The following is a 72,089-nucleotide window of genomic DNA, read 5'->3' as shown; positions in this document are numbered from 1 at the left end:
TACATGTTTTGGTATTCTTGTAGCATTGGCTATATCCATTTCAAAATGCATGCACATGTTCTTGAACTTAAAGACCAAATTTCAGCTTCATTTGCTAACTGTGTATTGCTACCTTAACAGACATTTAGTCAATAGGTAGATACAAACGTGACTAAAAGGACTTTGGGTACACTTCCTGTCTTCTATGTTTACAGAGCGCCCAAAGTGGCAGTTGGATATTCAAAATATATAGCGAAAACATACCCGAGACCGCTTAAATGAGGCTGAGACCTTCCTGGTCTTTCAATATCCATAAAATTCCACCAAATCATTGACTCTGTATATATAAAGATTGAATTGGATGGATTTTTCAGAAAAACGTCATCTTCAATATCTACGGAGGGCTAAGATTGTCACTTTTCAGTCAAAAAATTTCCAAATTTTAGGACAAAGGGCACAGGGTGATGGTGAGAGCCCCCCTGATCTTTCAATCTTTCTAATATTTAACAGACATTTAGTCAATAGGTAGATACAAACGTGACTAAAAGGACTTTGGGTACACTTCCTGTCTTCTATGTTTACGGAGCGCCCAAAGTGCCAGTTGGATATTCAAAATATATAGCGAAAACATACCCGAGACCGCTTAAATGAGGCTGAGACCTTCCTGGTCTTTCAATATCCAGAAATTCCACCAAATCATTGACTCTGTATATATAAAGATTGTATTGGATGGATTTTTCAGAAAAACGTCATCTTCAATATCTACGGAGGGCTAAGATTGTCACTTTTCAGTCAAAAAATTTCCAAATTTTAAGACAAAGGGCACAGGGTGATGGTGAGAGCCCCCTGATCTCTCAATCTTTCTAATATTTAACAGACATTTAGTCAATAGGTAGATACAAACGTGACTAAAAGGACTTTGGGTACACTTCCTGTCTTCTATGTTTACGGAGCGCCCAAAGTGGCAGTTGGATATTCAAAATATATAGCGAAAACATACCCGAGACCGCTTAAATGAGGCTGAGACCTTCCTGGTCTTTCAATATCCATAAAATTCCACCAAATCATTGACTCTGTATATATAAAGATTGTATTGGATGGATTTTTCAGAAAAACGTCATCTTCAATATCTACGGAGGGCTAAGATTGTCACTTTTCAGTCAAAAAATTTCCAAATTTTAGGACAAAGGGCACAGGGTGATGGTAAGAGCCCCCCTGATCTCTCAATCTTTCTAATATTTAACAGACATTTAGTCAATAGGTAGATTCAAACGTGACTAAAAGGACTTTGGGTACACTTCCTGTCTTCTATGCTTACGGAGCGCCCAAAGTGCCAGTTGGATATTCAAAATATATAGCGAAAACATACCCGAGACCGCTTAAATGAGGCTGAGACCCCCCTGGTGTTACAATGTCCATAAAATTCCACCAAATCATTGACTCTGTATATATAAAGATTTTATTCTATGGATTTTTTAGAAAAACGTCATCTTCAATATCTACGGAGGGCTAAGATTGTCACTTTTCAGTCAAAAAATTTCCAAATTTTAGGACAAAGGGCACAGGGTGATGGTAGGAGCCCCCCTGATCTCTCAATCTTTCTAATATTTAACAGACATTTAGTCAATAGGTAGATTCAAACGTGACTAAAAGGACTTTGGGTACACTTCCTGTCTTCTATGCTTACGGAGCGCCCAAAGTGCCAGTTGGATATTCAAAATATATAGCGAAAACATACCCGAGACCGCTTAAATGAGGCTGAGACCCCCCTGGTGTTACAATGTCCATAAAATTCCACCAAATCATTGACTCTGTATATATAAAGATTTTATTCTATGGATTTTCCAGAAAAACGTCATCTTCAATATCTACGGAGGGCTAAGATTGTCACTTTTCAGTCAAAAAATTTCCAAATTTTAGGACAAAGGGCACAGGGTGATGGTAGGAGCCCCCCTGATCTCTCAATCTTTCTAATATTTAACAGACATTTAGTCAATAGGTAGATTCAAACGTGACTAAAAGGACTTTGGGTACACTTCCTGTCTTCTATGCTTACGGAGCGCCCAAAGTGCCAGTTGGATATTCAAAATATATAGCGAAAACATACCCGAGACCGCTTAAATGAGGCTGAGACCCCCCTGGTGTTACAATGTCCATAAAATTCCACCAAATCATTGACTCTGTATATATAAAGATTTTATTCTATGGATTTTCCAGAAAAACGTCATCTTCAATATCTACGGAGGGCTAAGATTGTCACTTTTCAGTCAAAAAATTTCCAAATTTTAGGACAAAGGGCACAGGGTGATGGTAGGAGCCCCCCTGATCTCTCAATCTTTCTAATATTTAACAGACATTTAGTCAATAGGTAGATTCAAACGTGACTAAAAGGACTTTGGGTACACTTCCTGTCTTCTATGCTTACGGAGCGCCCAAAGTGCCAGTTGGATATTCAAAATATATAGCGAAAACATACCCGAGACCGCTTAAATGAGGCTGAGACCCCCCTGGTGTTACTATGTCCATAAAATTCCACCAAATCATTGACTCTGTATATATAAAGATTTTATTCTATGGATTTTCCAGAAAAACGTCATCTTCAATATCTACGGAGGGCTAAGATTGTCACTTTTCAGTCAAAAAATTTCCAAATTTTAGGACAAAGGGCACAGGGTGATGGTAGGAGCCCCCCTGATCTCTCAATCTTTCTAATATTTAACAGACATTTAGTCAATAGGTAGATTCAAACGTGACTAAAAGGACTTTGGGTACACTTCCTGTCTTCTATGCTTACGGAGCGCCCAAAGTGCCAGTTGGATATTCAAAATATATAGCGAAAACATACCCGAGACCGCTTAAATGAGGCTGAGACCTTCCTGGTCTTTCAATATCCATAAAATTCCACCAAATCATTGACTCTGTATATATAAAGATTGTATTGGATGGATTTTTCAGAAAAACGTCATCTTCAATATCTACGGAGGGCTAAGATTGTCACTTTTCAGTCAAAAAATTTCCAAATTTTAGGACAAAGGGCACAGGGTGATGGTGAGAGCCCCCCTGATCTTTCAATCTTTCTAATATTTAACAGACATTTAGTCAATAGGTAGATACAAACGTGACTAAAAGGACTTTGGGTACACTTCCTGTCTTCTATGTTTACGGAGCGCCCAAAGTGCCAGTTGGATATTCAAAATATATAGCGAAAACATACCCGAGACCGCTTAAATGAGGCTGAGACCTTCCTGGTCTTTCAATATCCATAAAATTCCACCAAATCATTGACTCTGTATATATAAAGATTGTATTGGATGGATTTTTCAGAAAAACGTCATCTTCAATATCTACGGAGGGCTAAGATTGTCACTTTTCAGTCAAAAAATTTCCAAATTTTAAGACAAAGGGCACAGGGTGATGGTGAGAGCCCCCTGATCTCTCAATCTTTCTAATATTTAACAGACATTTAGTCAATAGGTAGATACAAACGTGACTAAAAGGACTTTGGGTACACTTCCTGTCTTCTATGTTTACGGAGCTCCCAAAGTGGCAGTTGGATATTCAAAATATATAGCGAAAACATACCCGAGACCGCTTAAATGAGGCTGAGACCTTCCTGGTCTTTCAATATCCATAAAATTCCACCAAATCATTGACTCTGTATATATAAAGATTGTATTGGATGGATTTTTCAGAAAAACGTCATCTTCAATATCTACGGAGGGCTAAGATTGTCACTTTTCAGTCAAAAAATTTCCAAATTTTAGGACAAAGGGCACAGGGTGATGGTAAGAGCCCCCCTGATCTCTCAATCTTTCTAATATTTAACAGACATTTAGTCAATAGGTAGATTCAAACGTGACTAAAAGGACTTTGGGTACACTTCCTGTCTTCTATGCTTACGGAGCGCCCAAAGTGCCAGTTGGATATTCAAAATATATAGCGAAAACATACCCGAGACCGCTTAAATGAGGCTGAGACCCCCCTGGTGTTACAATGTCCATAAAATTCCACCAAATCATTGACTCTGTATATATAAAGATTTTATTCTATGGATTTTCCAGAAAAACGTCATCTTCAATATCTACGGAGGGCTAAGATTGTCACTTTTCAGTCAAAAAATTTCCAAATTTTAGGACAAAGGGCACAGGGTGATGGTAAGAGCCCCCCTGATCTCTCAATCTTTCTAATATTTAACAGACATTTAGTCAATAGGTAGATTCAAACGTGACTAAAAGGACTTTGGGTACACTTCCTGTCTTCTATGCTTACGGAGCGCCCAAAGTGCCAGTTGGATATTCAAAATATATAGCGAAAACATACCCGAGACCGCTTAAATGAGGCTGAGACCCCCCTGGTGTTACAATGTCCATAAAATTCCACCAAATCATTGACTCTGTATATATAAAGATTTTATTCTAAGGATTTTCCAGAAAAACGTCATCTTCAATATCTACGGAGGGCTAAGATTGTCACTTTTCAGTCAAAAAATTTCCAAATTTCAAGACAAAGGGCACAGGGTGATGGTGAGAGCCCCCTGATCTCTCAATCTTTCTAATATTTAACAGACATTTAGTCAATAGGTAGATACAAACGTGACTAAAAGGACTTTGGGTACACTTCCTGTCTTCTATGTTTACAGAGCGCCCAAAGTGGCAGTTGGATATTCAAAATATATAGCGAAAACATACCCGAGACCGCTTAAATGAGGCTGAGACCTTCCTGGTCTTTCAATATCCATAAAATTCCACCAAATCATTGACTCTGTATATATAAAGATTGTATTGGATGGATTTTTCAGAAAAACGTCATCTTCAATATCTACGGAGGGCTAAGATTGTCACTTTTCAGTCAAAAAATTTCCAAATTTTAGGACAAAGGGCGCAGGGTGATGGTGAGAGCCCCCCTGATCTTTCAATCTTTCTAATATTTAACAGACATTTAGTCAATAGGTAGATACAAACGTGACTAAAAGGACTTTGGGTACACTTCCTGTCTTCTATGTTTACGGAGCGCCCAAAGTGGCAGTTGGATATTCAAAATATATAGCGAAAACATACCCGAGACCGCTTAAATGAGGCTGAGACCTTCCTGGTCTTTCAATATCCATAAAATTCCACCAAATCATTGACTCTGTATATATAAAGATTGTATTGGATGGATTTTTCAGAAAAACGTCATCTTCAATATCTACGGAGGGCTAAGATTGTCACTTTTCAGTCAAAAAATTTCCAAATTTTAGGACAAAGGGCACAGGGTGATGGTAAGAGCCCCCCTGATCTCTCAATCTTTCTAATATTTAACAGACATTTAGTCAATAGGTAGATACAAACGTGACTAAAAGGACTTTGGGTACACTTCCTGTCTTCTATGTTTACGGAGCGCCCAAAGTGGCAGTTGGATATTCAAAATATATAGCGAAAACATACCCGAGACCGCTTTAATGAGGCTGAGACCCCCCTGGTCTTACAATGTCCATAAAATTCCACCAAATCATTGACTCTGTATATATAAAGATTTTATTAGATGGATTTTCCAGAAAAACGTCATCTTCAATATCTACGGAGGGCTAAGATTGTCACTTTTCAGTCAAAAAATTTCCAAATTTTAAGACAAAGGGCACAGGGTGATGGTGAGAGCCCCCTGATCTCTCAATCTTTCTAATATTTAACAGACATTTAGTCAATAGGTAGATACAAACGTGACTAAAAGGAATTTGGGTACACTTCCTGTCTTCTATGTTTACGGAGCGCCCAAAGTGCCAGTTGGATATTCAAAATATATAGCGAAAACATACCCGAGACCGCTTAAATGAGGCTGAGACCCCCCTGGTCTTACAATGTCCATAAAATTCCACCAAATCATTGACTCTGTATATATAAAGATTTTGTTCGATGGATTTTCCAGAAAAACGTCATCTTCAATATCTACGGAGGGCTAAGATTGTCACTTTTCAGTCAAAAAATTTCCAAATTTTAAGACAAAGGGCACAGGGTGATGGTGAGAGCCCCCTGATCTCTCAATCTTTCTAATATTTAATAGACATTTTGTCAATAGGTAGATACAAACGTGACTAAAAGGACTTTGGGTACACTTCCTGTCTTCTATGTTTACGGAGCGCCTAAAGTGGCAGTTGGATATTCAAAATATATAGCGAAAACATACCCGAGACCGCTTAAATGAGGCTGAGACCTTCCTGGTCTTTCAATATCCATAAAATTCCACCAAATCATTGACTATGTATATATAAAGATTGTATTGGATGGATTTTTCAGAAAAACCTCATCTTCAATATCTACGGAGGGCTAAGATTGTCACTTTTCAGTCAAAAAATTTCCAAATGTTAAGACAAAGGGCACAGGGTGATGGTGAGAGTCCCCTGATCTCTCAATCTTTCTAATATTTAACAGACATTTAGTCAATAGGTAGATACAAACGTGACTAAAAAGGACTTTGGGTACACTTCTTGTATTCTATGTTTACGGAGCGCCCAAAGTGCCAGTTGGATATTCAAAATATATAGCGAAAACATACCCGAGACCGCTTAAATGAGGCTGAGACCTTCCTGGTCTTTCAATATCCATGAAATTCCACCAAATTATTGACTCTGTATATATAAAGATTGTATTAGATCGATTTTTCAGAAAAACGTCATCTTCAATATCTACGGAGGGCTAAGATTGTCACTTTTCAGTCAAAAAATTTCCAAATTTTAGGACAAAGGGCACAGGGTGATGGTGAGAGCCCCCCTGATCTCTCAATCTTTCTAATATTTAACAGACATTTAGTCAATAGGTAGATACAAACGTGACTAAAAGGACTTTGGGTACACTTCCTGTCTTCTATGTTTACGGAGCGCCCAAAGTAGCAGTTGGATATTCAAAATATATAGCGAAAACATACCCGAGACCGCTTTAATGAGGCTGAGACCCCCCTGGTCTTACAATGTCCATAAAATTCCACCAAATCATTGACTCTGTATATATAAAGATTTTATTAGATGGATTTTCCAGAAAAACGTCATCTTCAATATCTACGGAGGGCTAAGATTGTCACTTTTCAGTCAAAAAATTTCCAAATTTTAAGACAAAGGGCACAGGGTGATGGTGAGAGCCCCCTGATCTCTCAATCTTTCTAATATTTAACAGACATTTAGTCAATAGGTAGATACAAACGTGACTAAAAGGAATTTGGGTACACTTCCTGTCTTCTATGTTTACGGAGCGCCCAAAGTGCCAGTTGGATATTCAAAATATATAGCGAAAACATACCCGAGACCGCTTAAATGAGGCTGAGACCCCCCTGGTCTTACAATGTCCATAAAATTCCACCAAATCATTGACTCTGTATATATAAAGATTTCGTTCGATGGATTTTCCAGAAAAACGTCATCTTCAATATCTACGGAGGGCTAAGATTGTCACTTTTCAGTCAAAAAATTTCCAAATTTTAAGACAAAGGGCACAGGGTGATGGTGAGAGCCCCCTGATCTCTCAATCTTTCTAATATTTAATAGACATGTTGTCAATAGGTAGATACAAACGTGACTAAAGAACTTTGGGTACACTTCCTGTCTTCTATGTTTACGGAGCGCCCAAAGTGGCAGTTGGATATTCAAAATATATAGCGAAAACATACCCGAGACCGCTTAAATGAGGCTGAGACCTTCCTGGTCTTTCAATATCCATAAAATTCCACCAAATCATTGACTATGTATATATAAAGATTGTATTGGATGGATTTTTCAGAAAAACCTCATCTTCAATATCTACGGAGGGCTAAGATTGTCACTTTTCAGTCAAAAAATTTCCAAATGTTAAGACAAAGGGCACAGGGTGATGGTGAGAGTCCCCTGATCTCTCAATCTTTCTAATATTTAACAGACATTTAGTCAATAGGTAGATACAAACGTGACTAAAAAGGACTTTGGGTACACTTCTTGTATTCTATGTTTACGGAGCGCCCAAAGTGCCAGTTGGATATTCAAAATATATAGCGAAAACATACCCGAGACCGCTTAAATGAGGCTGAGACCTTCCTGGTCTTTCAATATCCATGAAATTCCACCAAATTATTGACTCTGTATATATAAAGATTGTATTAGATCGATTTTTCAGAAAAACGTCATCTTCAATATCTACGGAGGGCTAAGATTGTCACTTTTCAGTCAAAAAATTTCCAAATTTTAGGACAAAGGGCACAGGGTGATGGTGAGAGCCCCCTGATCTCTCAATCTTTCTAATATTTAACAGACATTTAGACAATAGGTAGATACAAACGTGACTAAAAGGACTTTGGGTACACTTCCTGTCTTCTATGTTTACGGAGCGCCCAAAGTGCCAGTTAGATATTCAAAATATATAGCGAAAACATACCCGAGACCGCTTAAATGAGGCTGAGACCCCCCTGGTCTTACAATGTCCATAAAATTCCACCAAATCATTGACTCTACATATATGAAGATTGTATTAGAAGGATTTTCCAGAAAAACGTCATCTTCAATATCTACCGAGGGCTAAGATTGTCACTTTTCAGTCAAAAAATTTCCAGATTTTAGGACAAAGGGCACAGGGTGATGGTGAGAGCCCCCTGATCTCTCAATCTTTCATATATTTAACAGACATTTAGTCAATATGTAGATACAAACGTGACTAAAAGGACTTTGGGTATACTTCCTGTCTTCTATGTTTACGGAGCGCCCAAAGTGCCAGTTGGATATTCAAAATATATAGCGAAAACATACCCGAGACCGCTTAAATGAGGCTGAGACCCCCCTGGTCTTAAAATGTCCATAAAATTCCACCAAATCATTGACTCTGTATATATAAAGATTGTATTAGATAGATTTTCTAGAAAAACGTCATCTTCAATATCTACGGAGGGCTAAGATTGTCACTTTTCAGTCAAATAATTTCCAAATTTTAGGACAAAGAGCACAGGGTGATGATGAGAGCCCTCTGATCCTCAATCTTTCTAATATTATGCAGACATTTAGTTAATAGGTAGATACAACCGAGACTAAAATGAATTTTGGTACATTTCCTGTCTTGTATGTATACGGAACGCCCAAAGTGCCAGTTGGATATTCAAAATATATAGTGAAAATCTACCTGAGACCGCTTTAATAAGGGTGAGACCCCCTGATCTTTCAATGTCTATACAATTTAATTAAATCATAAACTCTGTATATATAAAGGTTGTATTGGAAGGATTTCCCAGAATATTGTCATATTCGATATATATGGAGGGCTTAAATTGTCACTTTTCAGCTAAAAATTATCAGAATTTTAGGACAAAGGTCACAGGGTAATGGTGATAGCCATGTAATCTCTCAATCTTTGTATTACCAAGCAGACATTTAGTTAATAGTTAGGCAGAAATTTTAACCTTATGTTGGAAGGGGGCAACTATCCCCACTTGGAGTTGTGAGAGATTAAACAAGCAGCTGACCACCGTCTTGACAAAGAGAGAGACGGATTGAGCTCGGCAAATTGTGAGCTATGGGATGAAAAAACCAGGCGCACCGGGTATGATTACCACGAATTTTATATATTTTGATATGGACGATAGGATCGAAAAATCAAAAGCTGGGTCTAAAAACCATTCAATCGTGGATATTAGTTTTGGGTGAAACAAATTGATTTTATTTTGGATTGTTATAAAGATTAAGACATCGATCCAATAGCTATTAATAGCTGGAATTAGTTGTTGAAAACGTCAAAGCCCTGAGTGGTATTGGCAAAATGAACCACCGCCGATGGTACTCCCGGATGAGGAAGGATCAGTTGGATCAGTTGATCGGAACGAAGACCAACAGTTTTTAGCGTTGTCCCAACCCTATACTAGGAAGGATATTATCACCCAAGCCAAACAGCATGAGTTGATAGAGGTTAGCAGGATGTCGAAAGATCGACTACTGGAGAAGTTACAGGAACAGATCAGAGAAGATAAGAAATCATTGGGGATAAAATTGAGATACATCCACTGAAGAAAGCCTTTAAAGTAGTGTTGTCAAATCGTACACTTTTGCCTAACCGGTTACTCGGATAATCGCGAAGTTTGACTTTTAATATTCAAATACACCGTATCAACTATAGCGCTTGTACCAACTTCAGATTAAAAATTCAAAAATGAATCTTAATCTCGTAGAATTTAATATGTCATATGTCTAAAACCTATTATTATTTCCTTTTCTCTAGTTGTTTCCGAAAATAGTGGGGTGAGTTTCAATTTGAAATGATAAATTATAAAAAAAGAAGATGTGGTATGATTGCCAATGAGACAATTCTTCACAAGAGACCAAAATGACACAACAATTGACAACTATAGGTCATTGTTCATGCTGTACGACATGTTTCTTTCCTGTTTTTACTTTTTTTTTCTTTAAGCATGTTACTCGCACTTTCACGTATACATTGAGAACATTCACATTGGTTTGCATTTCACAATTTTTGAATTTAAAGTAAGACTAACCCTTGCTCTACGAAGGTTGCACTTGTAAATGTAGGTAAACACAATGTTAGATCAAAAACGAAATAATGAAGTAATTATTAAAATTAAATCTCATTACTGATTTAAAGTTACTGTTAAAAACATGTTTACTAATAATGTTTCTTAAAGATCCTGCCCCGAACTCTAAATAATTTTATGTTTTTAGGATTAACAATAGCAATAAATATACTGGACAATTGATCTGTCAAACTAATTACCACGACGACAATTTTTAAATAAAACATAACTATTTAATGATTTGATTTTCAACACAATTTTTTATCAAATCTATAGTTATTGAAAAAAGTCCGGTTAACCGGTTAGCGTTTTTGGTATTCGGTCGTTCGACCGATTAACCGGTTAACCGTTTAACCGTTGACAAAACTACTTTAAAGTTGTATTTACTACCTGAAAGATGACCCCTATTATTGACATGGAGGTGCAGACCTTCCTTGAGGTCTCTCAAATGTCAAGGGTGGAACTTATAGACGATTGGGCACTGAAAGGATAACAAGTCAATGTGATGCTGCACTGTGAAGATTAACCCAACAGGTAAGATGGATGATGAGAACGTGGGATACTTTCACTCGCGAAACCAGATTTCCCCCTCAATCACGGACTTGCTTGAAACCCTTGAGAAGATGGATGAAAAGATCGGAGAGAAGATTACACAGTGGACCTCTGAAAGAAGTGACTGGACATCGAAAGCAATTGTAAAATTTCAAGTCAATATTACCAACGACCGCTGGGTAGGTCACAGAACATTGATTAGCCGGCGTGGATCAAATCCAAGAAGGCTGAAATCAATGCGAATAATAACGACGAGGAGTGTTTCAAGTGGGCCATACTTTCGGCTTTGCTTGTAGACCCAAAACAAACGGACAGGGTTACTCAGAGCTCAATCTGGTAAGCCTTAAGGATATTAATTAATTTCAGAAGGCAAATTCCACCCTGGCGGTTAATGTATATAGAATAGATGATAGTGAATTATACCCGCTGCACATTTCAAACGTTGGTGAACAGCGGGAGAGAGAACTCAACTTACTGCTGATTAAAGGCTACATGTGCTTGAACCACGTTTATAGCAAGGATTTTCTGAAAACCAACAATGAGTGTTGCGTCAACCACAAGGCAGTCAAGATCAGAGCTGCCCAAAGAAGGGACATACCAGCTGACTTTTGTCAACAACACCCACCCGATGAGAGTCCCTTTCGTAGTGTACGCGGACTTTGAGTGCTTTGATTTACCGATAAGGTTGAAACCAAAAACGATAAGGTTCTGTAGCAGTACACAGTTAGAGGTTTAGTATCGCAATGGCCATGGTGATTTTTTTAAATATGAAAGTTTGTGTACAATGAAATAGATTTTTAGATAATTGAAGAATAATATAGCCTCCTTAGTGGGGTTATATGAACATTTAGATTGTTTTTAGCATGTTTTATATGGTATTTATATGTTTGACAGTCCGTATTTTTCTATCCGTAACACCCATAGGTCCATAAACAGTGTGAGGCGCTCGCCAGGGAGTTGCAAGAGATCAGGCGGAAGATTCAAGCCAGTAACATGCAGCATCGCCTCGAGAATATTGGACTCAACAGGGACCTTTCCAAGGTGCTAAGCCTGTGGTTGAGGCTCAGCGAGAGGCAGCTTCACCGATCACCTAAACGATCGTTTACCTTCCTGTAGCAATGACAGCCCTCCATCCTCCACCGCCACCGTTTGACTATCCACTACCCATTGCACCACCTATAGACACCATCCTCGGACTTCGAGCACAGCAGTATTTGAAGATCAGTTACGATCCTTCGCCGACCACACCTTTGGATCTCGAACTGAAAACGATGGTATCTTCATCAGAAGCTAACCAGTTACTTCTGACAGCGATGATATTTTCGTGGATGGAGTGAGGTACAAAGGAACCCTTAACCACTGTGAACTCATGGTGAAAAAGAAATCAGAATCTTTCGAGCCCGAAGTTTTTAAGACCTTGTCCACTATGCAGAGATCCTGAACAGTTCCGGTGCCATGTTTCAAGGCAATTAACCCTCTCGAGAATCCTATTAAAGGCGATAAATCTAAAAGTGGACAAAGATTGTGTCTCACAACTAAAGTTAGATAGGCATTGTAGCGGACTTCAAACCGTGTTTCTACCCTCCAACTTTGACGAGCTCCTCTATCGCTTGGATCTGTGCAACACTGCATACCGTGCTTGAAACAATGGTGTGCGCAACGCGATTATGGCGATCATCGATGCCATAAAGAAAGCTGAACACATTAGCATCAAGGAATATAAGCAACTCCATCGTAATATCCTCAATTAAGAAAGCTTTTGCTCGAAAGTATGCATACGGTGGTAGAAGTTTTTTGACACTATCGCCAGTATCGCTGGTCGCATGTTCACCTCCTCTGCTGCCAAGACATTGAAAAGCAGGCCTATGAGCACTGCCACCAATGCAGCCATGATAGGAGTGGTAAGTTGTAGTCGTCAACCATGTCGTTGACAAAGTGACCCGCACTCGAAAACCCATTGACCAACGCAGCAAGCCCAATCAACAGCCCAACAACCAAACCCAGTTAAACAATCTCATCTCTGTTCGTGGCATCGGTACCATCCCAACTTCCTCCAATGCTATAAATAAATACATAATGTCTGACATCCTTACAGTCACAGGAGGGTTGACCTTCGATGAAAGTCTTCAAAAATATTAATACTAGGTTCACGAATTCGAACCTTAAGCCGGCGCCCAACTTACCAACTCTGGAGCGTCACTCCTGCAGACGAAAACAAGATGCAACTGTACAAAACCATCCAGAAAAAATCCACGATCCTCTGTTGATTTCGCATGACACAGTGTGATTTCATAGCCGTTCCCCAAGCCTCACAGTTTAACTGCCGCCTAGCTGCCAATAGTGGTCACGAAAAGCCAAGATATATTATCGTTGCCTTTCGAACCGACAGAGATAATGACAAAACCCATAATGCTTCCGTCTTCAATCGCTGTCGATTGCAAAATATCAATGTCACCCTCAAAGCTCAGGCCTTGCGGTCATAAAACTTTCGAGCACGATTTTTGTACTCCGACTCAAGTATCAACCAATCAAGATGCTGGATTTTGTGTTTCGAGCATGATTTTTGTGCTCCGAGCACTGAGCAAAGTTTTATGACTTTAACCCCAGCCGTCGACTTTAATGCCGTTTTTCTCACAAAACAAGGTTGCCATAGTGTTCAAGGAGGATGTAGACTTCAGAAAGAAATTCTTCAACATTGACACCCTCCTCAGTAACGGTGGTGTCAACCCCTCTGATTTCATTGACATATAGCCGCTGTGTGTCATCGATGTAAGTCATTAGTCCGAGCGGACATCCAGATTCGAGCGGAAATCGAGCGTTATGTTCCCGTCAACACCGAAGCATTTGCACTTCCAATCTTCGTAGGAGTCCTAGGCCTCAGGTTCGAATACGTCGGTCAGTAGTTGAACGTCGTGTTTTAATCAATAAATGGACACCACACTGTTGCAGCAAATCGTCCACAACATAGACCAAAAACAAGGGTTTTCCATCCTTGTCTCTGGAAACGACAGTCGCATTTTTACTCGGTTCAACCCCCTCCCCCAACTACAATTTAAGGAATCGAACACCACATTGGGATTTAAGAGACAGCTCTACACATTTGATCTGGCAACAAATGTTACAAAGAGAGTGAATACATTGTTAGCATCAGAAACATCAACAGCATCCTGGTGAACAGTGGCATCATCAATAGCAGCTACATACACGGCACCCAACAGTCCACTATCTGAAGCTTCCACCCCCCCCCCCGCAATCAATCCCGGGGTAAAGATCATTCAAACCCCCCCAAAATATGGTGTACTTACCCGTGATCTTGAGAACTATCAATCGCATGCAGACATACCTCACCGATCCAGACAGCGATACTCCACAATCTCCGCAGAGAACATCTCAACATCCGCTTCCATATTCGCGAGGCATGAATAAATAGTCTATCGAAATACGGTTTGAACTTTATAAAAGTAAATATTACCGAGAGCAGAAAAAAAAGGTTTCCCGGTCAACATTCGTTTATCCCATACAAACCTGCAAGGTGAACACAAGATGTTGCTTACCCCGCGACAGATTGAAAAGATCACCAAGCTCCTACAAAATGGTTCTAGTGGAAAAAAGCACTAACCAATTGAATAAAAACATTCAAAAAGAAAGTGGATTCCTATCCATGTTAGCGGAAAGGGCAATGCGAGCCCTTCCTATGTTAGCGAAAACAATTCATGTCAGCATGAGGTGTTGGAGCCCGAAGTTGTCTGTGTGAAATAGCGACCAACAATGCATTTGGACCTGGATTTTACATCAAAAGGGGTGGTTGTGTGAGCTGTGTGAAGGTGCGTGATAAAGGTCTGTATATTTTCCCTTCAACCTATAGCATGTATAGTGACAGTTTGTATTTGAAACTATGTCATCGATTCTACTAGGCCTAGGGTTCTGGTCTGATCTAATCTGCAGCAAACAGTCCTTTCAAGAATATTCCACTTTTGATATAATCATTTATATAAATAAAATCTATGATTTGGTTGAATTTAATGGACATTGAAAGACCAGGGGGTCTCAACCTCATTTAAGCGGTCTCAGGTAGGTTTTCGCTATATATTTTGAATATCCAACTGGCACTTTGGGCGCTCCGTAAACATAAAAGACAGGAAGTCTACTCAAATTCCTTTTATTCAAATGTGTATCTGCCTATAGCTATTGAATAAATGTCTGCATAATATTAGAAAGATTGAGCAATTAGGGGGCTTTCACCATTGCCCTGTGCCCTTTGTCCTAAAGTTTTGATAATTTTTGGCTGAAAAGTGACAATACAAGCCCTCCATAGATATCGAATATGACATTATTCTGGGCAATCCTTCTGATACAACCTTTATATACAGAAAGTCTATGATTTACTTAAATTTTGTGTGCATTGAAAGACCAGGGGGGTCTCACCCTCATTTAAGCGGTCTCAGGTAGCTTTTCACTATATATTTTGAATATCCAACTGGCACTTTGGGCGCTCCGTAAAAATCAAAGACAGGAAGTCTACCCAAATTCCTTTTAGTCACATGTGTATCTGCCTATTGAATAAATGTCTGTATAATATTAGAAAGGTTGAGCAATTAGGGGGCTCTCACCATTGCCCGGTGCCCTTTGTCCTAAAACTTTGATAAGTTTTAGCTGAAAAGTGACAATTCAAGCCCTCCATATATATCGAATATGACATTATTCTGGGCAATCCTTCTGATTCAACCTTTATATATACGGATCTATGATTTGCTTAAATTTTGTGTGCATTGAAAGACCTTTGGGGTCTCACCCTCATTTAAGCGGTCTCAGGTAGCTTTTCACTATATATTTTGAATATCCAACTGGCATTTTGGGCGCTCCGTAAACATAAAAGACAGGAAGTCTACCCAAATTCCTTTTAGTCAAATGTGTATCTGCCTATTGAATAAATGTCTGCATAATATTAGAAAGATTGAGCAATTAGGGGGCTCTCACCATTGCCCTGTGCCCTTTGTCCTAAAACTTTGATAATTTTTAGCTGCAAAGTGACAATACAAGCCCTCCATAGATATCGAATATGACATTATTCTGGGCAATCCTTCTGATACAACCTTTATATTTACAGAATATATGATTTGCTTAAATTTTGTGGGCATTGAAAGACTAGGGGTGTCTCACCCTCATTTAAGCGGTCTCAGGTAGCTTTTCACTATATATTTTGAATATCCAACTGGCACTTTGGGCGCTCCGTAAACATAAAAAACAGGAAGTCTACCCAAATTCCTTTAATTCACATGTGTATCTGTCTATTTACTAAATGTCTGCATAATTTAAGAAAGATTGAGCAATTAGGGGGCTCTCACCATTGCCCTGTGTCTTTTGTCCTAAAATTTTGATTAATTTTAGTTGAAAAGTGACAATACAAGCCCTCCATAGATATCGAATATGACATTATTCTGAGCAATCCTTCTAATGAACCTTTATATATACAGATTCTATGATTCACTTAAATTTTGTGGGCATTAAAAGACCACGGGGGTCTCACCCTCATTTGAGCGGTCTCAGGTAGCTTTTCACTATATATTTTGAATATCCAACTGGCACTTTGGGCGCTCCGTAAACATAAAAGACAGGAATTCTACCCAAATTCCTTTTATTCAAATGTGTATCTGCCTATTGAATAAATGTCTGCATAATATTAGAAAGATTGAGTAATTAGGGGGCTCTCACCATTGCCCTGTGCCATTTGTCCTAAAATTTTGATTAATTTTTAGCTGAAAAGTGACAATACAAGCCCTCCATAGATATCGAATATGACATAATTCTGGGCAATCCTTCTGATACAACCTTTTTATACAGAGTCTATGATTTACTTAAATTGTGTGTACATTGAAAGACCAGGGGGGTCTCACCCTCATTTAAGCAGTCTCAGGTAGCTTTTCACTATATATTTTGAATATCCAACTGGCACTGTGGGCGCTCCGTAAACATAAAAGACAGGAAGTCTACCCAAATTCCTTTTACTTACGTGTGTATCTACCTATTGACTAAATGTCTGCATAATATTAGAAAGATTGAGTAATTAGGGGGCTCTCACCATTGCCCTGTGCCCTTTGTCCAAAAATTATGATAAATTTTAGCTGAAAAGTGACAATACAAGCCCTCCATTGATATCGAATATGACATTATTCTGGGCAATCCTTCTGATATAACCATTATATATATAGGAAGTCTATGATTTACTCAAATTTTGTAAACATTGAAAGACCAAGGGGGTCTCACCCTCATTTAAGCAGTTTCAGGTAGCTTTTCACTACATATATTGAATATCCAACTGGCACTTTGGGCGCTCCGTAAACATAAAAGACAGGAAGTCTACCCAAATTCCTTTTAGTCACATGTGTATCTGCCTATTTACTAAATGTCTGCATAACATTAGAAAGGTTGAGCAATTAGGGGGCTCTCACCATTGCCCTGTGCCCTTTGTCCTAAAACTTTGATAATTTTTAGCTACAAAGTGACAATACAAGCCCTCCATAGATATCGAATATGACATTATTCTGGGCAATCCTTCTGATACAACCTTTATATTTACCGAATATATGATTTGCTTAATTTTTGTGGGCATTGAAAGACCAGGTGGTCTCACCCTCATTTAAGCGGTCTCAGGTAGCTTTTCACTATATATTTTGAATATCCAACTGGCACTTTGGGCGCTCCGTAAACATAAAAAACAGGAAGTCTACCCAAATTCCTTCTATTCGCATGTGTATCTGTCTATTTACTAAATGTCTGCATAATTTTAGAAAGATTGAGCAATTAGGGGGCTCTCACCATTGCCCTGTGCCTTTTGTCCTAAAATTTTGATTAATTTTAGTTGAAAAGTGACAATACAAGCCCTCCATAGATATCGAATATGACATTATTCTCAGCAATCCTTCTAATGCAACCTTTATATATACAGATTCTATGATTCACTTAAATTTTGTGGACATTGAAAGACCAGGGAGGTCTCACCCTCATTTAAGCGGTCTCAGGTAGCTTTTCACTATATATTTTGAATATCCAACTGGAACTTTGGGCGCTCCGTAAACATAAAAGACAGGATGTACCCAAATTCCTTTTAGTTACGTATGTATCTACCTATTGACTTAATGTCTGCATAATATTGGAAAGATTGAGCAATTAGGGGGCTCTCACCATTGCCCTGTGTTCTTTGTCCTAACATTTTGATATTTTTTGGCTGAAAAGTGACAATACAAGCCCTCCATTAATATCGAATATGACATTATTTTGGGCAATCCTTCTGATACAACCTTTATATATACAGAGTCTATGATTTACTTAAATTTTGTGTGCATTGAAAGACCAGGGGGGGTCTCACCCTCATTTAAGCGGTCTCAGGTAGCTTTTCACTATATATTTTGAATATCCAACTGGCACTTTGGGCGCTCCGTAAACATAAAAGACAGGAAGTCTACCCCAATTCCTATTATTCACGTGTGTATCTGTCTATTTACTAAATGTCTGCATAATATTAGAAAGTTTGAGCAAAAAGGGGCTCTCACCATTGCCCTGTGCCCTTTGTCCTAAAATTTTGATAATTGTTGGCTGAAAAGTGACAATACAAGCCCTCCATAGTTTTCGAATATGACATTATTCTGAGCAATCCTTCTGATACAACCTTCATATATAGAGAGTCTATGATTTACATAAATTTTGTAAACATTGAAAGACCAAGGTGGTCTCACCCTCATTTAAGCAGTTTCAGGTAGCTTTTCACTATATATTTTGAATATCCAACTGGCACTTTGGGTGCTCCGTAAACATAAAAGACTGGAAGTCTACCCTAATTCCTTTTACTTACATGTGTATCTACCTATTGACTAAATGTCTGCATAACATTAGAAAGGTTGAGTAATTAGGGGGCTCTCACCATTGCCCTGTGCCCTTTGTCCAAAAATGTTGATAAATTTTAGCTGAAAAGTGACAATACAAGCCCTCCATAGATATCAAATATGACATTATTCTGGGCAATCCTTTTGATACAACCATTATATATAGAAAGTCTATGATTTACTTAAATTTTGTAAATATTTAAAAAATACCAAGGGGGTCTCACCCTCATTTAAGCCGTTTCAGGTAGCTTTTCACTATATATTTTAAATATCCAACTGGTACTTTGGGCGCTCCGTAAACATAAAAGACAGGAAGTCTACCCAAATTCTCTTTAGTCACATGTGTATCTGCCTATTGACTAAATGTCTGCATAATATTAGAAAGGTTGAGCAATTAGGGGGCTCTCACCATTGCCCTGTGCCCTTTGTCCTAAAACTTTGATAATTTTTAGCTGAAAAATGACAATTCAAGCCCTCCATAGATATCGAATATGACATTATTCTGGGCAATCCTTCTGATACAACCTTTATATATACAGAGTCTATGATTTGCTTAAATTTTGTGTGCATTGAAAGACCAGGGGGGTCTCACCCTCATGTAAGCGGTCTCAGGTAGCTTTTCACTATATATTTTGAATATCCAACTGGCACTTTGGGCGCTCCGTAATCATAAAAAACAGGGAGTCTACCCAAATTCCTTTTATTCACATGTGTATCTGTCTATTTACTAAATGTATGCATAATTTTAGAAAGATTGAGCAATTAGGGGGCTCTCACCATTGCCCTGTGTCTTTTGTCCTAAAATTTTGATTAATTTTAGTTGAAAAGTGACAATACAAGCCCTCCATAGATATTGAATATGACATTATTCTGAGCAATCCTTCTGATGCAACCTTTATATATACAGATTCTATGATTCACTTAAATTTTGTGGACATTGAAAGACCAGGGGGGTCTCAATCTCATGTAAGCGGTCTCAGGTAGCTTTTCACTATATATTTTGAATATCCAATTGGCATTTTGGGCGCTCCGTAAACATAAAAGACAGGAAGTCTACCCTAATTCCTTTTAGTCACACGTGTATCTGCCTATTTACTAAATGTCTTCATAACATTAGAAAGGTTGAGCAATAAGGGGGCTCTCACCATTGCCCTGTGCCCTTAGTCCTAAAACTTTGATAATTTTTAGCTGCAAAGTGACAATACAAGCTCTCCATAGATATCGAATGTGACATTATTCTGGGCAATCCTTCTGATAGAACCTTTATAGTTACAGAATATATGATTTGCTTAAATTTTGTGGGCATTGAAAGACCAGGGGGGTCTCACCCTCATTTAAGCGGTCTCAGGTAGCTTTTCACTATATATTTTGAATATCCAACTGGCACTTTGGGCGCTCCGTAATCATAAAAAACAGGGAGTCTACCCAAATTCCTTTTATTCACATGTGTATCTGTCTATTTACTAAATGTATGCATAATTTTAGAAAGATTGAGCAATTATGGGGCTCTCACCATTGCCCTGTGTCTTTTGTCCTAAAATTTTGATTAATTTTAGTTGAAAAGTGACAATACAAGCCCTCCATAGATATTGAATATGACATTATTCTGAGCAATCCTTCTAATGCAACCTTTATATATACAGATTCTATGATTCACTTAAATTTTGTGGACATTGAAAGACCAGGGAGGTCTCACCCTCATTTAAGCGGTCTCAGGTAGCTTTTCATTATATATTTTGAATATCCAACTGGCATTTTGGGCGCTCCGTAAACATAAAAGAGCGGAAGTCTACCCAAATTCATTTTAGATACGTATGTATCTACCTTTTGACTTAATGTCTGCATAATATTGGAAATATTGAGCAATTAGGAGGCTCTCACCATTGCCCTGTGTCCATTGTCCTAAAATTTTGATATTTTTTGGCTGAAAAGTGACAATACAAGCCCTCCATTGATATCGAATATGACATTATTCTGGGCAATCCTTCTGATACAACCTTTATATATACAGAGTCTATGATTTACTTAAATTTTGTGTGCATTGAAAGACCAGGGGGGTCTCACCCTCATTTAAGCGGTCTCAGGTAGCTTTTCACTATATATTTTGAATATCCAACTGGCACTTTGGGCGCTCCGTAAACATAAAAGACAGGAAGTCTACCCCGATTCCTATTAGTCACGTGTGTATCTGTCTTTTTACTAAATGTCTGCATAATATTAGAAAGTTTGAGCAAAAAGGGGCTCTCACCATTGCCCTGTGCCCTTTGTCCTGAAATTTTGATAATTTTTGGCTGAAAAGTGACAATACAAGCCCTCCATAGATGTCGAATATGACATTATTCTGAGCAATCCTTCTGATACAACCTTCATATATAGAGAGTCTATGATTTACTGAAATTTTGTGGACATTGAAAGACCAGGGGGGTCTCACTCTCATTTAACCGGTCTCAGGTAGCTTTTCACTATATATTTTGAATATCCAACTGGCACTTTGAGCGCTCCGTAAACATAAAAGACAGGAAGTCTACCCAAATTCCTTTTAGTCACATGTGTATCTGCCTATTGACTAAATGTCTGCATAATATTAGAAAGGTTGAGCAAATGGGGGCTCTCACCATTGCCCTATGCCCTTTGTCCTAAAACTTTGATAATTCTTAGCTGAAAAGTGACAATACAAGCCCTCCATAGATATCGAATATGACATTATTCTGGGCAATCCTTCTGATACAACCTTTATATATACAGAGTCTATGATTTGCTTAAATTTTGTGTGCATTGAAAGACAAGGGGGGTCTCACCCTCATTTAAGCGGTCTCAGGTAGCTTTTCACTATATATTTTGAATATCCAACTGGCACTTTGGGCGCTCCGTAAACATAAAAGACAGGAAGTCTACCCCAATTCCTATTAGTCACATGTGTATCTGCCTATTGACTAAATGTCTGCATAATATTAGAAAGTTTGAGCAAAAAGGGGCTCTCACCATTGCCCTGTGCCCTTTGTCCTAAAATTTTGATAATTTTTTGCTGAAAAGTGACAATACAAGCCTTCCATAGATATCGAATATGACATTATTCTGGGCAATCCTTCTGATACAACCTTTATATATACAGAGTCTATGAGTTACATAAATTTTGTGTGCATTGAAAGACCAGGGGGTCTCACCCTCATTTATGCGGTATCAGGTAGCTTTTCACTATATATTTCTTTTATGTGCTTTCCATAAATATTTCTATTTATAGAAATAATCCTAATTGTTTTCTAGAGTAATCGGTTTTTGTTTTTGTTTTTAAGAAAAATCCTGTATAAAAGTACTGTACCTCTTTGATTTTTTTTTATTGACAACAATCTATATTACATTTAGACAAATATGCAAATTAGAAAAAGGGTTTATATTCGAGAACAACGAGAATTTGCGACAGCTGTAAGAGGTCATGAAACTATTTCCTACGTATCTTATCAGTTCTTTTAACTATAAAAATCATGCTTTTAATGTTATTAAGTATTATTCTTTTTTTATTTTCAACTTAATTTTGAATATCCAACCGACTGCTAGCAGCCGGTTGGATATTGAATATCGAATATCGAATAACGAACCGGCTGCTAACTTCACACACATGTCTGAATGACAGACAGACTGATGATCATTGTAGAACTTTTTCGGAACTATAAATTTCAATATTAAAAAAAAATGCACCAAATTTTCAAAAGTAGGTACACTTTGTCTGTTTGTCCGATCTGAAGTACATGTATTGGTCCATATAACGTTCCGGGAATTAGTTCTTTCTCATGTGCCTTTAAAAATATGTTTATTTTTTCAGTACAAAACATCATACAGTGTTGCTTTGGTTTGCAATGATTGCCACATTATTTGAACTTAAAACAAAAGAGGTGCACCTATTGGAAATGGAGGAATTTAACATTGAAGATATATGGGACCATAAACTAGGGTCTTCATCCTTAAATCGGTATCGTTGATATATATTCCATTTATTGACAATGATTTAAAACTGCGTATGCTATTCGTTGCAAACAAAGTGGTTAGTATGATTTGACAATAATAATAATGATGAACCATTAAACGTCCATAGTTACCGCCGTGTGGATATGGAAAAGACTTTTTTTTCAAAATTCTAAGGTTTTTTTCTCGTAAATAGATTGCCTTATCTGTATTCGGTTGAACTTTGGGTCCTCATTGCTCTTCATCTTCGTACTTTATTGAGCCTCCTGAACTTTTTTATTCGAGCGTTTTTAATGAGTTTTTCGTAGACGAAAATAACCTCTTGTACACAATTTTATTACTGGTATCTATGAAGAGTTCATTTATATATTTCTTGATAAACTAGTATGTTCTTAAGAAGACTCATCGGTATTGAACTCATTTAGATAGTTTTCTCATTAACATGCACAATATCATCGCATTTTGATAGCAAACCCATTAACATCATACACATAGTACCCATTGTTTGAAAACGTAAATACTATATATATGTTTCTGATGAAAATCAACATAAGGAGATCCAATAGACAGAAAAGCATTGCTAGATTTAGTTCTTGACAGTTAAAACAATAATCTTTGAATTATCAGAGCTGTGCAATAACTCATGTCAGAGCCGAAGCTTTGGTTACTTGATCTGTGATACATTTTTTTAAGATGTCTTTTTATTTAGTTTATAAGCCATTTCATTTTGGGTTTGGATTTTGGGTGTCTTTCTAGGTCTAGATCTTACAGGTAAGGTTGAAGGACAGTGCCTGTAATGGTCGATCCTTAAGGAATACCAATATACCAAATTTTATTCCAACATCCCCCGTAAAATTCGCATACACCTAATTTACAAAAGCCTCAGTCTATAAAAAACAAAAATAAAAGCATTATATCACCAGATTCGTTTATCTTCCTTGACAAATAAGTTTGTGAACATTTTTTTTAATATGAATGAATAGCATATACAAATGAGAATGGAAATGGGGAACGTGTCAAAGAGACAACAGTAGAAGGTCACAAATAGGTCTTCGATGCAGCGAGAAGTTCCCGCACCCGAATGTGTCACGTATAACCACTAGTTATCTAAATGATTCACAAGACCAGTTTTCATGTATGTCGTTGTCATGAACATCGTCGTTAGGGAGACTTACACACAGATGTTATACACATACTAGTAATCCTTATATGCACCGTAAACAGGCTCATTGCAGTAATGTTGATAATTTTTTATTTCAACTACACGTCTTATCATCCATATTAAATTCCCATAACGTGAATGAAATATTTTCATATTGACTATAAAAATCTATTTTTCACACATAATTGCTATAGAATATTTTACATAACACTTAATATGAACAATCACACATCATCGAAAGGATTATCGGACTTTGATGAAAACCTCCGCACTACAGGGTGGCCATTGTACTTCAGCATTCCCATCGCACCTCCCAGTCCTACGTATGTTCTCATTTAGATAACTAGTGGTTATACAAGGCTAAAACAATAATTTGTGTATTTACCTCGTCTCAATAATGTTAGAACTGAACATTTGCATTTACAAAGTTTTGTTCTTCTCTCACCGGGAATCGAACCCTAACATCTGCATAAGACATCGAGGCATTATCACCTACACTGTGTCCAGCGCCCTAGAACTTGACCAACTGGGCTATATATGAGCTGTGTCGGATAGAAATTTTACCTATACAATGAAGGAATATTGATACATAAATTATGTTAACCTATTTCGAGTTGGGAAAAAATCGCCATGCAACATTTGTATTATAACTTGTAGCCGTTCGAACACTACTCATTGTATTTAAGAAACCTTTTTTAATGGTTACCGGGATTGAACCTATATACGTGGATCGTTCTCCTGTGTATTGAAGTGCAGCTTTTTTACTGCCGTATTCAACTATAATCTGTTGGCAGTCTTTCAATGATAATAGCCCGACAGTTTTGCTAATAACTTTAACTGTTACTGTAAGAGTTATCGCTCTTTGACTGGTGTGTAGTAGTTCAAGAACTCCAGATTTCGTAATGTTGTAATTCTTGCACATAATCAACTTTTCTATATTTTGACCATGAGTTCCTACTGATGATAATACTGTGTTGGTAAATTTAGATGTACCAACTCTTGAACCTCCCGAAATATCCAAAATAGTTATACTGAGACATTTATTGAGTAGGTAATGTATTGCCTCATCATTAATTATATGAGTACCGGTCAGGTACACTTCCCGGAGATCAGGGCAATAGTCTGCAATTTGCTTTATCGAGTTTCCTTCTATATTTGGACAAAATTGCAAGCTTAATTTTCGAATGTGGGAGTGGTGACCAATGTTATGGATCTTATTGTGTGCGTTGAGTGTTGTTCTATTTTTCAAATCCCTTTCTGTATTTTGATTGTTCATGTTGTTTGCGTCTTGTGCACTCGTAAATGATCTAAAGTCCAAATTGTGTATAAAGTTGCAGCTGTTAAACTTTGCTGTTTTCAACCAAAGGCATTCACCGATTAGACAATTTATACTTTTATGCGTAATTTTAACACACTTATTGAAATTCACATGTTCCAAATATCTGCATCTATTCGAAAGGTCGTCTATTCCAGTATCAGTCACGCCCGGGCATCCTGACAGCTTTAACGACTGTAATTTACTACAATTCTTTGCTAACGAGTGCACTCCGTTATCATCTATTCCTTCGCAATATTTTGCTACAATGACCCGTAGTTCTGGACAGCCACGGGCGATGTAGTCTATACCGATGTTAGTTATATTTCTCCCTTTTGAGTATGCATCCTTCTCAATAATCAAACATTTTAACTTTTTACAAAGGACGCCGACAAATGAGAAGCCTACGTCAGTGATATAAACACTATGTTGAACAGAGAGGTGTTCCAAGTTAGGAGTATTCTGTACAATAGCTTTTAAATCGTTATCCTTGATATATGTTCCATTGATTGACAATGATTTCATTTTACTGAGTAGTGGTATAGAATCAAAAGCATCCTCACCAATGTCCGGGCAATCACTTAGTGCTAGCGCTTCCAGCTTGGGACAATTATTCAGTAAAGTTCTTACAGTGTCGCTGTTGAGATATGTTGATTTGAAATGCGTTATATTTGAAACATTTTGGAATAAATATTTCAAAGTTTCATTAGAAACTTGAATATGACCATGATCGTGATGATCTTCATCCATGTCAATTGTCAAATCAAACATTTCAAGACTTTTTAAATGACATAAATCGGTAGGACTGTTAATATAAGCAGACATTCCTTTACAAATAACCTTCAACATTTTCAGGTTTTTAGCCTGTTCAGCTATTTTCTCAAAAACTGTAAAATTTACGTATTCCGTTGACATATTCATTTCTAATTTATGAAGTTTAGGAAATGCAAGTGTATTTGTTTTATCATTATACTCGTGACGTAAGAGCGTCGTATTATAAACCTCCCAGTCTAAATCAGATGCTAATACTAAATTGATCACGTGATTTGAAATGGCTTCCATAATGTTCTCCAATAGTAAGGTAGATTTACTATCGCTTAAAAACATGTTAAAACCTGCTAATTCTTTCTGTAAATCAATATTCTTCCATAGAGGAGGACTAAGAGAAAAATTCTTCCACATCGAACACACGTTTTTCACATTTACAAATAATTCATAATGGGATAAATAGGAGAATATTTTCAGCAATACTTCCTCTGGTAAATCAAGAATAATACTGGTACCTCCTTCCAACGACGTGTTTTCCGGAACCAAGTGTTCCTCTGTTATATTATTAAGAGTACTGGTACCTCCTTTAGTCGATGTGTCAACTAGGACCAATTGTTCCTCTGGTAGATTATGAATAGTACTTGTACCTTCTTCAAACGATGTGTCAACCGGGACCAAGTGTTTATCAGAAACTGGTGAATAATTAATAATATTGGTACATTCTTCAGACGACGCGTCAACCAGGACTAAGTGTTCTTCTAGTAAATATTGACAAGTACTGCTATTTTCCTCAGAAGACATGTCGACCAGGTTCAAGTGCATATACCTCCTACAACGAAAATATATAACCTGATATTTTCAAGAATTGATAATGAAATTATAATTCTAGTATAGACGGTCTGAATTGGGTTATCGATTCCATAATAAAGTACAAAACGTGCCCAATAAAAATAAAATAGAACTTTTTAAGTAAACAAGAAATAGAAAATAATGGGGTGTTGATAAATAGATATTAGAGTATAAGTGTCCAGTTCTAATTTAAATCAGTAGATTTTTTTATTATGAAATAATGTCGAGTTTGTATTATTTTATAGGAAACATTATTGAATCTTTCACTTCCACAACCTGATAAAACGAAGCTGTTAGATTTGAAAACAACCATGTATGAACAACCCGTTAAACCCCGCCACATTCTGTATGTACCCATGTATGCCATATATGTGCCTGTCCTAAGTCAGGCGCTTGTTATTCAGTGGTTGTCGTTTGTTGATATAATAGTACATATGTTTTTCGTGCTTTTTTGTACATAAAGACAGTTAAGTTTTCACGTTTGAATTGTTTTACATTGGCAATCATACCACATCTTCTTATTTTATTAATAACGTAAATGACCACGTTCCTACCTGTACGACAAGTTTGTTCCGCTTTATAAGAAATACACACATTTACTTTTACAATCTATTCTATAGTATTTATTTAATCCTTATCAATTTAAAGTCACACACTATTTACTACACTTTAAATATAAATCGATTATATAATTATCAGACAAATACACACTTTAAACTGATATCCAATGACATCGATACCATATATACAATACCATAAGGGAAATAACATTTATTTATTTTTTGAGAAAGAGAGGGGTAGGATGAAATTTGAAAAAAACAGAACAAGATTTTTCAATTAAAAAGAGGCAGGATGAGCCAAATAAAAAAGGGTGACAATTTATGTGAAATATATAACTAGTCAGGATATTTAAAAAAAAAAGACGAGAAGACGAAAGCGAATCGTGTGAAAATAAACAGGCAGGACAAACATCTATATATAATATTACAACTAAAATAAATGTAGGACGACATATTTCATCATAGCCACCCCACCCTCTTTTTCACGCTTACAATTTGAATGTTACATTGTAGCTCCCTAAGTAAGTCATTCAAGAAGAGACGGCCGGTGTCCTATAGCCATTCTTCCTTCATGTCAATTTTCCGGGGGGAATGAATTGAACCAATCCCCACGGAGAAATTGGCGTGTTTTACTTTTGCCCCTCAATGTGACTGCCGGTGTTTTTGACAGATTTTTATCATTCCAGCTTATATAACTTGAAAACGAGTTTCTCTTTTTAAAAATATCATTTGGTTTGATAACGTAAGAAGATTATGTGTGCCAATTTTCATGAAAACGTAAATAGTGCACTTTTTTTTTTAATTTGATAAATATACAGAAACAATTGACGTTTTTTTCTACATTCGTAAACATTTGATAAATTTGAATTATTTCAAAAACAAATTGAACAAATTTAAAGGACATTCTTATAAAACAGAATTTACAAATATTTTAACAAAAAAACAGCTTGTGTTTGGGCACTAGCTGTCAAATTCATGGTCACAAATTTGACTCAAGTTCTCATATTTGATTAATAACAATGTAAAACATTTATCCAATCTATCAAACGTTTAAAATAAACAGTTTACAGAGCATGGGGTAGATGATATGTAGGTTCGTTTCGTGTGTATTTAAATCCAGACGCCATCTAATTAACTATCGATTTGACCTCAGATGACCATATAAGCGATGTAAACACAAATAAAGATATGAATAGGTTAAACCAGCACGTGCAATTGGATTTTTATAGGTCTGTTTGATTTGAATTTATAGATTAAAAATATAAGTTTCTCATTGTTTTTAACCGTATAAGAATGATTTATGTGGATCGAATTAGTAATCAAATGATTTACCGTAGTTTCACTTTCATTGTTGACATTTTTTTTCTTTAAATAACCAGTTCACGTACAATGCATGCGTTGTCAGTCTCTAGCTAGGGGGTTAAATTGAAGTTCACATGAATACCGGTTAGAATGATGATGACGTATTCACTTGCAAGTGAATCAGTCAAAAATTATGTATAATCGCTTATTTCAACAAAATTAAAGCAAATTGATTGCTAAAAGCAAATTATTATTTCATTATTCCAATTTAATTAATGATTAATCTAAAAAAAATCATACTTTATGTTTTTATATATATCGTAGCTAGTGCTCCTTTAAGGGCATACGATACAGTTTTGATCCTGTATTTACAAGTTCGTGAAAATTTGCATATAGCCTATTTTTTACCTGATTAAATCAAATACGTCGTAATAAAAAATATACCTTCATGTGCTACTTTTTGAGTGAAATGAGGTCAAAATTTTGTATATTTGCTCAAAATTCAGATTTGTGGCCGTAATTTCTTTTTCGAAAGAAAGACATAACTTTGTTGTTATGAAAGATAAACACAAATTGTTTTTTGTTAAATAATCGGTAATTTCTGTATTTCATAAGTAAGTATCCTAAAAAAATATGCATTTTTTATATAGAAATAACTCATATTTATCAAACGTTCATGAATTGAGGAAAATACGTATTTTTTTTCCTGCATGTTTATCAAATTTTTTTTAAATCCTCTATTTACAGTTTTATAAAATTAGGGTCACATAATCTCCCTGGAAAATGAAACAAATTGCTGTTCTGAAAAATAGGGGTCCATGAACTCGTTTTCAAATTAAATCAGTTTGAATGATAAAAATCAGTCGAAAAATGCATCTTTTCCCGATATGTCACAGTTTGACGACGCGAACATAATATTTTACGTTAGCAACGTCATTACCTCCCCTGTAACTGTATCGTATGCCCTTAAAACAAAAAAGTTAGATACTTGTAAAACATAGATAGATGAACTATTGAACAAGGAGAAGAAGTGGTTGACAAAATAGTAGACACAAAGACGGACTGGTGAATATGAAGTTAGACTATTGAACATGAAGAAAGACTAATGGATACATAGACAGACCGTTGTAAATGTAGACGGACAAATGGACATAGTGTGACCTATAGTTGTTAATGTCTGTGTCATTTAGGTCTCTTGTGGATAGATGTCTCATTGACAATCATACAGACTGTACCACATCTTCTTTTGTATATAGAAGACTTGTGAACAAACAAACAAACTATAAGGTAATAAGACAAACTATGGAACTATTAGAAAGACTGGTCAAAATAAAGACAGACTAGTGGACATATAGACAGTCTGACAACATACACCGACATTAACATCTACAGGTCACAAGACAAACTATGGAACTATTAGAAAGACTGGTCAAAATAAAGACAGACTAGTGGACATATAGACAGTCTGACAACATACACCGACATTAACATCTACAGGTCACAAGACAAACTATGGAACTATTAGAAAGACTGGTCAAAATAAAGACAGACTAGTGGACATATAGACAGTCTGACAACATACACCAACATTAATAACAACTATAGGTCACAAGACAAACTATGGAACAATTAGAAAGACTGGTCAAAATAAAGACAGACTAGTGGACATATAGACAGTCTGACAACATACACCAACATTAATAACAACTATAGGTCACAAGACAAACTATGGAACTATTAGAAAGACTGGTGAAAATAAAGACAGACTAGTGGACATATAGACAGTCTGACAACATACACCGACATTAACAACTATAGGTCACAAGACAAACTATGGAACTATTAGAAAAACTGGTCAAAATAAAGACAGACTAGTGGACATATAGACAGTCTGACAACATACACCGACATTAATAACAACTATAGGTCACAAGACAAACTATGGAACTATTAGAAAGACTGGTCAAAATAAAGACAGACTAGTGGACATATAGACAGTCTGACAACATACACCGACATTAATAACAACTATAGGTCACAAGACAAACTATGGAACTATTAGAAAGACTGGTCAAAATAAAGACAGACTAGTGGACATATAGACAGTCTGACAACATACACCGACATTAACATCTACAGGTCACAAGACAAACTATGGAACTATTAGAAAGACTGGTCAAAATAAAGACAGACTAGTGGACATATAGACAGTCTGACAACATACACCGACATTAACATCTATAGGTCACAAGACAAACTATGGAACTATTAGAAAGACTGGTCAAAATAAAGACAGACTAGTGGACATATAGACAGTCTGACAACATACACCGACATTAATAACAACTATAGGTCACAAGACAAACTATGGAACTATTAGAACTGGTCAAAATAAAGACAGACTAGTGGACATATAGACAGTCTGACAACATACACCGACATTAATAACAACTATAGGTCACAAGACAAACTATGGAACTATTAGAACTGGTCAAAATAAAGACAGACTAGTGGACATATAGACAGTCTGACAAGATACACCGACATTAACAACTATAGGTCACGAGACAAACTAGGGAACTATTAGAACTGGTCAAAATAAAGACAGACTAGTGGACATATAGACAGTCTGACAACATACACCGACATTAATAACTACAGGTCACGAGACAAACTAGGGAACTATTAGAACTGGTCAAAATAAAGACAGACTAGTGGACATATAGACAGTCTGACAACATACACCGACATTAACAACTATAGGTCACAAGACAAACTATGGAACTATTAGAAAGACTGGTCAAAATAAAGACAGACTAGTGGACATATAGACAGTCTGACAACATACACCGACATTAACATCTATAGGTCACGAGACAAACTAGGGAACTATTAGAACTGGTCAAAATAAAGACAGACTAGTGGACACATAGACAGTCTGACAACATACACCGACATTAACAACTATAGGTCACGAGACAAACTAGGGAACTATTAGAACTGGTCAAAATAAAGACAGACTAGTGGACATATAGACAGTCTGACAACATACACCGACATTAATAACAACTATAGGTCACAAGACAAACTATGGAACTATTAGAAAGACTGGTCAAAATAAAGACAGACTAGTGGACATATAGACAGTCTGACAACATACACCGACATTAACATCTACAGGTCACAAGACAAACTATGGAACTATTAGAAAGACTGGTCAAAATAAAGACAGACTAGTGGACATATAGACAGTCTGACAACATACACCGACATTAACATCTATAGGTCACAAGACAAACTATGGAACTATTAGAAAGACTGGTCAAAATAAAGACAGACTAGTGGACATATAGACAGTCTGACAACATACACCGACATTAATAACAACTATAGGTCACAAGACAAACTATGGAACTATTAGAACTGGTCAAAATAAAGACAGACTAGTGGACATATAGACAGTCTGACAACATACACCGACATTAATAACAACTATAGGTCACAAGACAAACTATGGAACTATTAGAACTGGTCAAAATAAAGACAGACTAGTGGACATATAGACAGTCTGACAAGATACACCGACATTAACAACTATAGGTCACGAGACAAACTAGGGAACTATTAGAACTGGTCAAAATAAAGACAGACTAGTGGACATATAGACAGTCTGACAACATACACCGACATTAATAACTACAGGTCACGAGACAAACTAGGGAACTATTAGAACTGGTCAAAATAAAGACAGACTAGTGGACATATAGACAGTCTGACAACATACACCGACATTAACAACTATAGGTCACAAGACAAACTATGGAACTATTAGAAAGACTGGTCAAAATAAAGACAGACTAGTGGACATATAGACAGTCTGACAACATACACCGACATTAACATCTATAGGTCACGAGACAAACTAGGGAACTATTAGAACTGGTCAAAATAAAGACAGACTAGTGGACACATAGACAGTCTGACAACATACACCGACATTAACAACTATAGGTCACGAGACAAACTAGGGAACTATTAGAACTGGTCAAAATAAAGACAGACTAGTGGACATATAGACAGTCTGACAACATACACCAACATTAACATCTATAGGTCACAAGACAAACTGTGGAACAATTAGAAAGACTGGTGAAAATAAAGACAGACTAGTGGACATATAGACAGTCTGACAACATACACCAACATTAACATCTATAGGTCACAAGACAAACTGTGGAACTATTAGAAAGACTGGTGAAAATAAAGACAGACTAGTGGACATATAGACAGTCTGACAACATACACCAACATTAATAACAACTATAGGTCACGAGACAAACTAGGGAACTATTAGAACTGGTCAAAATAAAGACAGACTAGTGGACATATAGACAGTCTGACAACATACACCAACATTAACATCTATAGGTCACAAGACAAACTGTGGAACAATTAGAAAGACTGGTGAAAATAAAGACAGACTAGTGGACATATAGACAGTCTGACAACATACACCAACATTAACATCTATAGGTCACAAGACAAACTGTGGAACTATTAGAAAGACTGGTGAAAATAAAGACAGACTAGTGGACATATAGACAGTCTGACAACATACACCAACATTAACATCTATAGGTCACAAGACAAACTGTGGAACTATTAGAAAGACTGGTCAAAATAAAGACAGACTAGTGGACATATAGACTGTCTGACAACATACACCGACATTAACAACTACAGGTCACAAGACAAACTGTGGAACAATTAGAAAGACTGGTGAAAATAAAGACAGACTAGTGGACACATAGACAGTCTGACAACATACACCAACATTAACAACTATAGGTCACAAGACAAACTGTGGAACAATTAGAAAGACTGGTGAAAATAAAGACAGACTAGTGGACACATAGACAGTCTGACAACATACACCAACATTAACAACTACAGGTCACAAGACAAACTGTGGAACAATTAGAAAGACTGGTGAAAATAAAGACAGACTAGTGGACACATAGACAGTCTGACAACATACACCAACATTAACAACTATAGGTCACAAGACAAACTGTGGAACAATTAGAACTGGTGAAAATAAAGACGAACTAGTGGACACATAGACAGTCTGACAACATACACCGACATTAATAACAACTATAGGTCACAAGACAAACTATGGAACAATTAGAACTGGTGAAAATAAAGACAGACTAGTGGACATATAGACAGTCTGACAAGATACACCGACATTAATAACAACTATAGGTCACAAGACAAACTATGGAACAATTAGAACTGGTGAAAATAAAGACAGACTAGTGGACATATAGACAGTCTGACAAGATACACCGACATTAATAACAACTATAGGTCACAAGACAAACTATGGAACAATTAGAAAGACTGGTCAAAATAAAGACAGACTAGTGGACACATAGACAGTCTGACAACATACACCGACATTAATAACAACTATAGGTCACAAGACAAACTATGGAACAATTAGAAAGACTGGTGAAAATAAAGACAGACTAGTGGACATATAGACAGTCTGACAACATACACCGACATTAACAACTATAGGTCACAAGACAAACTATGGAACAATTAGAACTGGTGAAAATAAAGACAGACTAGTGGACATATAGACAGTCTGACAACATACACCAACATTAATAACAACTATAGGTCACAAGACAAACTATGGAACTATTAGAAAGACTGGTCAAAATAAAGAGAGACTAGTGGACATATAGACAGTCTGACAACATACACCAACATTAATAACAACTATAGGTCACAAGACAAACTATGGAACTATTAGAAAGACTGGTCAAAATAAAGACAGACTAGTGGACATATAGACAGTCTGACAACATACACCGACATTAACATCTACAGGTCAGAAGACAAACTATGGAACTATTAGAAAGACTGGTCAAAATAAAGAGAGACTAGTGGACATATAGACAGTCTGACAACATACACCGACATTAACAACTATAGGTCACAAGACAAACTATGGAACTATTAGAAAGACTGGTCAAAATAAAGACAGACTAGTGGACATATAGACAGTCTGACAACATACACCGACATTAACATCTACAGGTCACAAGACAAACTATGGAACTATTAGAAAGACTGGTCAAAATAAAGACAGACTAGTGGACATATAGACAAGCTGACAACATACACCGACATTAACATCTACAGGTCACAAGACAAACTATGGAACTATTAGAAAGACTGGTCAAAATAAAGACAGACTAGTGGACATATAGACAGTCTGACAACATACACCGACATTAACATCTACAGGTCACAAGACAAACTATGGAACTATTAGAAAGACTGGTGAAAATAAAGACAGACTAGTGGACATATAGACAGTCTGACAACATACACCAACATTAACATCTATAGGTCACAAGACAAACTATGGAACTATTAGAAAGACTGGTGAAAATAAAGACAGACTAGTGGACACATAGACAGTCTGACAACATACACCAACATTAATAACAACTATAGGTCACAAGACAAACTATGGAACTATTAGAAAGACTGGTCAAAATAAAGACAGACTAGTGGACATATAGACAGTCTGACAACATACACCGACATTAACATCTACAGGTCACAAGACAAACTATGGAACTATAAGAAAGACTGGTGAAAATAAAGACAGACTAGTGGACACATAGACAGTCTGACAACATACACCAACATTAACAACTATAGGTCACAAGACAAACTGTGGAACAATTAGAACTGGTGAAAATAAAGACGAACTAGTGGACACATAGACAGTCTGACAACATACACCGACATTAATAACAACTATAGGTCACAAGACAAACTATGGAACAATTAGAACTGGTGAAAATAAAGACAGACTAGTGGACATATAGACAGTCTGACAAGATACACCGACATTAATAACAACTATAGGTCACAAGACAAACTATGGAACAATTAGAAAGACTGGTCAAAATAAAGACAGACTAGTGGACACATAGACAGTCTGACAACATACACCGACATTAATAACAACTATAGGTCACAAGACAAACTATGGAACAATTAGAAAGACTGGTGAAAATAAAGACAGACTAGTGGACATATAGACAGTCTGACAACATACACCGACATTAACAACTATAGGTCACAAGACAAACTATGGAACAATTAGAACTGGTGAAAATAAAGACAGACTAGTGGACATATAGACAGTCTGACAACATACACCAACATTAATAACAACTATAGGTCACAAGACAAACTATGGAACTATTAGAAAGACTGGTGAAAATAAAGAGAGACTAGTGGACATATAGACAGTCTGACAACATACACCAACATTAATAACAACTATAGGTCACAAGACAAACTATGGAACTATTAGAAAGACTGGTCAAAATAAAGACAGACTAGTGGACATATAGACAGTCTGACAACATACACCGACATTAACATCTACAGGTCACAAGACAAACTATGGAACTATTAGAAAGACTGGTCAAAATAAAGACAGACTAGTGGACATATAGACAGTCTGACAACATACACCAACATTAACATCTACAGGTCACAAGACAAACTATGGAACTATTAGAAAGACTGGTCAAAATAAAGAGAGACTAGTGGACATATAGACAGTCTGACAACATACACCGACATTAACAACTATAGGTCACAAGACAAACTATGGAACTATTAGAAAGACTGGTCAAAATAAAGACAGACTAGTGGACATATAGACAGTCTGACAACATACACCGACATTAACATCTACAGGTCACAAGACAAACTATGGAACTATTAGAAAGACTGGTGAAAATAAAGACAGACTAGTGGACATATAGACAGTCTGACAACATACACCAACATTAACATCTATAGGTCACAAGACAAACTATGGAACTATTAGAAAGACTGGTGAAAATAAAGACAGACTAGTGGACACATAGACAGTCTGACAACATACACCAACATTAATAACAACTATAGGTCACAAGACAAACTATAAAACTATTAGAAAGACTGGTCAAAATAAAGACAGACTAGTGGACATATAGACAGTCTGACAACATACACCGACATTAACATCTACAGGTCACAAGACAAACTATGGAACTATTAGAAAGACTGGTCAAAATAAAGACAGACTAGTGGACATATAGACAGTCTGACAACATACACCGACATTAACATCTACAGGTCACAAGACAAACTATGGAACTATTAGAAAGACTGGTCAAAATAAAGAGAGACTAGTGGACATATAGACAGTCTGACAACATACACCGACATTAACAACTATAGGTCACAAGACAAACTATGGAACTATTAGAAAGACTGGTCAAAATAAAGACAGACTAGTGGACATATAGACAGTCTGACAACATACACCGACATTAACATCTACAGGTCACAAGACAAACTATGGAACTATTAGAAAGACTGGTTAAAATAAAGACAGACTAGTGGACATATAGACAGTCTGACAACATACACCAACATTAACATCTATAGGTCACAAGACAAACTATGGAACTATTAGAAAGACTGGTGAAAATAAAGACAGACTAGTGGACACATAGACAGTCTGACAACATACACCAACATTAATAACAACTATAGGTCACAAGACAAACTATGGAACTATTAGAAAGACTGGTCAAAATAAAGACAGACTAGTGGACATATAGACAGTCTGACAACATACACCGACATTAACATCTACAGGTCACAAGACAAACTATGGAACTATTAGAAAGACTGGTCAAAATAAAGACAGACTAGTGGACATATAGACAGTCTGACAACATACACCGACATTAACAACTACAGGTCACAAGACAAACTATGGAACTATTAGAAAAACTGGTCAAAATAAAGACAGACTAGTGGACATATAGACAGTCTGACAACATACACCAACATTAATAACAACTATAGGTCACAAGACAAACTATGGAACTCTTAGAAAGACTGGTGAAAATAAAGACAGACTAGTGGACATATAGACAGTCTGACAACATACACCAACATTAATAACAACTATAGGTCACAAGACAAACTATGGAACTCTTAGAAAGACTGGTGAAAATAAAGACAGACTAGTGGACATATAGACAGTCTGACAACATACACCGACATTAACAACTACAGGTCACAAGACAAACTATGGAACTATTAGAAAGACTGGTCAAAAAGAAGACAGACTAGTGGACATATAGACAGTCTGACAACATACACCAACATTAATAACAACTATAGGTCACAAGACAAACTATGGAACTATTAGAAAGACTGGTGAAAATAAAGACAGACTAGTGGACATATAGACAGTCTGACAACATACACCGACATTAACAACTATAGGTCACAAGACAAACTATGGAACTATTAGAAAGACTGGTCAAAATAAAGACAGACTAGTGGACATATAGACAGTCTGACAACATACACCAACATTAATAACAACTATAGGTCACAAGACAAACTATGGAACTATTAGAAAGACTGGTCAAAATAAAGACAGACTAGTGGACATATAGACAGTCTGACAACATACACCAACATTAATAACAACTATAGGTCACAAGACAAACTATGGAACTATTAGAAAGACTGGTCAAAATAAAGACAGACTAGTGGACATATAGACAGTCTGACAACATACACCAACATTAATAACAACTATAGGTCACAAGACAAACTATGGAACTCTTAGAAAGACTGGTGAAAATAAAGACAGACTAGTGGACATATAGACAGTCTGACAACATACACCGACATTAACAACTACAGGTCACAAGACAAACTATGGAACTATTAGAAAGACTGGTCAAAATAAAGACAGACTAGTGGACATATAGACAGTCTGACAACATACACCGACATTAACAACTACAGGTCACAAGACAAACTATGGAACTATTAGAAAGACTGGTCAAAATAAAGACAGACTAGTGGACACATAGACAGTCTGACAACATACACCGACATTAACATCTATAGGTCACAAGACAAACTATGGAACTATTAGAAAGACTGGTCAAAATAAAGACAGACTAGTGGACATATAGACAGTCTGACAACATACACCGACATTAACATCTACAGGTCACAAGACAAACTATGGAACTATTAGAAAGACTGGTCAAAATAAAGACAGACTAGTGGACATATAGACAGTCTGACAACATACACCGACATTAACATCTACAGGTCACAAGACAAACTATGGAACTATTAGAAAGACTGGTCAAAATAAAGACAGACTAGTGGACATATAGACAGTCTGACAACATACACCGACATTAACATCTATAGGTCACAAGACAAACTAGGGAACTATTAGAAAGACTGGTCAAAATAAAGACAGACTAGTGGACATATAGACAGTCTGACAACATACACCGACATTAACATCTACAGGTCACAAGACAAACTATGGAACTATTAGAAAGACTGGTCAAAATAAAGACAGACTAGTGGACATATAGACAGTCTGACAACATACACCGACATTAACATCTACAGGTCACAAGACAAACTATGGAACTATTAGAAAGACTGGTCAAAATAAAGACAGACTAGTGGACATATAGACAGTCTGACAACATACACCGACATTAACAACTATAGGTCACAAGACAAACTATGGAACTATTAGAAAGACTGGTGAAAATAAAGACAGACTAGTGGACATATAGACAGTCTGACAACATACACCAACATTAACAACTACAGGTCACGAGACAAACTATGGAACTATTAGAACTGGTCAAAATAAAGACAGACTAGTGGACATATAGACAGTCTGACAACATACACCGACATTAACATCTACAGGTCACAAGACAAACTATGGAACTATTAGAAAGACTGGTCAAAATAAAGACAGACTAGTGGACATATAGACAGTCTGACAACATACACCGACATTAACAACTATAGGTCACGAGACAAACTAGGGAACTATTAGAAAGACTGGTCAAAATAAAGACAGACTAGTGGACATATAGACAGTCTGACAACATACACCGACATTAACATCTACAGGTCACAAGACAAACTATGGAACTATTAGAAAGACTGGTGAAAATAAAGACAGACTAGTGGACATATAGACAGTCTGACAACATACACCGACATTAACATCTATAGGTCACAAGACAAACTAGGGAACTATTAGAAAGACTGGTCAAAATAAAGACAGACTAGTGGACATATAGACAGTCTGACAACATACACCGACATTAACATCTACAGGTCACAAGACAAACTATGGAACTATTAGAAAGACTGGTCAAAATAAAGACAGACTAGTGGACATATAGACAGTCTGACAACATACACCGACATTAACATCTACAGGTCACAAGACAAACTATGGAACTATTAGAAAGACTGGTCAAAATAAAGACAGACTAGTGGACATATAGACAGTCTGACAACATACACCAACATTAATAACAACTATAGGTCACAAGACAAACTATGGAACTATTAGAAAGACTGGTCAAAATAAAGACAGACTAGTGGACATATAGACAGTCTGACAACATACACCAACATTAATAACAACTATAGGTCACAAGACAAACTATGGAACTATTAAAAAGACTGGTGAAAATAAAGACAGACTAGTGGACATATAGACAGTCTGACAACATACACCGACATTAACATCTATAGGTCACAAGACAAACTAGGGAACTATTAGAAAGACTGGTCAAAATAAAGACAGACTAGTGGACATATAGACAGTCTGACAACATACACCAACATTAATAACAACTATAGGTCACAAGACAAACTATGGAACTATTAGAAAGACTGGTGAAAATAAAGACAGACTAGTGGACATATAGACAGTCTGACAACATACACCGACATTAACATCTACAGGTCACAAGACAAACTATGGAACTATTAGAAAGACTGGTCAAAATAAAGACAGACTAGTGGACATATAGACAGTCTGACAACATACACCGACATTAACAACTATAGGTCACGAGACAAACTAGGGAACTATTAGAAAGACTGGTCAAAATAAAGACAGACTAGTGGACATATAGACAGTCTGACAACATACACCGACATTAACATCTACAGGTCACAAGACAAACTATGGAACTATTAGAAAGACTGGTGAAAATAAAGACAGACTAGTGGACATATAGACAGTCTGACAACATACACCGACATTAACATCTACAGGTCACAAGACAAACTATGGAACTATTAGAAAGACTGGTCAAAATAAAGACAGACTAGTGGACATATAGACAGTCTGACAACATACACCGACATTAACATCTATAGGTCACAAGACAAACTATGGAACTATTAGAAAGACTGGTCAAAATAAAGACAGACTAGTGGACATATAGACAGTCTGACAACATACACCAACATTAATAACTACAGGTCACAAGACAAACTAGGGAACTATTAGAAAGACTGGTCAAAATAAAGACAGACTAGTGGACATATAGACAGTCTGACAACATACACCAACATTAATAACAACTATAGGTCACAAGACAAACTATGGAACTATTAGAAAGACTGGTCAAAATAAAGACAGACTAGTGGACATATAGACAGTCTGACAACATACACCAACATTAATAACAACTATAGGTCACAAGACAAACTATGGAACTATTAGAAAGACTGGTGAAAATAAAGACAGACTAGTGGACATATAGACAGTCTGACAACATACACCGACATTAACATCTATAGGTCACAAGACAAACTAGGGAACTATTAGAAAGACTGGTCAAAATAAAGACAGACTAGTGAACATATAGACAGTCTGACAACATACACCAACATTAATAACAACTATAGGTCACAAGACAAACTATGGAACTATTAGAAAGACTGGTGAAAATAAAGACAGACTAGTGGACATATAGACAGTCTGACAACATACACCGACATTAACATCTATAGGTCACAAGACAAACTATGGAACTATTAGAAAGACTGGTCAAAATAAAGACAGACTAGTGGACATATAGACAGTCTGACAACATACACCAACATTAATAACAACTATAGGTCACAAGACAAACTAGGGAACTATTAGAAAGACTGGTCAAAATAAAGACAGACTAGTGGACATATAGACAGTCTGACAACATACACCGACATTAACAACTATAGGTCACAAGACAAACTATGGAACTATTAGAAAGACTGGTCAAAATAAAGACAGACTAGTGGACACATAGACAGTCTGACAACATACACCAACATTAACAACTAAAGGTCACAAGACAAACTGTGGAACTATTAGAACTGGTCAAAATAAAGACAGACTAGTGGACACATAGACAGTCTGACAACATACACCAACATTAACAACTACAGGTCACAAGACAAACTAGGGAACTATTAGAACTGGTCAAAATAAAGACAGACTAGTGGACATATAGACAGTCTGACAACATACACCGACATTAACATCTATAGGTCACAAGACAAACTATGGAACTATTAGAAAGACTGGTCAAAATAAAGACAGACTAGTGGAAATATAGACAGTCTGACAACATACACCAACATTAATAACAACTATAGGTCACAAGACAAACTATGGAACTATTAGAAAGACTGGTCAAAATAAAGACAGACTAGTGGACATATATACAGTCTGACAACATACACCAACATTAATAACAACTATAGGTCACAAGACAAACTATAGAACTATTAGAAAGACTGGTCAAAATAAAGACAGACTAGTGGACATATAGACAGTCTGACAACATACACCGACATTAACATCTATAGGTCACAAGACAAACTATGGAACTATTAGAAAGACTGGTCAAAATAAAGACAGACTAGTGGACATATAGACAGTCTGACAACATACACCGACATTAATAACAACTATAGGTCACAAGACAAACTATGGAACTATTAGAAAGACTGGTCAAAATAAAGACAGACTAGTGGACATATAGACAGTCTGACAACATACACCGACATTAACATCTACAGGTCACAAGACAAACTATGGAACTATTAGAAAGACTGGTCAAAATAAAGACAGACTAGTGGACATATAGACAGTCTGACAACATACACCAACATTAATAACAACTATAGGTCACAAGACAAACTATGGAACTATTAGAAAGACTGGTCAAAATAAAGACAGACTAGTGGACATATAGACAGTCTGACAACATACACCAACATTAATAACATCTATAGGTCACAAGACAAACTATGGAACTATTAGAAAGACTGGTCAAAATAAAGACAGACTAGTGGACATATAGACAGTCTGACAACATACACCGACATTAACATCTATAGGTCACAAGACAAACTATGGAACTATTAGAAAGACTGGTCAAAATAAAGACAGACTAGTGGACATATAGACAGTCTGACAACATACACCAACATTAATAACAACTATAGGTCACAAGACAAACTATGGAACTATTAGAAAGACTGGTCAAAATAAAGACAGACTAGTGGACATATAGACAGTCTGACAACATACACCGACATTAATAACAACTATAGGTCACAAGACAAACTATGGAACTATTAGAAAGACTGGTCAAAATAAAGACAGACTAGTGGACATATAGACAGTCTGACAACATACACCGACATTAACATCTACAGGTCACAAGACAAACTAGGGAACTATTAGAAAGACTGGTCAAAATAAAGACAGACTAGTGGACATATAGACAGTCTGACAACATACACCGACATTAATAACTACAGGTCACAAGACAAACTAGGGAACTATTAGAAAGACTGGTCAACATAAAGACAGACTAGTGGACATATAGACAGTCTGACAACATACACCGACATTAACATCTACAGGTCACAAGACAAACTAGGGAACTATTAGAAAGACTGGTCAAAATAAAGACAGACTAGTGGACATATAGACAGTCTGACAACATACACCAACATTAATAACTACAGGTCACAAGACAAACTATGGAACTATTAGAAAGACTGGTCAAAATAAAGACAGACTAGTGGACATATAGACAGTCTGACAACATACACCGACATTAACAACAACTATAGGTCACAAGACAAACTATGGAACTATTAGAAAGACTGGTCAAAATAAAGACAGACTAGTGGACATATAGACAGTCTGACAACATACACCAACATTAATAACAACTATAGGTCACAAGACAAACTATGGAACTATTAGAAAGACTGGTGAAAATAAAGACAGACTAGTGGACACATAGACAGTCTGACAACATACACCAACATTAATAACTATAGGTCACAAGACAAACTATGGAACTATTAGAAAGACTGGTGAAAATAAAGACAAACTAGTGGACATATAGACAGTCTGACAAGATACACCGACATTAACAACTATAGGTCACAAGACAAACTATGGAACTATTAGAAAGACTGGTTAAAATAAAGACAGACTAGTGGACATATAGACAGTCTGACAACATACACCGACATTAACAACAACTATAGGTCACAAGACAAACTATGGAACTATTAGAACTGGTCAAAATAAAGACAGACTAGTGGACATATAGACAGTCTGACAACATACACCGACATTAACAACTAAAGGTCACGAGACAAACTATGGAACTATTAGAACTTGTCAAAATAAAGACAGACTAGTGGACACATAGACAGTCTGACAACATACACCAACATTAACAACTATAGGTCACGAGACAAACTATGGAACTATTAGAACTGGTCAAAATAAAGACAGACTAGTGGACACATACACAGTCTGACAACATACACCAACATTAACAACTATAGGTCACAAGACAAACTATGGAACTATTAGAAAGACTGGTGAAAATAAAGACAGACTAGTTGACACATAGACAGTCTGACACCATACACCGACATTAACATCTACAGGTCACAAGACAAACTATGGAACTATTAGAAAGACTGGTCAAAATAAAGACAAACTAGTGGACATATAGACAGTCTGACAACATACACCGACATTAACATCTACAGGTCACAAGACAAACTATGGAACTATTAGAAAGACTGGTCAAAATAAAGACAGACTAGTGGACATATAGACAGTCTGACAACAGACACCGACATTAACAACTATAGGTCACAAGACAAACTATGGAACTATTAGAAAGACTGGTCAAAATAAAGACAGACTAGTGGACACATAGACAGTCTGACAACATACACCGACATTAACAACTAAAGGTCACAAGACAAACTATGGAACTAATAGAACTGGTCAAAATAAAGACAGACTAGTGGACACATAGACAGTCTGACAACATACACCAACATTAATAACTATAGGTCACGAGACAAACTATGGAACTATTAGAAAGACTGGTCAAAATAAAGACAGACTAGTGGACATATAGACAGTCTGACAACATACACCAACATTAATAACAACTATAGGTCACAAGACAAACTATGGAACTATTAGAAAGACTGGTCAAAATAAAGACAGACTAGTGGACATATAGACAGTCTGACAACATACACCAACATTAATAACAACTATAGGTCACAAGACAAACTATGGAACTATTAGAAAGACTGGTCAAAATAAAGACTGACTAGTGGACATATAGACAGTCTGACAACATACACCAACATTAACAACTATAGGTCACAAGACAAACTATGGAACTATTAGAAAGACTGGTCAAAATAAAGACAGACTAGTGGACATATAGACAGTCTGACAACATACACCGACATTAACATCTACAGGTCACAAGACAAACTATGGAACTATTAGAAAGACTGGTCAAAATAAAGACAGACTAGTGGACATATAGACAGTCTGACAACATACACCGACATTAACAACTACAGGTCACAAGACAAACTATGGAACTATTAGAAAGACTGGTCAAAATAAAGACAGACTAGTGGACATATAGACAGTCTGACAACATACACCGACATTAACAACTACAGGTCACAAGACAAACTATGGAACTATTAGAAAGACTGGTCAAAATAAAGACAGACTAGTGGACATATAGACAGTCTGACAACATACACCGACATTAACAACTATAGGTCACGAGACAAACTATGGAACTATTAGAAAGACTGGTCAAAATAAAGACAGACTAGTGGACATATAGACAGTCTGACAACATACACCGACATTAACAACTACAGGTCACAAGACAAACTATGGAACTATTAGAAAGACTGGTCAAAATAAAGACAGACTAGTGGACATATAGACAGTCTGACAACATACACCAACATTAATAACAACTATAGGTCACAAGACAAACTATGGAACTATTAGAAAGACTGGTCAAAATAAAGACAGACTAGTGGACACATAGACAGTCTGACAACATACACCAACATTAATAACAACTATAGGTCACAAGACAAACTATGGAACTATTAGAAAGACTGGTCAAAATAAAGACAGACTAGTGGACATATAGACAGTCTGACAACATACACCGACATTAACAACTACAGGTCACAAGACAAACTATGGAACTATTAGAAAGACTGGTCAAAATAAAGACAGACTAGTGGACATATAGACAGTCTGACAACATACACCGACATTAACAACTATAGGTCACAAGACAAACTATGGAACTATTAGAACTGGTCAAAATAAAGACAGACTAGTGGACATATAGACAGTCTGACAACATACACCGACATTAACATCTACAGGTCACAAGACAAACTATGGAACTATTAGAACTGGTCAAAATAAAGACAGACTAGTGGACATATAGACAGTCTGACAACATACACCGACATTAACAACTACAGGTCACAAGACAAACTATGGAACTATTAGAAAGACTGGTCAAAATAAAGACAGACTAGTGGACATATAGACAGTCTGACAACATACACCGACATTAACAACTATAGGTCACAAGACAAACTATGGAACTATTAGAACTGGTCAAAATAAAGACAGACTAGTGGACATATAGACAGTCTGACAACATACACCGACATTAACAACTATAGGTCACACTATGTCAATTTGTCCTTCTACATTTATCGGGGGTTGTTAAAAGGATTCATAAAAGTACAAAAATCAGAGTAAAAAATCTCAAAATAGAATAGAAAGTGTTTCCTATAGTTGATTGATGTTTGATTAATGTCCAGTGGCAAATACTTCAGTTAAAGTAAAAACGGCGACATATTCTTGCAAGAGGTTGTGGACTCTTTTAGATATGAAAACTTACGAATAACTATAAAGGAAGATATCGATTAACATGATGCTCTTTGATGTATTGGTTACTACATACATGTATTTAATTGAGTGGATACTTGGTACTCATAGGTTCAATATTATTTTTTACTGACAAAAGTGTAAGTATATCTTCCTTCCTTTACAAATAGAAAATGCGGTTCGTGAACTAATTTAGTGTATATATTTTTCACAAAACTGTTTATTCCCTTAAAAATTAAAATTTAACAGCAAATTCTTATTAAAATATTTACTAAAAATCGCAATTTTCAATTTTTACAATGTTTGCTATTAGAAATCATGATGTAAACATGTTCGTATCCAAAATGTTTCGTAGCATTATGTACTTTTTATTGAATTATCGCGTATAACCATTATGCTTCCATAACGTGTTCCAAAAGTTTTCCAATTGGCGAACATCTTCAAGGTGGGCAACGATGTTTAAACATAAATCAAGAGTCACTTTATTCAAAAGTTCATTGACACCAGCTTGAAGTCATAAAACTTGACGCAGTGCTCAAAACGTAACAATCTTGGAACATGAAATTTAGCATTTTGATTTGTTCATATTAAAGTAAGAGTACATAATAAAAAGACTCGAATGTTTACGACCGATAGGCCTGATCCAACTTATTGTTTATACATTTTACACTATCAAATCTAATGTCGGAAGTTGTTATTTTAAGCGAGATAGTTTTTAATTTGAACAAATACTGGAACGGACAGGTGGAAGGTGGTAGGTCAAGTGAGAAAAAATAACGATCTAAAAAATTCTATAAAAAGTGAGAAGTTTATAATCAATATTACTAGTACAGACCGCGGCCGTCTCATCATTGTTTCATTTGTTAAATCTACGAAATGTAACACAATCGATTTTGTTTTTTAATTTTGTTTCTGTTTATTCTTTTGAAAAAGGATTTAGGGACAGTGTTCTACTAATTTATTTAACATTAACTTTCTACACGTTAATTGAAAGTTACTAGTATATCATGAAGAAGGATAGGAGGGGTCCTGATCCCGAAATCCCGGGCTTAAAAAGACTAGATCCCGAAATCCCGTCTTATCAACACGACATCCCGAGGTCCCGAAATTCGAAAAAAAGAATTCCCGGATCCCGAAAGGGTCAATCTTGAAATCCCGAGCTTAAGAACACCCGATCCCGGAGTCCCGATAAAGGTCCTATCCCCCCTCTATTATGTATAATCGTATGAGCTGTAAAGTTGAGGTAACAAAATATGGTTACAAGCTGAGAGCAATTATTTGTTTCATTTTACCGGCAAGTTAGTTTTACCCCAAGATGGTACTCAGACTGGAATCCTGTACGGCTTCTGATTGGAAGAAACAGAATTTGAATAGTTATCAAAAGTACAATGCTTATCAGGGGCGGATCCAGCCATTTTAGAAAGGGGGTCCCGACCCAAGACAAAGGGGGGTTCCAACTATATGTCCCCATTCAAATGCATTTAACGTCCACAAAAAGGGGGTTCCAACCCCCTTAACCCACCCCCCTGGATCCGCCACTGCTTATGATCTAATACGCCGGACGCGCATTTTGTCTACATAAGACTCATCAGTGACGCTTCATTAGATCAAAATAGTTATAAACTCAAACAAGTAAAAAAGAGTTGAATTATTTCATTCGAAAGCTTATCCAATACGGTTTAAAAAATGCTAAAAATTATATTCTTATTTTACAAAGATTAGAAAACATCCTTCATTTCTGCAAATCGGAGCCATTAAAAATATGCCTTTTTCATTAAGCGAAACAAATAGACGATCTATTTCAACTGCATTTTATGTCAATTTTTGCTTCATGACCACATATATTTTTTGGTTGTAATGCAACATAACAGGAGCTGCTACCCGTTTCTCCCTATTTACTGCAGTCCTCGCGGAATTAAATACAGAACACCAGTGGTACCCTATGGAAAATGCACTACGAATAATTGCGTTCTTGTAACCATATAATCCGAAGAGATGTAATTAAAGTTAAGTGTAAGCTTAATGTAGCAAAGTATATAAATAACTAGATTTATAAATGTTTGCATAGTTACATCAGTAAGGTATTATAGTACATCACAAACGTGACACTTACGTATTGAAATGATTAGTTCCGGCACGAAGTGATTTTGATTACAGAATTATGTTGTAATAATAAAGATAATAACATCTGGCGTTATTATAAATCATACAAGTTAATTTTTTAAAGTGTTAAAGCTTTTTCCTTACATAAAAAACTCTTATTATTTTCCTTGTTCGGTCATACTTATTCTGCTAATCTTAACTTTCTATCAAGGGAGATAATAATGTCAATCGATTATCCATACGCTTGCACAATATCCAAGCACAACACAAAAGGGTTGATTATTGGTCTAAGCCTGAGTATTGATCTCATTCAGTAATGTGTATTCGCGTTTGTTTTCATCGATTCTATGGAAATGTATGAGTAAATGTTACAGCAGGCTATTTAGCATCATTGGACATACGCTTTAAAAAATGACACTAAATTGGTTTCTGGAGAGTGTACTTGTTGTAGCTATGCTGTTATTTTTTAACGGTAAGCCATTCGAAATCTTCTGTCTTTTAGTTCTAATATCATATGGCATGAATCATCTTCATTAAACATTTATAAACTTAATACATTAGAATGTGTTGTGTATATCAAGGAAACGAAGTTTGATACATAAAACAAAGCACACAATCAGATGTTATAATGCAATTTACAAATATTACATGCTTTCTTTTTAATTTTGTTTGAGTATATTCTCATTTTTCATAATTGTTTCTGACTTTATAGTTCTAATTCCTAGTTTTGTACATACGTATATGTTCATTCTTTATATTTTCAACAACTTTTTTTTTCTGCAAACTCCTTCGTGGCTTGTCACTGATTTTAAAATTATTACCGACTTTTTAACCGGAATGTTTAAACCGAAACATTTGAAAGCAAGGGGTGACAACATATACGGACAAAAGTATGGGGTTGAAACAGGGTACAAGGCTCCCCCTTAAGGAGCTACATTAATGGTTAATCCAATTTGGGAAACGTTTACCCATTCCAGTCCTCACTTTGTCTGGTTTCGGGGACCAACCCCTCCTTTTCAACATCCTATATCCGCATCTGCGATCTAATGATACCCTTGGGAACTAACAGTTCACCAGCAGTATCGACCGAGTTCTAGTAATAAATAAACACTTTTAATAAATTTCCTGCAAAAAGTGTGTTTGTTGCGGCACGTAGTGAATATCACGTTAAGGGTATATTTTCAATTGTAGTTTATTTCCTCGAGAAAATTATCGGTTTTTTTTTCTTATCAGAGAAGCGGAAATAATAAATCAGAACTTGATATCTAATCTAAGATTTGTTATACAATACTGACAATACAATTAGTGTAAATTCCTATATAATTTTACATGTTGACCTTATATAGCTTTATAGCTTGTTATTCGGTGTGAGCCAAGGCTCCGTGTTGAAGGCCGTACATTGACCTATAATGGTTTACTTTTTTTTAAATTGTTATTTGGATGGAGAGTTGTCTCATATGCACTCATGTGACATCTTCCTATATCTACTTATATGTTTTGACTGGTCTTTATTTATTCATCAATGTTTGTTGTAAGATATATTGTTATTGATTTACGCGTTCAATCTATATACTGACTTATCTATATTATATAAAAAAAGAAGATGTGGTATGATTGCCAATGAGACAACTCTCCACAAGAGACCATAATGACACAGACATTAACAACTAAGGGTCACCATATATATATATCACCGTATACGGCCTTCAACAATGAGTAAAGCCCATACTGCATAGTCAGCTATAAAAGGCCCCGAAATGACAATGTAATGAAAACCAACGGCCTTATACTGACTTTCATTGTATCATCCGTTGTGTCATTCGTATATTTTTTTAAAACATAATTAATCATGCATAGTCAACCGAGCGTTACTAAAGTCAGCGGAAGTACATTCATTATTCATTTAAAAAAATGAAAATTCAATAATACATAATGAAGTAAGTTATCTTTATGAAGAATGGATGACTAGTGTGCAGTTCAACTTGAATGCACAATATTATGATTGAATGTATTCCCCGACTTTTAACAATGAATATATTTCAAAGGTATTTAATCTGCTCTCTAAAGATGAAAATGAAAATAGAACTTCAACAATGTAGGCGCAACTTTCAACAATGAATACATATATAAAAAAAAAGAAGATGTGGTATGATTGCCAATGAGACAACTCTCCACAAGAGACAAAAATAAAACAGAAATTAAAACCTATAGTAACCGTACAGCCTTTTACAATGTGCAAAGCCCATACAGTATATAGTCAGCTATGAAGGCCCCGAAACGACAATGTAAAACAATTCAAATGAGAAAACTAACAGCTAATTTATGTAAAAAAAAAAAAAATGAAAAACAAAGATGCAACACTTAAACAAACGGCAACCACTGGATTACAGTACTAGGGACAGGCAGATACATAGAGACTAGGGCGGGGTTAAACATGTTAGAGGCATCACAAATCTTTCCCTAACCGTGGTGTATGCTCAAGGCTAACAATTGTAAGATCAAGGATATATGTGACTAGATACATTCATTAGGAGTCTGTGACCAACAATGACATTAAAATTGTATATCACGTTAACTTTAACTGTGAATGTGTTTAATTATAATTACTTACATAATTAGCAGCAACTTTAAAAATTCTTAAATTTGATAAATAAAATATTGTGATAACAAAAACATTATAATACATCCAGAATTCCCCTAGACCTTATAGTGTTAATCTCCCCTCGCTTTGAAAGTAAAATGTTTGCGGATCCAGGGGTGGGGGTTGGAACCTCCCTTTTTAGAATGGAAACATGTTATTGGACCCCCCCCTTTTTGAATGGCTTGATCCGCCCCTGTGCTCTCTTATTGGAGGTATATAATAACTGATGTCAGTTCCGAGGCACTGGCTAGTAAACTGATTACTAGCAGTCCACCAGCAACTTACCAAGCAAACACCAGAAGCGGTATCAGTTAAATGCTTGATAAGAACCATAGACCGAAACGTTCAACCACAAAAATTAAACGGTCGATTTAATGACTGGTGCTTAACTCCAATGTCAGACCTATTGTGCTATTAGAGGGGACAGGAGGGCACATTGACCTTTGGTATAAAAGTTGAGGATGTCTTCGTCGACCTTAAAACCAATTCAATAACACAAACAAAAATATTGATGTAGATTAATATAAAATCAAATAGTTTTTCAAGCACTTAAAAATTGTAGATGAATATTTAAACGATTGATTACATTTGTTTTGACTAGTTTTTCCTATTTACATGATTTATTGATTAGGGAGATTTATTTATTACAATTAAGCGTTGTGTGTAAAAAAGTGTAAAATGAGTAATTATAAATAGTCGTAAGCTATTTTGTAGCGGCAGGTAATTGCAAAACATGTGCCAATAGTAAATATATGACAAATCTAGATAGGATTATTTCCCGCCAAATTTTCAGAGGCTTTCCTACCAAAAACACGATCACAAACCTTTAATTTCTTCTGCTTTTTAAGCGATGTTTTAAAGTGGCGTTAAAGCACCAAAATTCTAAATCAATCTTATGAGAAATTGTAGAATAATTATTCCTGTTTCTGACATTTCTGACATAAAAGTAATTACAGAAGAGATTATCTAAGTCGACCATTAGATAAACAAATCTTTAATCAATACATTATGTTTACTAAAGGGCAGATGTCTTAAGCAGGTTCAGGGTAACCGCTAGATAATGAGAAGAAAAAGTACATTTTTAAGGTCGCGGTTCAATTTCTTTTCATGCTCACAAAGTTCTATGCAACAGACATCGATACCACATTCAGGGGCGGATCCAGCCATTTTAAAAAGGAGTGTTCCCAACCCAGGACAAAAGGGGGGTTCCAACTATATGTCTCCATTCAAATGCATTGGATCCGCCAATGCCAGTTCTCTGGTCGGGTTGTTGTTTGTATGACACATTCCCTGTTCCATTATACCATTTCTATTGATAAAATGATATTTGACACATTCGATTTTAAATGGTACTGTTCATGTAATATGATTGTATGAGCAAAATCCTTGTTGTATTTGACTTTTGTTTTATATCAATGAATGAACATACTGCTTTAAATATTAGTTCCGTACCACATGGAATCAGTGGTAAAGAAAGATTTACAGAATGAATACCCATTACATAAAAATAGGGGGGCTCAACCAAACATTTGGTAAATCTATACTATTAAACGAGAAGACCTCATTTTGGGTGTCGCTTCTCTTCTTTCCACAATTAATTGATTAACACGCCTCTGTGTCCTATAGGTACAGTGCATAGTACCATTTGCCATCCATTCATATGATTATTCAGATTGAGTTATTTCTGGAGAAAAACGAGAAAAGGGCATCCGGATATTGTTCGTCATTGGACGAAATTTTAAGTCAGATTAGACTTCCGGTTTGCGTTTTTCTGTATACTTTGAACATACATATACAAAGAATAAAGTGTATTTTCAGAATTCTATCTGCTATCATTTTCAAGTTTACTATCCATGGCAGTCACAGAGTTTATCAAATACTAAAAAAAAGTAAAGAGGGTCTGTATACTATATCAATGATCACTATGGATCGATTAGTAAACTTAGAATTGAAAGTAAATACACTATATTTATAAAGTGATGAATGTTCATAATATACAGATAAGCGCTAAAAATATTCATGTGAACTTTTGATACCTTTTCTGAAATTCTCCAGTCATTAAATCTTTCACAAAATTCATTGATTACAAAAAAAAGAAGATGTGGTATGATTGCCATGTTGAGACAATTCTCCACAAGAGATTAATATGACACAGATATTAGAGCATATTAGCAATTATAGGTTACCGTACGACCTTCAACAACGAGCAAAGCCCATACCGCATACTCAGCTTTAAAAGGCCCCGAACTGACAATGTAAAACAATTCAAACCAGAAAACTAGCGGCCTTATTTATGTACCAAAAATTAACGAAAAACAAATATGTAACACTTAAACAAACAACAACCACTGAATTACAGGCTCCTTACTTGAATGTTCATAACATACTAAATGTATGTTCATATTGAAATTGATAGAAAACCAAAAAAAAGGGAATATTGAAAATGAAGGAGGAGGGATAAAAAAAAAGCATTTTCCTGTCCCCAATAACCTATAACTATGACTTATGATACTTTTGCTGAAATTCTCCAGTCATTCAATATTTTACAAAATTCTTCCAACAACACTTTACAAACTTTAAACTACGCTCTGAATGCCCGCGATTTCGGGGGTGTGTTCTAGTATAAAATAAAAGTAGGAGATGTTGTATGAATGCCAATGAGACACACATCCACAAGACAAGCGTTGTATGTGATTGCCTAATGTAGAATAAAGAAACACATTTAGTTGTAACATTAATTAAAAAATACCTACTAATAAATGTGATTGACAAGGTTTGAAATTTACTTTAATGTTCTAGAATGGATTCTTGTTTGTGGTCGGGAAAAAAATACATATTCCTTTTAAATTAATGTATTTAGAATTTCTGCTTTCATCACACTGATCAATAAATGCACTCCGATTTTTCCAAGAATCATTTTCTTTACCAAGTATTATCTATTACAATATATCATTGTATATAAAACTGTTATTTCTTAATACAATACATATCAGTTGTAACATTTGATGGGAAATTCACATGTTTCGATTCAATTTCTGAATGAATTTGCCGATAGTATGGGACGGCAGATGTCCTCATTAATTGCATTTCTATACTGACGGAATAAATTGTTCATTCATTGAATTAATATAGAATATAATATATATGCTTTGCTAGAGGATACATCATGCTCATATTGTTAGTATATATCGACGTGAAATGTTCCACTGGGACTAATGTAGTCAATTATATCTTAAACTTTATTAGGGAATAGAACGTGATGTGGATATATAGAGAACAATATTCCTGGGATGAACTGTAATGGTTGTTAAATTGAATGGTTGTTGAATAGAATCATTTAATGCTATTTGGTCTATGGTGGGGAGTTGTCTCATTGGCAATTATCCCACAGCTTCTTTTTGCATAGAAATAAAACTGCTCTGTTATAAGGGTCTGGATGGTGGTTTTGCACTACACAGGCAAATTTCACTCACATCAATTTCACGTGAATTTAGATTCATGTAAATCTCACGTGAAATTTACATCAATTTAACCTCAAACGAGCTTATACGTGAAACTCACGTGAAAACTGTTTTTTGTGAGTTTTACGTGATTCTCATGTGAAACTCATGTGAATTTCACATGAAAATCACATATAAATTTTCATGTAAAATTCACATGAATTTTTAAAATAGAGAAATTCAAATAACATATAAATTTTCAAATTAAATTAAATCATGAAAAACATCAAATTTTGTTGTTGTAAATTTCACGTGAAATTCATGTGAAAAATTTCACATCAATTTCACGTGAATCTCAATTCATGTGAAATTCACATGAAAATTTTCACGTGAGTTTCATGTATAAGCTCGATTGAGGTGAATCTCATGTGAAACATTTCATGTGAATTTCACGTGAGATTGATGTGAAATTCATGTGAGCAAATTTTGCATGTGTAATAAACGTATACTTTTATCTATAGACCATTTTTACTATTCACTATTCTTTTAGTTTGTCCATTAATATCATTCTCAATCCAATTATTTTTTTATTTTTATTTTGTTTGCCTATTTTTCTCATTCTTATTTTGGGCCCTTAATTCGTTTTTTTTTATTATTATTATTTTCACTTTTGTTTTACCATCCAGATCTTTTTTATTATTGTGTCATTTTTTTTCTGACAAGATATTTCATCTTAACAGTATCATAGCATTCCAAATTAATGATAAGGCCGGATCTAAAAATTGCGGTATGGAGAACAACTCAAAGACTATCATAGAAACGGGGTCACTATACTGGCAATGAGCCCAGTGGCGGATCCAGGGAGGGGGAGTCCGGGGGTTAGAACCCCACTTTTTTGGACGATTAATCATGCATTTGAATGAAGACATGTAGTTGGAACCCCCTCCCCTCTTTTTTTTAAATGGCTGGATCCGCCCCTAGAAACGATAGGTTTATCCGACGACTGGCCCAAGCAGGAAAAGACCTCAATGAGCTGATACTTTAAACATCGAACCAATCTAGCAAAATAGGAAAATTGTTTAAAATAAATTAAATTACAATTTAGAAAGTATTTGACTAAATACTATCAAAATGTCAAATATGAAATGAGACATTTATCTCCGTCCGCAATCACTTTATGTGCTTTTAGGTTCGATCCGCTCTCAAACATGCGTATTAAATTCTGGTAATTCAAAAATATAGGTCTCGAGCATCACTGAAAAGACATTAATTGTCGAAATATGCACCTGGTGCTTTAACATTGGTGCCGTTAATGTTATGCGAATATATTTCAAATTATACAGTACAATGGTTACTATTCATAAATTATCTTGGGTACCAATTTTCGTGGATAAAGGAAAAATTGTATGTTCGAAGATATTTTATTTCGTGGTTTTGCAGAGGTCTGTATACATGTAAAAGTCAATAGAAAAAATGCCATTCGTTGAACTTTTAATTTCGTGGTTTACCTATATCCTGCAAAATCCACGAAAGTTGGTATACAGCGAAAAGTAATTAATCTTATTGTGGTATTCAACGACAATGCTAATATTTTGAGAGAAAATACAACTATCACTCTTTATGTTAAAGCAGACTTTCTTTATTTCTATTTTTAGATGTGATCAAAGCTTCATTCTACGAGCCTCTAACAAACAACGATGACACTGTATGGAGAATTCTTACCAGTCGTTATAAAAGGTCGGAGAAAATCAAAACTGACGTTAACGTTACCTCATCAGAAAAACAGACAGATTATAATGTTAGTTCGACAAAAGGTAAAATACAAGGTAAACATATTTGATATGATTAACTCTGCTACCTTCAACAATTGTTTGTCACAGGTATTTTTCTTAAATTGTATTTTTATAAATTAAGCTGTATATTTCCTCGTTTTTATTATTTCACATTTATCATGCATTCGGCAATCCTCGGTAGAATCCGCTACTATCCTTCTATCAGGATACGGAATCGGCCGAGTTGAGACGAATGAATTATCATGTTGGGGCATTGTATAGCTGCATATCACGGTATGGGGTTTTCTTGTAGTTTAATTAAAGCAATACGGCGACATATAATTGCTTTTATCTACGACCATTTAATACTGGTAGATATAGGGGTAAATTCAGTAAATAATATACGTCATCAGGGACTGCCTATTTAGGGGAGATTTAGGGGAGAGCTTTCAGTATAGAATTGAAGACCTGTGCTGCAATGATTGGTAGATAAAGTTTTCAATAATATTTTTTTCATTAGATGGATCAAATCTGAGGTTAAAAAAAATAATTAAATAATGCTGAATGCATTTAATTTTTTTAAAAACAGGATTGAAAAGTGATGGGGTCATTGTAGGAATTAAGTGCGAAACTACAGTGTTTGTAAACAAAGCCATGTGGAAGGCCCGAAAATGCCGCATGACTCTATGTTTTGATGGTTGCAAAAAATGGGGCTATATTTGTACTTTAATGAATGAAATATGAAAGCTTCTAATTTGTAAAGGTAAAAAGTTATGAATTTAATTGAACATGTAGGTTTACATTGAAGTTAATGGAAGATTTTTTACTGAATTTACCCCTATATATATATACATTTTGTAGTTGTCTGATTGGCAATCATACCAAATCTCCTTATATCTCTTTATGTATAATGTAAGTGCACAAGAATCACTTGTGATGTTTGTTGAAAATTTTTGTCATCGCAGCTTTAATCCTCTCTTTAAAAGATTTCGACCGGTCTATGTCAATTCTTCTTTTTATACGGTGTTAATATTAATATAAGACGATGTGACATTAAATCTCTACACCTAAGAACAAATGATGTAGGTTGGAGCAACTATATAGATCACCGGACGACTTTAAACAACGAGCAAATCAAACTGCATAACAATTAAGTTGTAAAATCAATATCAAATGCAAAACATATAAAATGAAAGAAATACGTTTTTTTTTTACTGGGAGACATTGTCCTTTCAGACAGATCATTTCACACGTGACAATTTAACTTAGCCGGTCACCAAAGGTTCATTTTAACAACATTACCACGCGGATCACAATCACTTCGATCATTTTGTTTCATCCTCCATTAAGAATCTATTCTTCATTCAGTTAACTTTTAAGTCACAAAGAAGAAGACAAATTACTTTTCCTCTATATAATTAGTGAACTTGTCATTCTAACGCTTAAAAGCTTACAAATTAAGAACGGGTTGTCGTGTCTATGTTCATAAGGCGATCACATTTTTTCAAATGTCAAGGGAGGATACATTTATCGATTGATTTACATATCTACTCCCTCTGGCGATTCATATAACACAGATGCTTAAGGTGGTATCTAACACTACAGGGAGATAACTCTGTAAAGTCTGCTTAACGTTTTAATTACGTTGAGTTGTAAAAGGAATATCAATCGGCTCAATGATCACAAATGGTGTTTGTCAAATTGCTGTATAACCAGTGTATTTTTTCTGACAAAATGGTTGGTTCAAAGTTTTTGAAATATTTACATTTTTGTAAAAGGGTCAAAGTAAATACTTTGACAAAATTTATGAAAATTAAACGAGCCAAATTAATTTTAGTCAAAATGTTAGATACCACCTTAAGTGACGATTTGGCAAAAAGGAGATATGTGTTTGTGTTTTTTTTTCATATATATCATATTTATGAAAACCGGTATCACTGTAAAAGAATGTGGTAACGATCTTTTTTAACATTACATTTGCATCATCAGTACTTCTTAGTGGTATTAACGACGGCCATGACTAGCCGTTAAGCCCTTGTACTGCCGGCAAGAACTGCTATAATCATAGATGTCTAATGAATAAATAAAGGCAACAGTAGTATACCGCTGTTCAAAATTCATAAATCGATAGAGAAAAAAACAAATCCGGGTTACAAACTAAAACTGAGGGAAACTTATCAAGTATAAGAGAACTACGACACAACAGAGACACAACAACGAAATGTAATACACACAGAAACGAACTATGGTCATTTTACTGACTTCGAGCAGTTTCTGTGTAAGGAGCACACTCATGTATATAAAGTCCGTAAAGTGTGAACATGCACGAGAATAACGTATTAATAATTTAATACTGTTTTCAGAGACTCTCCTTGGTTAATCAAATCCAGTATTCGAAAAATCGACGAACAATTGCATGAAACACACAAAAATGTCGGAAATTGATAAAAATCCGCGAGAAAGCTCTTTTTAAAATTCCGTGCATATACCTTTTCCATTACAGAACAGTATATAGCTTGATTTCCTTTTAATAGTTCATAGTGGCAAATTTGAATAATCGACTTTCTTGATTATTTATGTACTACAGGTACAAAGTGTTTCAACGAGTCAATTACATCAACGAATGGTACATTCTATTGTCCAGACTCCGGACATCCTTCAAAGTGGACAGCATGCTGTGGAGACAAACCTCAACAGTATTGTTGTTTGCCAGATATACGTAAAAACCAGAAGAAACAAGATGTAACTCTTGATTTAATGTAAGTTGTAAAGTAACAAAAATAATACACAGGCAGATTTGGGGAGCCTCCAAGGGAACCAGGACCGGGGTCCTCTATTTTCTGGGGAAAAATGTTGATTATATCGGGAATCACTGAAGCATGACAGTAACAGGCCCCTTCGAAAGATGGACCCCATTTGTGAAAAATTCTGGATCTGTCCTGTAATGGTTTGTAAATTTATGTATTGAACTTGTAATTGTTGTGTATTTATGAGTGTAATCTAAGATGTTGGTTCGTGGACATAACTTTTGAATTCAGTAATGCATTTATAATATCAAATTTCATCCATGCTTTTTAAGCCTTCATATCAACAGAAATAAAAAAACACCTGTCTTACTAAGAAGCTTACAACTTAATTCTAAGAATGATTGACACAAACTTACTAATGAATTGTAAGAATCATTGTTCCGTGTTATGGCTTAGCTCCCCTTATTCACGATTTGTACGGAGTAAAACACAGTCGGAAACCAGGTTGAAATAGAACAAAAGAATCGAAGCTCTTTATTAGAGAAGGCGATATATGTTTACTGTATTGTTTACTATAGTGACACAAATTTTAAAAGTTAATACATGTAGAAACAAACAAAATTGCAATTTTCTTCTCAATTACGAAGTGTTTTATTTTAAAAACACAATTTCCATAAGTTTTCAATTTATCTAGTTCATAGTTAAGCAGAACAATTAGATATCAAGTCGACGACATGGGTGTCTTTCAAGTTGGATGACAAAAATACATAACCTCCGATTTTTTTGAAAAAATTACCACGGACGGAAATCATATCAATCTATTAGTTCGGTAATTTTATGTCTGCCCTTCCATTAAGTTACTGAAGAAAAAAATCAAAAAAATGGGCAACAATTGTATCGAAAGGAGAAAATCGAGTGCACCTTTTTATGTAAAGGCGTGTTTGAGTTGAGTATTTTGTCTTGCTATCGTACAAAGTAAGAATAGTTCATACATCGTCTCGCTTCAGATCCTATCATTTTTAAATATTAAAGCTACAGGTTGACGTTATAACACAAAAAAATCACAGTACTAAAAGATGAAATATATGGGTCAAGTGAAATACCTATCTAATGAGTCACAAAAACAGAGAAGGTGTGTTCGAATAGCTATTTTTTTACTGAAAGTACTTGACGACAGTCTTTTAAGTTGGATGATGAAAATGCATATCTTCGAAAAAATCGATTTTTTTGTGTGTGATAACTAGAGTTTATAGTCTTCATACACTAAAAAAAATCTATTCTGCCCTTCCACGAACTATTTAATTAGAATTTTTTTAAATGTTTATGTTTTTTCGAAAATTCAACCTGACAACCGATCAGACAATAGTTTTAAGTTGAATCAATGCAGACAAGATTATTAACTGATGCTCATTAGCTAGTTAATACATTTGTCTTTAAAAATACAACTGACATATAAGGATCGTAATGGTGCAATGTGGATAAATTTATCGGTTTCCAAGAGCAAAATTGGTAGCGCGTCATCCCTACAATGGCTTCCGTTTCTACGATTGTGACAATGAACTGGCGTAATGGGGAGACAATTTTGACGAAGTAGGATCCTGACTGAACAGGGTTGAGTTCAATATTGTAGCAGCTACGTAGCGGTTACGTAGATGGGCTGCATTTAATACCATAGATGCTACGTAGTGCTACGTAGATTTTGACTATTGAACGTGTAGCTATAGACTAGCTGCTGCATAGATATTGATAGCAGCTACGTAGCTAATACCATGTTAAACTCAACCCTACTATCACTAACTTTGAAGATGCTAGTATAATGCTACACGTTCAATAGTCAAAATCTTCCTTGCACTACTCCATGCAAATCGTATCTACGTAACATTGGCTACAGGGTTGAGTTCAATATCGGCTACATAGTTCAAAGTAGATGTATGATTATTGAACCAGTAGCTAGCCTTGCTACTACCGTGTACATTGATATTAATAGCAGCTAGGCTATACGAAGCCGCTACGATATTGAACGCAACCCAGGTATAGGGAGAGGGTTGATTTTTCACAAAAACTTGTTTTATCCAGGCACATTTTCGCGCCTATCCCAAGCCAGGAAACTTTTTATTTTGTATCTTTATTATATATTTTTTCCATGTTTCGAAGTTACGTTTGACATCCAGTTCGTTATTACAGTTTTAGTTATTGTTAAGGGGCAGCTGAAACTCGCCTAAACGTGCGGGATTTTTTCGCTGCTGTGAAGTATTGGACAATGTTCTCTTTGGTGAGGTTCTTGTCTCTATGACACATTGCACGTTTCCATGATTCTCTCTATTTTATAATTTTTTTTTATCAATTTTGACCAAGAGCAGTTATGAATTCATTTTCCTTAATCTATATGCTTCAGCTATCGTTTTTAAGCTTCCACTACACGATTTTACTTAGTAAATTACAATTTTAACTTAATGACTAATTTGTTATTACCTCGCCACTCTAATAAGCTTAACTACATGACATTAAATCATTATGTCAACTTTGACATTTAATAATTTTCTTTTTAATCATCCTTTAACAATGCATTGAAAATGTTATAATCTAAAGAATTATTGATCAGTCTTGACTTCCTTATAATTTTATAACAGCTGTTATAATGTTATCACATCACTATCCAGATTAGTAAATTTTATACTGAATGAAAAACTAAAGCACCACAGCTAGACTTGCTACATGTCCCTTTCCTAATTATGTTTTTTTTTTTCAATTTTGCCTCTTTAACAATTTTACTGGTATAACTAGGAGATTACCATTATATTCTCCAAGAACAATCAGTAGACTAGCAGTTATCAGTAAACATATAAATTAGAAAGAAAAAAAATGAAAAAAAGGGAATTGTAGCAAGTTTACACCACAGCCCAAACCAACATTATCCAGTTGCTCAAAGATTAACATCTACTGTAACAAAATTATTGTCACTGATACTTTTTTCGCGTTAAGCAATTTTTAGATCACCTGGCCCAAAGTGCCAACTAAGCTTTTCTCATCACCAAGCTTCCGTCGATCGTTATCCTTCTTCGTCATTTGCTTTTGCAAAATCGGCTAAATTAAATCAACTTAATCCTAATAATAATTTGGTTATCTGGTATACAAAAGTGTTCGATGACCCTGCTGGTTAACAAAGATGGCCGCCAAGGGTAAAAAAGAACAGTAATTTTTGTGGCCCCGGCTGTTCGTTGTGAGCCTATAGTGTCCTTGTTGAAGACCGTACCTTGACCTTTAATGGTTTATTATTTTAATTGAGACTTGGATAGAGAGTTGTCTCATTGGCACTCATACCACATCTCCCTAAGGTATATCTATTAGGGTAAACTGCAGATTAGACTTATATCTCTGCAACTGAATTACTAGGGAAATCTGACTGGGTTAAAATGTTCTTAGGTGTAGATCTGTCTGCCTAAAATTTTTAGACAAATATAGTGACCTGTTGTTTGGTTGCTGCCGCTGAATTAGTAATTTAAAGGAAATTTGCAGTCTTTGGTCATTAACTTGAATAAAATTATAGATAAAGGTCAACTGTTAAAACAGCAAAAAATGTTCAGCAAAGTAAGATCTACAAGTACGTCGAGATGACCAAAATTGAAAATTGACCCCTGGAAGAGTTATTGCTCTTTACAATATTTTTTTTATCTTTTACAAAATAATAAATATTTAAATAATAAACTTAATTCTTAAACCACATCATCGAAAACAAAACACTTAGCAACGCGAACCACATCTTAAACCTGTAGTTTCAAATTTTGCTGTGTGTTCAGTATATCCGTTGTGCAATCTTTTACATAATGAAATCCTGGTTTTAATTACGTTTGAGTAATAGTTGATAATGTGCAGTATTGGCATTTTATAGCAAAGTTAGTACTATGATTTAATGCATGTTAATGGATGGTTTCGCTGCTACATGAACTAAGTGAAACTCGAAAGCATCGGCTAAATTACGTTCATTAGTCCTTTTTTATTTTTCAAGATTTTATTATAAATGAAAGGGTTCTAACAAAGTTATAACATGCAAAAATTCTTTAAAGTTGTATTCGCTAAAATACTTTCTTTTTTTTTTGTGTTTTTTTTTATTGTGTTATCTTTCTGTTTGGCTTTTTTCTTCTTCTAGTATTACCCAATTAACATAATTCTTAATTGCAAAAATGTACGTTTAGTTTTCGGATAGGATCGGTTCTTCTCTAGAACTGATTCCGGTTGTTCTATCCAAGGACAGTTCTATGATGGAACTAGCCTTCATTTGTACAGACAAGACCTACGACAAATTATTACAGTTCTAATTGGCGTTAAAAGCTTTATCGCAACTGTATTTCAAATAGTTTTTTAAAGATTTGAATTAAGAATCTTTTCTACTATTTGACTTGATTTAGCAACAAAACAACAGAATTGTATCAATGTATTTGCATATAAAGAGCTTGTCTGGATGTATTTTTATTACGAACACCCATAACAAATAAATTAAAGCTGGGTATATTTAAACACCAGAAAAATGTTGATAACAAGTCAGAACGTTGTTGCTGATGTTAATGGAAAGGTGAATTATTCTCTATTGCTTATATCTAATCATCATGTACTTTTTTTTCTTTTCATGACGAGGCATACTTTTCTGTAGTAATTGCTCATGATTCCCTTTTTCTGGAAACTCCATCAATACCCTTATATAATATTCTTTTCTATTTCTACTTTCAGAACTGCCTTAAGTATAGTGATAGGATTTATAGTGTCGATATCTTGTTGTTTATTGCTTTATTGTTGTTGCTGTCAAAAACGATCAGGAGTGCATTCTGGGAAATTAGTTTGGATAAAAAGAAAAAAGCAAGGAAGTAAAACAGGTAGGTTAGTTGTGAAAAGTGAAATCACAAAAATACCAAACTGCGAGGAAAATTCAAAACGAAAAGTCCCTTTACAAAAGGCAAGATCCGAAGTTCAAACAGATGAAATGAATGGGAACAACTGTCATATTCAACGCTGTTCATGTGATTGTCCGATGTTGTTTAAAATGTAAATAAAGGCTACAGTAGTATACCGCTGTTCAAAACGACATCCGGCTTATTTGCCTGTTGGTTTGATAAAGGTATTGTCTAGTATATGTAAGCCACATGTAAAAACAAAACGATGATTTTGAGGAGTCATGTGTCGTAATAAAAGACAAAACCTTTAAAGGGTAGTGATAAAGAAGGAACAAAAAAAAGAAACTCTTTGATAAATATACATGGCGTTTTTGCTCCAATTGGTTTGCCTTTGTGTTATGTACGTAAAACTGTCAATTTTGAAAGGTACACGTGGGTTATTTTTGATTATTTGAGATTAAGTGAAATGTTCTAAACATCCCTGGCGCGAAATAATTGTACAAAGCAATATTATAATATCCTTTATACACAAATCTGTCCTTCTTTTGGTGGAACATTTATTAAACAGCGGTAAACTATTGTTGCTTTTATTAATGCATTGAAATCACGAATAACACCATTTTCGATGTATAACAACTGAAATCTTAAACGGATAACATGATGTTTAAAATTACAACATAGATGGATTACAGAGTACCAGGTTGAGCAATATTATATTTGATTTTAAAAAAAATTAGCAAAACAGCATGCGATCTTAAACTTATTTGTAACCAGCCAATGGACGTTAAGGTAACATTAACCAATCAACTGTTACCTTTGTGTTACACCACCTTCGTATGACAGGGCTTTCCTATCTACCTCAATCAAATTTATAACGGGATTCAAATGAGAAAAAATAATTGACTAGCAGTCCAGTTATACATGAGAGATGTTTTAACGCTGATTTGACAAATCTTAACCAAACTTACTGTTAATAGCGGTATATTATTTTAATGTTGTCTTATTTGTTCTAACTGCGATTTAAATCATGTTATCCTTGATATGTTTAACCAGATGCTAATAGATGCATTCAACTTCGATCTGAATGGCCTAGTATTTTCAAACTGATTTTCATATTTCGCTCTGATGCTGAATTGTTACGTCATCGTTCCGGGTTAGGGAAGGGTTGCTATCCCGCTAACTTGTTTTACTCCGTCATATACTGATATGGCTTTCCTATGTCAGGAGCCTCTAATTTAGTGGTTGTCGTTTGGTGCTGTGGTATATAGTTTTGTGGTAAATTTAGTATGTTTTCTCATCTAAATTGTTTTACATTAAAGATCTTAGCGCTTTTCATAGCTGACCATGCGGCATGGGTTTTTTTCATTCTTGAAAGCTGTTTGGTGACCTACAGAAGTCTGCTGTTAATTTCTGTGGCATTTGGTTTCTTGTGGAGATTTTTTTTTTTTTTTTTTTTTTTTTTTTTTTAAGACTTGAAATACATTTATTGAAAATCACCTGAATACAATTTTCCTTGTATAACCCAGGGAAGAATACACAAGGGGCCCTGTGTTTACAATGCCCCAACGTCAAAGATAAACGGTGGACTCTATCATGAAAAAAAATCTATTTTTTATTTTTTCCATACATAAGTTATACATTCTTATTAATTACACAGATTGAGTTGGCGTATAAAATGTTCACAATATTCTACAGTAAATAAAATACATCAAATTCCCCAAATCACACTACACTCTACACAATAATTTACCTTTACTTATATAATTGGCATTTAATTTTTTGTACTTTTAACACCTGGATTACATTGTTATGTGTCGGTCAGTGATTTTATAGGTCACATGCTCGACCTTGTAAATGCGTGTATTGTATATTTCTATCGTTGGATGTATTATGTTCCAAAAAAGAAAGGAAAGTAAGTACAAATTATTTCGTCACTTACTAATGTATAAGATTTATTATAAGTTTTATTTCAGCTACAAAATTTTCTTTTTTTGATGATAATGATTTGTCCATAGATTCAATTAAACTTCCCAGTTCCCGTTTTGCATATGTTATCCATTGACTGGAAGTAAAACTTTTAGACTGATATTTGATTATATTCCTACATTTCCAAATAATCCAATTCTTGTGGAGAGTTATCTCATTGCCAATCATATCAAATCTTCTTTGTTTTATAATCATGCTTGTTTTTTCTGTCAAAGGGCGTTGGTGCTCTACAGGTTCTACAGTTTCTTCACCAAGTACAGCTAATAGTGCTTAATCTAGCGTAAAACACTAATCTTATATATTATATAAAACCTAAATGTATTACAGTGTATACTACCAGTGACAATCCAGACCTAGACGACGATGAGCAGGAAGGCACAGAATTAGTAGGTTTTATAGAACAAAAAGACGAGGAAGGGTTTAGATCAAGAACTGGCTCTGTTGCAGAGTCTAGACCCGGATCAAGGAGAGCTTCTAAAGCATCAATAGGTAAGTTGACTGAGTCTAAAACTCATTCTATTGCAGAGTCACAACCAGGGACAAGAGGAGACTTGAAAATATCAAAAGATGGAGTTATTTCTATCTAGAATTTATTCAGCTATAGATTTTAAATAAGAATCAAGAAAAACCTCTTAAGTTCAATAGGTGACTCATACCGATCTGGACCTGCTGTATTGTAGAGTCCAACGCTAGACCAGAGAGAGATTTTACAGCCTCTACATGGGAGTTATTTTGATCTTAACCTATTTAGATATAGAGTATGAAACAGCACAGATAACTTGTATTTGTTATTTACTATCCACATCGGATTCTTATATATTATCTATTTAATTGTCCTGTCCCCTAGTAGCTTCAATTCATATTAGATTTACAGACTGTTTAATTGAACATCAGCCAGGTAATACGCAATTTCTCAGACTTCAATTTGTAAGTTTCAAGCAAGGGTCGAGCAGGGCATATGATTTCCAATATTTTCATGATTTATGTTTGTTCATTTTACATATATATTTTTCAGATCATAAACATGAGCATAACCATGAGCATAAGCATAAGCATGACCATAAACATGAACATAAGCATGACCATAACAAAACAGACACAGATGCCGCTGCGAATCATTCTCCTGTTCCGGTTGTTAAACACGTGACTCCATCAGGACAGGTGTTAATGGTACCACTTATTAATATTCAGGGTAGTACGCCAGGAACTTCACCATCATAGTAATTACCAATAGGTAAGCTATTGTCAAATAATAGGAGGTAAAGGCAAAAAATAAATGTCGTATGCACACTTCAAGGATTTTGCTATATTAACGACTATATTATAAGCAAGTTTGAATTTTGTCTAAATATAGCTATTTATTTAGACAAAATTACAATATATGTAAAAGTCCTTTCTCAATTTTATTTGATTAAGTACCTTGGAAATCATACGGAACATAGAAACTGACAACAGTCAGGACTCTAATTCGTCAAAATTGTCTCCCCATTACGCCAGTTCATTTATACAATCGTAGAAATGGAAACCATTGTAGGGATGACGCGCTACCAATTTTGCTCTTGGAAACCAATAAATTTATTCACATTGCACCATTACGATGCTTATATGTCAGTTGTATTTTAAAAGACAAATGTATCAACTAGCTTATGCGCATCAGTTTATGATCTTGTCTGCATTGATTCAACTTAAAACTATAAATATATATTGTGTGATTGGTTGTCATGTGGAATTTTCGAAAATTCATAAACATTTAAAAAAAATTCTAATTAAATATTTCGTGGAAGGGCAGACTAGATTTTTTTAGTGTATGAAGACTATAAACCCTAGTTATCACACACAAAAAATTATAATTTTTGGAAGATATGCATTTTCATCATCCAACTTGAAAGACTGTTGTCAAGTACTTTAAGTAAAAACATATCTATTCAAACACACCTTCTCTGTTTTGTGACTCATTAGATGGGTATTTCACTTGCCCCATATATTTTATCTTTTAGTATTGTGATTTTTTGTGTTAAAAAGTCAACCTGTAGCTTTGATATATAAAACTGATAGAATCTGAAGCGAGACGATGTATGACATATTCTTACTTTGTACGATATCAAGACAAAATATTAAATTCAAACACGCCCTTACATTTCTCTTTTCGATACAATTGTTACCCATTTTTGGGATTTTTTTCTTGAGTCACATAATGGAAGGGCAGACACGAAAATTACTGAACTAATAGATTGATAAGTTGTCCGTCCGTGGTAAAAAAAATAAATAAATCGGAGGTTATGCATTTTATTCATCCAACTTGAAAGATACCCATGTCGTCGACTTGATATCTAATTATTATGCCTAACTATGTACTAGATGAATTGAAAACTTATGCAAATGGTGTTTTAAAAATATAACACTTCGTAATTGAGAAGAATATTGTAATTTTGTTTGTTTCAATTAACTTTTAAAATTTGTGTCACTATAGTAAACAATACAGTAAATATTTATCGCCTTCTCTAACGAAGAGCTTCGATTATTTTGTTCTATTTCAACCTGGTTTCCGACTGACAACAAATAACACTAAATTAAGGAGATGACATATGGTTACCAACTCACAATTGAACCAAAAGATGTTGAAGTTTGCACCTTTACAAGCTCCTTACTTCAAATTATTCAAGAAAAAAGCCGGGTTAAACATGATTATTGGCCATCAAACCTCCTCATTTTCACTCACACTGATGAACTACAAATTAAAGTATAAACAAACTCTAAAAGTCAGTTAGAAAAGTCTTATAACTGCATTAATCACTGTGTCACTGGATTCCTAAAATCCTAACAAAAACACTAAACAACACAAGGAACCGAACGATTCTAATATAAAAAAAGTTTAACTACATGTATCAAATGTTTAAAACACACATATAACCATCATTGCAGAAATCGGCATTATCTGCATGATTTCATCAATCTTAATAACAAAACTAATTACACATTCTGTAACAAACATACTTTATAAATGAAAACATGCAAATTTTTATAGAAAGCAAACAAATGCAAATTTTCTATAGAGAACAAACAAATCAGGTGCGTGATTTTATGGTTATATAAGAATTCTCAGGATTCATTATTCATATTTTCCAGGAAAACCCATTAGATATAATTGAATTCCAACGATGTTTATATATAGAAAGAAACAGAAGAATAGAGACATTTTAAGATACGCATTAATGTAATTCCTTTGACAATGCTCAAAGACAACTTTCAAGTCAAGGGAATGGAATGGATCTAATCAATGACATCAAAACGAGGCGGTGTTCAATGTTTGATTACAACATAAACATCAGAACGAGGCGGTTATTATCATTCAGATATGAAATATGTTGATCAATATATATGAAGCAGGATCAAATCTGTCAGTCTTAAAATTAATTTGTAAATACAAAAAATGCTTAATGTTAGACCTTATTTGTAAACGGGTGGGAAATGACAAAGTTTTGATAACACATGTACAGGAGAGCATACTACTATCTTTCTGAATAATTTTTTGGCAACTCGACAGATTTCGTCCCGCTTTTAGATGTTAAACATCAATCAATGAAATACAATTGTATTTTTTTTTTTTATTTTACTGTTGTATGAGTACACTTTTCATTTAAGTACATATTGCACATATTTGCCTTTTTTAACATCATTATTTAAAAAATAATCTAATTGTACTGGTATATTATATTATATATTGTTACATACAAATCAATAATCTTTATTTTTAATCTTATTAAATAATTAAGTCTTAACCTTTGTGTAGGATGCAAACACAAATAGTACGTCTATTTCATCATAGGTTTGTGTTTTGTCAAGGATTTGATATGTTTGTGACTACGTAAAATACAAGTGACATCACAAACAATGAAAAATTACTATTTGCTATAATTAGTGTTCAGGGGTGGGGAGAACGAAAACGTGGTGATTTAACTTAGGCGTATGGTATAAGAAATATAATTAAAGTGATTTGATAAAGATAAGTTACTATATCAAAGCATAAAGTGTGTCATATTCACGTGGTATGTGTATGGAGCTAGTGAAGCATCTCATTTTACATGTGTTAATGCTATATGTTAAATGACTCTCTCAATTATACAATGATTAAAGCCATTAATTATTTCGTGGTGGCTTTTGATCAAACAAGTACATAGGAAACTGAATTTTGTAAACATTCAATGTCAAATATAAAACCTCTGTCATTAGGCAAGAGAGACAATCAGATAAAGGTTATGGCAAACACATAGGTTCCATGTAGCGTTCATGTAGACGAAGTTAGACAATCTACATTTAATACGACTCAGGTCTCTTGAATCATTTCAATATATCCATATAATAATCATTATATTTTGTCTTCGTCTTTTATATTGAATATACAATTCACTGCATTCAAAGATTTATTTGTTTATCACATATCTGTTTATTTATATTCTAAAGTTCTTTACCTTGAATTTCAAATATTCCTGGAACGTTCAATAACATAAACTAAAATAAAAAAAATCGTCGTTTTTATATTACAAGAAGCGGCACAAGTTGGAAGTGAATATATTATTTTGACCTGTAATTTTGAAGCAATCTGTTTTAATTTATTTTAATGCATTAAATATTGCTGTGTTAAGACTTAACCTATACATGTTATCCACTTTATCATTAAAATAAATCAGGAGTATTTTAACAAAAATGTTGATCGATTTATTACTTTTCGTTGAAGGCTTTTTTTCTAATGATAAGCAATAAAAAGCCCTGGAGCCAAACTGTATTTCAAACTACAACCACAATACTTTTCTATGAGCAACACAAAACTTATTTGATACTTCCTTCAGAAAAGCTCTGATGAAATTTCTTACTGAACCACCTTTCTTTTTGTGCTATAAAAAGATTTTTGTTTCGTTAGTTTTAAATCGTTTCTTATTGCTGTATTTACCTTAAATTTACATGAATTTTATACCCTTTTATACATGTAATTATGTCTTTGCACAATAAACTTTTTAACTTGAAAATTGGTTTTATTCTTTCATAAACTTAATGTGTCATGTTTTTGTAAGTATTTTATGTCTGGAGAGCAGACGGGAACAGTGGGTACATAACAAGTGTATAATATATTCTTCCTACATTTTTAACCCAGGTTCCTAAAACTTCATTGTATTGTCGCTCACAAGTTGAATTTGTGCACGTGTTATTTTATGGAATAACAAAAAACATATATTGTCTTCTTGAACCAGTTTTCTGTTTCTCATAAGACCCCTTGTAAATTTCTACATGACAAAATATCTCTGAGCTTTTAATGTTGACTTGTTAAGGGATATTTCTTTTTGCATTTTCCTTGGAATCAGGTATTTTTGTTATTTTACTTTTTTCATATCAAGTTCTGCATTACCATATTTTACAGACAAAAATAATTATT

General features: G+C 35.2%; 2 protein-coding genes across 3 annotated transcripts; one reads left to right on the top strand and one right to left on the bottom strand.

Annotated features, from left to right (window-relative positions):
* Positions 1 to 24,643: 24,643 nt before the first annotated feature.
* On the bottom strand, positions 24,644 to 27,591 carry LOC134694501 (uncharacterized). Its single transcript, XM_063555513.1, has 2 exons — positions 27,526 to 27,591; positions 24,644 to 26,951 (listed from the first exon to the last, which is right to left on the bottom strand). The coding sequence occupies exon 2, from the start codon at positions 26,942 to 26,944 to the stop codon at positions 24,644 to 24,646; it is 2,301 nt and encodes a 766-aa protein (XP_063411583.1). The 5' UTR covers positions 26,945 to 26,951; positions 27,526 to 27,591.
* Positions 27,592 to 49,392: 21,801 nt separating this feature from the next.
* LOC134694913 (uncharacterized) lies at positions 49,393 to 71,452 on the top strand. 2 transcript variants are annotated; one of them, XM_063556021.1, is made up of 7 exons: positions 49,393 to 49,661; positions 56,926 to 57,084; positions 59,630 to 59,801; positions 64,515 to 64,657; positions 66,989 to 67,150; positions 67,677 to 67,895; positions 69,788 to 71,452. In XM_063556021.1, exons 1-6 carry the CDS (start codon positions 49,601 to 49,603, stop codon positions 67,880 to 67,882), a joined length of 903 nt encoding a protein of 300 aa, XP_063412091.1. In that variant the 5' UTR covers positions 49,393 to 49,600; the 3' UTR covers positions 67,883 to 67,895; positions 69,788 to 71,452. The 2 variants fall into 2 exon arrangements, with proteins under 2 accessions (XP_063412091.1, XP_063412090.1); XM_063556020.1 differs by having other exon boundaries at positions 49,395 to 49,661; positions 56,926 to 57,096.
* Positions 71,453 to 72,089: the final 637 nt, after the last annotated feature.

The sequence above is a fragment of the Mytilus trossulus genome, chromosome 13 (genome assembly GCF_036588685.1).
Source record: "Mytilus trossulus isolate FHL-02 chromosome 13, PNRI_Mtr1.1.1.hap1, whole genome shotgun sequence".
Lineage (NCBI taxonomy): Eukaryota > Metazoa > Mollusca > Bivalvia > Mytilida > Mytilidae > Mytilus > Mytilus trossulus.
Note: the sequence above shows the minus strand (reverse complement) of the source record. Positions and strands in the feature narration are given on the sequence as shown.

What these genes read in the sequence shown, in the direction of transcription:
- LOC134694501 (XM_063555513.1), bottom strand. Translation starts at nt 26,944, where the DNA reads ATGCACTTGAACCTGGTCGACATGTCTTCTGAGGAAAATAGCAGTACT.
- LOC134694913 (XM_063556020.1), top strand. Translation starts at nt 49,601, where the DNA reads ATGACACTAAATTGGTTTCTGGAGAGTGTACTTGTTGTAGCTATGCTG. An exon ending in TATGCTGTTATTTTTTAACG is followed by an intron (nt 49,662 to 56,925) that starts GTAAGCCATTCG and finishes TTCTATTTTTAG; the next exon opens with ATGTGATCAAAGCTTCATTC. An exon ending in AGCTTCTAAAGCATCAATAG is followed by an intron (nt 67,151 to 67,676) that starts GTAAGTTGACTG and finishes TATATTTTTCAG; the next exon opens with ATCATAAACATGAGCATAAC.